The 72,089-nt window shown below is 30.0% G+C and overlaps 1 protein-coding gene across 1 annotated transcript; it reads left to right on the top strand.

Annotated features, from left to right (window-relative positions):
• Positions 1–33,867: 33,867 nt before the first annotated feature.
• LOC128999929 (allatostatin-A receptor-like) lies at positions 33,868–68,168 on the top strand. The gene is made up of 4 exons (XM_054426715.1): positions 33,868–34,569; positions 62,629–62,826; positions 65,878–66,156; positions 67,336–68,168. Exons 1-3 carry the CDS (start codon positions 33,883–33,885, stop codon positions 66,142–66,144), a joined length of 1,152 nt encoding a protein of 383 aa, XP_054282690.1. The 5' UTR covers positions 33,868–33,882; the 3' UTR covers positions 66,145–66,156; positions 67,336–68,168.
• Positions 68,169–72,089: the final 3,921 nt, after the last annotated feature.

Raw genomic sequence — 72,089 nt, 5'->3', positions numbered from 1 at the left:
AATATAAACAGACGAAGTAAAGTTATTTTTAATTCGTGTTAAAAATACCATATATTTTTTCATGTCCGACTAATTTTAACCTATGATATAAAAAAGTATAGTTTATAGTAGAAAGTCATACACTTTATTCATTAGGACAGTTTTGATCAAACCACACCGGGGCTTAAATCACGTAGACTTCTATTAGCATTTAAATTGGTTCGTAAATCTCGCTACAGAATGTTTTAGGAAGACCCTGCATATGAATTTAGATCGATTTAGATATACAGGAATATTTGTATCTATCTAACTTCTTACTTTTCAAAAAGTAAAAAAAAATCCAATAATGCAATTGTTGTTTTATTAGTTTTGTTTTTGAAATGGCGCAGTAACTGCACACAAGGTCTTGGATCTTATTAAGGAACTATGATGTGTTTCATTTTATAATCTAGATATTACCAAATAAATGTAATACTTCTTAATTAATTTATAATTATAAGCAATTAAAACATAACCAAATATTGAAATGAATTCAAGTTAAACCGTTAATAGTCTGTAAATAGTTTTTGCTCTTGAATTACTTTTACAAACAAATAATTGAATTAGTTTTTAGCTACTGGTCCAACTCAAACTCAAACACAAATTCAATTTTGAAGTTTTAGCATACAAACTGAAGACAAAACTCAGCTAGAGTTACAATGATATGTGAGGGAAACTTTAGATTGAAGCCACGTGACTTATGTATTAAGTGTTACATTCATATCTCGTCTAACATTTTAGGAATAGATCAACTATCGTAGTAGAAATATTGTGAAGGTATAGTGAGCCATATTTTAATTGGTTTACTAGCTAATACAATCTTTATATTGGTAAATGAGTAAGGTATGATGTGTTTTTTATATTTAAATACTTACTTATTTGAAGTAGATAAATATGTTCCCAAAATTATGAAAGTAAGCATAATTAAAGTAATTACTATTAACTATAAAGTAACGGCTATTACTAAATATTTATAATTTACTAAAAAACTAGTGAATTAAATATAACAATAACTAAGCCACTACTAACATAAAATGGCTTCACATCAATTGGAAAGATTTCGCTAATTAGGTTTGTCTGGATTTTTGTTATATTTCTATTTATATTTACATACTTAAATTAACTAAATCAATATTTAGATTACATATTTTTAAATAAACTAAAAAAAATTTTGATCTTTAAAATCTTAAATTTTGATCTTTAAAATCTTTAAAGTTTCTCAATAAATAGTGCAATTTAAAGCGCTTTTGATGAAAATCAATCTACATATTTGCCATGAGGTGTCATAATGGTACTGTTCAATGTTGTACATTTTTTAAGGTTACGTTTATGATTGCTCATCTTAAGCAACACCCATATATTCAAAATTAATCATATAAGCGATGTTTTTTTGTATTTACGGACACTTATATACACTTAGAAATAAAAATTGAGAGTTTCACATTGGGCATCCTCTTAAGGCTAACTAATTTTTTATTTATTTAATAAGCTACAAATGTTTTAAAAAACCTACACTATCTTGAATATAATATTTTCTAATCTTGAGGGTAGTAAGACTTGGAGCACGATCACCTTAATCTAGCATATACAAATGATAACGACATTTTAAACTACTTAGGGTGTGTCAGTATTTAATTATATTTTAGTTATTTATTTAGGATACATAGTTTGTTTAAGATAAATTAAAAAAAAAAAAACAGCTGGCAACTCGAAAACAATTAAACTGATATTAATAAGTGCAACAATCGGTTTAAACGTCAGCAATTCATTGTTATGGTTCAAAATATTAGGTGAATTTTCAATATATTTTATCAGTTTTACAAATACCATTATTGAGAAATAGGTTTTTATGATTAAGTCTAATGCAGAGTAGATATTCTTTGTGGTTAGAGCTGTGCTTTGCTTTAGATTTGTCTGAAATACTTTAAACTTGAATCCCCTTTTTATTCCCTGTAAAAATTTTAGTGTATCTTGATAGTAAAATCTTTTTTATTTTGTTTATTTTTATATTCTACCATTTATTTGGCGTTGAAATCCAGGAGCGTCCATTTTAATGCAATGCATAACGAGGCAATAACATGACTAATATTTCCCTTAAGACCGTCCCTAGAGTATACTATGATAATTGCATTGCAAATTAGTTATGTCCTACAAGGGATACATAGTGAACAAGTTTTTAGACACCACATAAAGATTATCATATTTTTTTAAAACATAAAAGTTAAACTTTTCTGAACAAATAACAACTAAATATTGGATTAAAAAAAATTAATAACAAATATAAGTATCTATACATAACGTATTTTCAATACAAAAATTTGTATAGAAATAATATGTCTTACACAAAATCTCTTGTCTTACTGATATAATCTTATACATTTGGTATAAACGTAAACTTAACAGCATGTTGAAAATATAAAGATATGCCTGAACTACGCAACATTTCACAGGTATTTAGATTAATAAAGTTGAAGTAATCATTTTTTGCATTTATTATTCAATTATTAAAATGAGTCGTTGTACCGAATTAATTTTTGCAAATTCTAGCACAATAGAGCAAGTACATCCAAGATAAGTAGTATAAGTAAACAATTTTTCATATAGGGAATAAGCTATAGCTGTAGGTCTGATGATATGACTGGACCAGGGACCGATTTACTCTTTCATTTTTAAGGTTATTATAAGGGCACCTCTGGATAAATTTCATATACATAATGAATCACGTAAGATAACCACTACTTATTTTAGACAAACAGTTAGTTCCACAATAATGAAATTATCGTTTTTCCCTCTAAACCAACCTCAAAGAGTAACTGAAAACAATAGTAAGTTAACTTTTTAATAATTAAAATATATTAATGTCTTAAGAATGTATGGGTGAACATCAAAACTAAACAAGGGTGACAAGGGTCACTAGTTCAAATCCTACAATCGTCAAGCACAAACATATGTCATGTCATCGTGTTACTTTTTGATAAAAAAAATTACAAACTAGCATTTGACTGTTTGCATTAGTATAACTATTGCAGCTCTTTATATGAACAATTTGGTACAATTTCAAACGCCTTGTGTTTTTATTGCCAAAGGCGATACCTCTATTCTTCTTCAAATTTGACGTTGCTTATGAGCTAATCTTTACTTTGATATGCGTTATTACTATAATATCGTACAAACAAAGATAAGAAAATACAGTTTTGAAGTTTACAATTACTTTGCATGGTATTTATTTTACTGTGCAAACCTTTTAATTTCTGAAATGTAAATTTTCTAATTGCTTACATACATGCTTAGTTTTATTTTTAAAATTATGGTAATTGATTACTCTGACTAATATTTTGTATTATATAATTACTTAAAATAAGTAACAAATACTAAAGAGTAGTCTTAGGTGTTCTACTTGGTAAAATGTGTATTTTTTTTCTTATGTCATAGGTCATCGATGAAATTGATTCGAATCAAGAACAAGCACATAATCATCTAGTTGATCAAATTAGACGAGACCTCACTGAGCATTCGATTGAGGTTAAATGAAGAACCACAATATCATCCTTACTTTCTTTATCAGTTGCGAAGTACGAGAAGAGCTCCTATCTCTGCTTACATATGCATTATTTAAACATACTAGATGTGGTCCAGTGTGGTCGAAAACTCGACAAAAATATGTAATATACAGACTATTCTATTTTCATTCCACGCTGTGTATAAAACATGTTATCGTAATTTCTTAATTTGTTTTAACTTTCTGTTTATATTTCGTTGTTATTTCATAACGAGAATGGAAACTCATAAGGCCCTTGTTAATTGTTTTCAAATTTCAAATTCATTTTTTGTGCTTATTTTTGAGCCTATTTTAGTTTATAAAGGGATACAGGAAAGTATATTTCTAACAGCATGAGTGGACTTTACCTGCAGTGCACAAGCTGAGAAAAATGTTTTTAAATAAACATTCTTGCCTATTAATATATAGATAATATAGCAATATAAATATATAATACATATAACATAGTGTTTATGCATAGGATTTTGTATTTATTAGTGTATTAAACATTAACATAGTTTAATAGTGTAACATGTTTAATAGTGTATTAAACATGTGTATTAGTGTATTAAACATTTTACATCCAGTTAAGAAACTCGTTCAACTTTGACACAACCAACATCTTGAATGAACAAATAAAAATAAAATAAATAAATAATAAAACACGCCTTAAATCTTTATAGAAAACTACTTTGGCCGGGATGATTAATCAGAATTATTTAGTAGGATGTAATTGCGTCCATACGGAGTTGCAGATTTCTTTATGCCATCTCTAGAGTAATTAAATATTTAAAAATACTACTGAAGTTGAGTGTTTCATAAATATGAAGAAACGTTCTATCACTCGCATGAAAATAGTGTAACGATTCTATGAACTTTGATGTATTTCCAGCGTACAAAACTCAAATATTTATTAGTTTTTATTACATTGTGTTGATACGATCAAAATAAATCTCCTGAATAGTTTTCTCATGTATTTTTTTTAATATAAGTTATATATTCAATATCGAACAGACATATTATGGTATATAAACACATAATTTCATGTGTTTCCCTTATACCATTTTAAGTGGAATTGGTCGGTAAATATGTCCTTTAAAATTAAAATATACTATTAGTTTTGTCGTATTTTGTATTTAACAATAGACAACTTTTTCCCATAATTTAGTTTTTATTGGGAAATATATTTTATTTCTTACACTTTTTTTAAAATTTAATCCAAGACGACAGTGTGGATCATGATCATGCTACTATCTAAAATAGCTTTTAACTTTAAGAATAAAAACAAAACAAACACAACAAACTTGTTAGGTTGGATTGTATTTGGTCAGGTTAGGATAGGTTATGTTAGGTTAGGTTAGGTCAGTTTAGGATAGGTTATGTTAGGTTAGGTTAGGTCAGGTTAGGATAGGTTATGTTAGGTTAGGTTAGGTTAGATTAGGTTACGTTAGGTTAGGTTAGTGTAGTTTAGGTTAGGTTAGGTTGCGTTAGGTCAGATTAGTGTAGGTTAGGTTAGATTAGTGTAGGTTAGGTTAAGTTAGTTAAGTTAGGTAAGTAAGATTTATCATTGTCCAATGAAAGATGGTGTCTGAGTTAAACAATATCTTCCTTGCAATTAAACCGCTGGCCTTCAGATATGAATTCAAATACAAGTTTTATTCGCATGTAAATGCAACTCCAATATACCAATTTTAAAAGGGGGTTTCCAGTGTTCTACAAAGATGTAATTACCAAAGTGTTTCAAGAACTACGTAAACAACAAATACTTTAAACTTATACGTTGAGATTGAACAGTTCTCATAAAATAAGACTTACATAATAAAGGACTCATAAAGTAATAACATACATTTATATCCCAAGTAACAGTAATCTGTGTACGTTACAACTACATTTGTGCTGCAATGCAGTTTATATTTACAGATATTGCACAACCTGCCCTAGACTTGTTGCTCAGAGTAATCTTTCTCTAATTACATCTTTGGCGTTCAATATGACGAAAATTTTGCTATTTGTATACAGTTTATACTACTATACATATATTTATGGCATTTAAAGACACATTTTTATGTCATAAGATTATTTCTTAACAAATATTATTTCGGTCGTAGATTATTTGACCTAAGACGTGCGCGTAGGTGAAAAAGTTATGGTATGGTATGACCATAGCCTAACCACCTGAACACCTTAATGAAGATCATTAAATTTATTCTTAACTAGCAGTTACCCGGCGCGCGTTGCTGCGCTAACAAAATACATCTGTCTGTGTGAAAAGGATGTTTTTTTCTACATTTAAACCGACGATAGTCAGGGATTTCCCTAGTGCCTTATAATGGTGGTTGCGAAAGCAAGACACTAAGGAAATTGTAGTTGCTTAAGATCAGAGGGTAATTAGGATGAAATCATCAGCATTCTTGGGATTGAGACTATTTCTCCCTTAAACCTACCACTGATAATTGTTGCTTTCGTCAATTTCGACGTAATTTCGTTAGTCTGGTATTGTTGCACAGCTTCGGTGGACTAAAGTTTCACATTAGTATTATTGGAGTTTTTCCTTTTAATGACAGTAATGTGGTGGGATAATGACAAATTGAGAGCCATTTGAATACCCGTGATAGCACGCACGATTATTATTCACTTAATAATTTATGTTAGATTGTGTGGGTATAGAACGAAAGATAAAAATATTAATGCATTGTCATCCCTTTTATTGTATATAATACTTTGTTAATGGTTTTTATGGTTTTAATATTTAAAATTGGAGAATTTAAACGTTGTTGAGTGCACAGGTGTGCTGCGATTGGGGTTTAATACATTTGGACTTAAAAAAGTAAAATAGTTTTCTGTACAACACTCTGTAGAAACATTGTGGCACTATTTCAAATCATGACTAATGCTAATACAAAATGTTGTGATTATTCAAACCTACAAAACAGTTGGTGAAAGTAAACATCTAAATTATATTTATTTGTAAAAATTGTAGATAAAAAAGTCTGACATTGGCCCACTTAAAACCCTCTGGGGGAGAGCCCTTTTGACGGATCTGCACCAAACCTCACTCGAATCATCCTTGAAAGATGTTTAACAATGCCTGAAAGTTTCATTACAAAATTTCGAGCGGTTTCGGAGTCCATAATGTACACACATACACACACTCAATTACATCCTTAGATGGAATAAAAGCTAATATTAAAAGTTAAATAAAAGTTGTGTATAAAACAAACCGAGTAAACCAATATTTTCATCGAATATCTTAAATGTATTATTTTATCTAACGTTTTTACCTCACGAACAAATAAGTAAAAATGCAATTACAAAACATGCGAAAAGAATTGTGTATAACAGTCCTTCCAGTATCTCATAAAACACGTTACTGTATTTGTTAGTGTATTATGAGTGATGATAGGTATTTAGTTAACCTACATATAGAAATATATATATCTTGCGTTTATCTGTTGTTGGTGATTTTAGTAATTACATGAAATTTTAGATATAAAAAAAACTAAGATTACAGCGTTTAACATAACTGACATGTGAACGCCAGCTGTTAGTACATCACACCACTCTAAGTGACCTTGGGTGTTAATACACTGTTAGTTTAGCTGCCATTAAAAACATATTTTGCCAGCAAAGACTAATAGCATGTTTTAATAAACCAGTAACCATATAGCTCTGATTCAACTTATAATTACGATTTTAGGCACGAAACTTTGTTCTTTGGACAGTAAAATAGGTAAAATAAGCAGTGACTTCATAAAATCACAAAGTACTACATACTTAGTACAACCATTGACTATATACCATAAAATGTATATTGTATATAACAATAACATAATTACATGCATTCGATGCAAGCTAAAACGGTTAAGTAGTAAGAAACAAAAACATAATTCGAATAAGAGGTTGTATCAGCCATTTAAGCATAACTCGATTAGGTATACTACATATTTTTGTTTGCAGCTTGTTTTTATAATGATATGACAACTTTAAAATATTTTTACTTGATAATCTAATAATTTGTGTTTAATTTACGAACGAGTTGAGCTTAGAAAATATTGTCGACGTAAGCACGATATTAAGCTGTACGGTGTGGTCCTTAGAACACTTTTTTAAAGTACTAGTGTTATTTTAGTAACAGGTGGGGTATCTTAACAAGTCCTGTGGCTTGTGTAGTTTAAAATGGCTATCGTATTTCAATAATTAATTTATCATTATCATCCATGTATAACTATTGCACCCTTCTTTTTAGTGTCAAAATATCATCTTTTATCAAAATAATCTTAAAATATTCAGAGTTATGCTGTATTATTTTGAACCAGAGAAGTATGTCAGTAAGTTCCCTTATTTAATAGTTTTCAATATAAAAAAAATAAATATAGGCTATGTATGAAAAATGTAGGATAATAAGAATATTACTATCAATTTCAGTGGAGGAGTATTTTAATAGCAGCTGTTATGAATGATGATCATTGTATTTATAAGGAATTTAATACCCGGGGACAAATTGGTCTTTTATCCAAGAAATACCTCTTATTAAATATTAATATCAGCTTAAGCCATCATTAACTTATGAAGCAAGACATTTTGTCAATTAAAAAGAGTAGGTAATTATTGACCTTTTCATTATATACTAATATTTTTAACTAAGAAATAATTTAAAATCGTAATGTATGTATGATCATAATATTAAAAAAAAAAATTAACAACTAATTAACCTATTCACAATTAATTCACTAATTCACCAAACTATATACACACATACACACATACATACATACATAGTTCCTCTTTTATAGATATAGATGAGTTAAAACAATTGCCTTTTACAGGACCCCCCAGTAGTTAGTTTAACTTAACTTTTAGGGTAATACAAGCAGTCTACTTACCTGCAAGAAAAATCTGAGTAGGTTAATTTAGTTAATTGCTGAAGGAGTTTTCTCCAATTACTCACTTGGATAGCAAAAAAATATTCAATTAATGCACAAACGATTTAAATTTAAAATAATGTATTCAAAAGTACTCTACTATAGATTTTATTTTGATATTCAAACGAACGGTTTTAGGAAATCAAAAGGAAATTGCAAACGATAAATGTAAACGTCAAACGTTCCTGTTATATTGTTACTTTTTAATTGTTCAGTTCTTAAAATGGTTATCGAATATTCGGTCCTGAGCGTTCATAAATTACAGCGTCAGACTATAAATACAGAGGTTTAAATCCTCCATTGAAATATTACAGTTGTGAAAGGTTTAAATTAAATAACCATTCAGTTTAAGTAAACCAATGATTTAAGTTTGTTGCTTTAATTGCTTTATTCTTTCTTACATTTTATCGTTTTGTTTTTTCGTAAACAAATTCAATTTATTGCAGATTATGGACATTTCTATAACTATAAAGAATGTAATAGTTTGAATAGCGTAGTCTAATGAAAATAAATATTTAATAGTTAACTCTACCTCCAATTAACACCACGCACTCCTAACGAAAACATAATAGAACCATTATATCTTCAAAACTTATAAAATGTCGTTTATATACAGGGTGTTTGACGAGAGGCTTAAACGGCTGATTTTATAATTCTTGCTTATTTATAGATTGAACATAAAAAAAACACAATTTATAAAGTAGGTTTTAAAAATATTCTTGGCAAATTTTAGCTTCCTACCCCTTGTAGATATAAAATAGTTACATATTGAAATTGTGTTATTAACTAATTATATTAAATTAATTAACCAATATTAAATAATAAATATTATTTTATATTTATTATTTATAATAAAATACCAGCTTCCTGATGAAAAAGCTTTATTTTCCGAGAATGTGATCATAAAAAGTTTTTACCAACCAATAACACCATTTAAAATAGTTTTATAGTATACATTTTCAATATGCCACCATTTTGTTTTTACATGGGTTGGAGAGCTGAAATTTTCCAGATTATTCTTAAAACCTACTTTATGAATTGAGTTTTTTTCAAAGTGTTCGGCCCATAAATTGGCAAGAAATAAAAATTAAACGTTATCAAACGTTTAAACCTCTTCGTAGGACACCCTGTATGTGAAACGAATATTTCTTAGAAAACTAATTATTTTGTTTATAATCAGCTGATATGCAAATCTCAACCCACTTAACATGTTAAATGAAGGTTGATAGGAATAAATATCCACTGAGCTGTATGACAAGGTTAAAGAACACCCGACTTGACAGGGGTAGGACAGGGGGTTCGATATATTTCCTGTCATACTCCATTGAAATAATTGTTAATCCAACAATATATTCTGTTTTAGTTTCTATTATAATGACTTTGGGTACCAAACCTTTTGAAAAGGTGCCATTTAAACCAAACTGTTGATAAATTATGACGGAAATCTTTTCATAAGTAAACAATATTTATAGTTTTTGGAGAAATCTGATAAATATGATACGCATTATGGATTAGGAGTTATACATGATTTAGCATAAAAGCATTATTTAAGCAACGATAAATTCGAGCGTTGATCCATTATTAAAGATACATTATTATATGAAAACGTAGAACTCCCTTTTGGAAAATCATTGCAAATGTAAGTAATCCTTTTAGTCGAAGTACAGACTAACCAACATAATGGAGTATGTTGAATACTGTATGTGGTATAAGCTAAGCCCAGGAATGCTTTTCATTTATAGGTTCCTAGAAGCCAACAAAATAGGTCTATCTAGTTATATAAAAGTTAGTATCATTTTACAAAGAAGATTGGATGCAAATTCTGTATAACCTCAGGGATATTCTTTGGTTCTGAGGCTTGTTTGTTAAATTCAAGCCAACATGTGACCTAAGCCTCACCATTACTGGCAATCAGTTCTTTCATAACCAAGAAGAACGCACCTCAGTCCAGGTCAAGAATGGTCGAAGGAGTTTCTTGGCACGGAGAATACCGACTCTGGGCAGAATTTGACAGCGAAAACAGGTCCTACGGATCGGAATCGACATTGTCCCTTAATTTCTCCCGACAACTGCGTTTGCTCCGATTGGTGGCCCAGCGAAGAGACTTCCTAGTCTAAAACTGAAACTCATAATATACATTTAATTCTAATAATAAAGAAAACCGTGCATATAGCTGTCTTTTTCAATGTTATTTGTTATGATTATTGTTTGTTTACTTTTGGTGATTTGTTTAATATCATAAATATACATATTTATTTCATTCGCTCATTTTTCAGAGAGTTTTTCAAATTTAGGTTTCCCTAAGCCTTTAGGCAATTATATTCAAGATATTGAAGGGTAATGAAGACAACCTCGATTTGGCTTAGCGTGAACATGTCTGAACATATAATGTTTAAGCAATATTTTAATAGCTTAAGTAAAAATGGCATTTTTCTATTTTGGTATAATAACAATAAAGTATTTGCGTGCCAAAAACATTAAATAATCTATTATCAATTAAAAAACCACGTGAACATTTATTTTAAACCTTTAATTAAATAAGTGTACAAAATTACCAAACTTTATACAAATACCGTTGCAATAAATATATTTTATGTTATAATATACATAAGACTTACCGTCTTGAAGCAATCCAGTTTTGTAAGTCAAAAATCAGGACGGTAAGTCTTATATATTATTACATTTAATAAGCAAATCCTGGTCAGCCAACCACAAAGTATAAATATATTTTACTATTGTTGCTCACTTCATAAAACTTACGATGAAGGTTGATGGATTATACGGGAGTCTTGCAATCCCATAATATAATGTTGAGGCACGCACAACTTCAAGACTTTGCCAGTTCTACGAAACCTGTCATGAAACCTGCTTGTATCTAATTATACTTAAGATTATGTTTTAATAAAGTAAATGTTCAATGAATCATGTCAACAAAGTTATTTTTGTAGCTCAAATGCCTCTGAAGAGAGTTTATTTTACAAATTTATTTCTGCCAAGACGTTTTTTTTTTCATACTGAAGCAAAAACAGCCGTTTTTTTTATGCATTCTAAAGTAGCATTTTTACTCTCTATGGATTCGTTTTCAGTCCATAGGGAGTAAAAATCTGCTGCTGTCAACTCAGTTGTATATTCCAATTGTAAACATTTGCATGTATCGAAAGTATGTATCGATTGTTAAATCAATTTTAGCGAATTTCCCTATGGGGATGTAGCTATTGCCGTAGGTGGCACGGTAAGACCTAGGCCCGGGACCGATTTACTTTTTCATTTTGATATCCCCAGAGGCCAAAAGCACAATTGGTTCAAATTTTGATATATATATACATATACACTAGACCAGCTCGCTCCCCAATTTGAAATGTTACGAATTTTGACATGCTGTAGCACAATACAGCTAACAAGTTAACCAACTACTGGGTACCTAACCTTTTCAATCGTTCAAATTCTAATAGATTATATTTTCAGTCATGAAATTAATTGTATTATTCATTGTAAACTGTACTTTTTGAATGTCAACTATTCTGACGTTTGATATAATGTACTTTAGGAACCTTTTTGACAAAATCTTATACATATAGGCGTCCTTAAAAAAATATTATTTCAAAGAAAAACATGTAATTGGATTGTTTTATATGGAGCTTATGACAATATAATATATCTTGCATAATGAAAGTTGACGTTTTATTCTTAGTTTGATCCTCTTTACATCGTTAACAATCTCTGCACGTTTTCAATCAGAGGTTGGTACGACTGGTCTGTATTCATCACGTGTTGTATAACTGTTAAGACAAAATAATGTTGGTATCCCTTTTTAATCCACCGAATGTAAAAACCCTCTCACATCATTACGAAATATGAAATGTCATTTTTTCCAGTGCCAACTATTAAAAAGTTGAATTATTTGTTACCTTATTTAGTAGCTTAACCTGCAAGAACAAAGGCTTCTAAATAAGGGGGAAAATACCAAACAATATTTGAAACAATATTTACCTAATAAATATTTATATGAGACAACTGATTGTTGTACTTAAAATTAATTAGGTGTGGTTCAGTTATAGTTAGCAATCCGATACAATGCCCATTACAAAATATAACAGTTTGACAGTAAATAAATACTTGGTATTGTTTCAGTACCCTATTTTAACGGAATTCGAGGAATAACAAAAGACAATATTGATTATACGCACGTCTTTTAAACAAGTTATTGTATATTTAACACAATATTCTTATAACTACAAGTTACTTGCACTTCATCTTTTATATGAATTTAAGAGGTAAAACTTGGTTCCAATTTATTTAATTGTCATGTAGTTTCTCATAGAGTTTTCTCAATAAACACTTATGCATGTTTTCAAACTGCGTTTTTAAACATTTAATGTATTTATAATAGGAATGAGGCACAAAAAAGAATACATATTGAAAATATTGTTTTTACACAAAAGTATTTGAGGACGATCAGATTTTTATTTCTGGTTCTCTTGTTGACTTAAGCTCCAGTGACAAAGAAGTGCTTGTGGCGACGAAGAGCTATTTCACTTTAGAAACTTGGCTTTGAAAGTAGATTCTGATAAAATATTTACATTGTTTGCAGCATTTAAAATAACATTGCATATACTTCATTGCGTCAACCAGAGATATTGTACTTTAATTATATATTTAGATGACGTTTTTTTTAGCGTTCAGTGACTTCTACAGTATTATTTTAATTCTACAACATTTTTCAAATGCTTGAAAAAACTATTTAGTTTTAACTTATAATATGTTTATTGAATGTCACGTTTTAATGATTTTATGATACATATTATAAAGATAACTTTACATATGGAGCTGGGAAGTTAATAAAGACACCTAACACAAAACACCAGCCATAAAAATATATCATAACACGTTTTCATTAACTTAGATGTAACACAAATTTAGTTGGTAAAAAATGCCTACTTGTGGTTGCGTTCTCAAATAACTCTAATATAAGGAGATCTTACAGTTATCAAAAGTCTACTCTGTGTAACTTGATTGAACAAATACAGTTTAATTTATGAAAAAATGTTTTATACAACAAGTGTTTTTTTCGTCATGCAAAAATGAATTTAAAAAGTTTCGATATAATGAACTATTATCATACTTTATGCAGTGATAAAAAAAATTATGGTTGGCAGACGTGAAAGTCCGAAAAGTTATTTTTGTAGAAATAATGATAACCTTAAAAATAATAAAATGCATGTTCAACGTTCAACAATGCAAGCTTAATCCAAGGAACACGTTTTAAGTGCTTACAATTCATCAAGCAATGTTTGTTTAAAGTTGATGCACTAATTGTTTGCAAAATTATCACAGCTTAAGAGGTTATCATAATGTTTGCGAACTATTAAAGTTTTGTTTTCCTTTTGTAAAAATTACTTAACATTTTACAAAAAATACCATACAAACTTCCTCCTGTTATATTTTATTTGTCCCTTTACCCAATTTTACATTCTTTATATTATGGATATGGTATTAAGTCTATTAAATCGTTCAACTTTGAGAGTATTTATGCAAATAGTACGTAAACAAATAAAATGAATTGAACACACGAGTATTTTTAAATGGATTGTACGTATGAGAAAACTTACTTAAGTTTAAATTTTACAATTTAATTTTTTTATTGCAAATTTCATTCCGCAAAGTATATAGTATTTTTTTCTGCAATAAATGTTTTCTATTAGGATATAGACCAAGTATTATTTCTAGATAAAAATTTTATTAAATTGTAATATACATGAACACAAATTAATGGCTTATAGTCAATTCCCTAGCTGAAAGACAAGCGGTTTCATTCAAATCGGAAATTATAAAAACATGATTTATATAAAAAAAGTCAAATTATATAATTAAATCTCACGACCAAAGGGGTAATCTACTTAACAGGGTTCAAAGTACCAAGGTATTATAACATTGTTAGTCACTAATTATAACCACTGTCAACAAAGTTAACATAAATCAAAGTCAGTAAGTGCTTCAGCGTCAGTAGACGGTAAAGATACAAAGCAACCACAAGTTTGACCTGCAAAACATAGTCACTTGGCAGAAATATCTTGATGTTCTGGGCAAAACATAGTCACTTGGCAGAAATATCTTGCTGTTCTGGGAAACGTTGGATGTTGATTGGATTAAATACACATAATAAACGTAGAAATAAAGTAGATACAGTAGTCTAGTTAGCTTTAAAACAACCAATTGGTGTATTTATTTGTCTATGTATCTTATAAAGTTACATACAAACTAAATAAAAATCTCATAATTGAAACAAGGTATACAGGAGAGGGGAGATAGAATTTTCCAGCTTAGTTCGTTGTTATATGAAAAAATAGTTAATTTACAATGTGATGCAGACAAAAATAATTAAACATAGACCGTCAGCCGTGCTGCAATTACCATAGGGTCTGACGTACACCATTGGGAGCGCCATGTAGGCGTACGTGCCTAAACTACCTAAACGTACCTAACTACACGGCACTCCCAAAGGTGTGCGTCGGAACCTGTAATAAACATGGTAACTGCAGTAGGCTGACAGTCTATATTTAATTATTTTTGTCTATGGATATGTATATATATATATAGAACATGGGGCTGCATTTATATGAAATCATGTCGTTTCAATTCTCTACATAAATTCTCAATGCACAATTATATTTGATGTTATACTACAGTACTTTATATTGAATTATTTTATCCTATATTTTGCATTGCGTGGAGAACTTCAGAGATAGAAACATAATAAGTATCGTGATAAAAGTAGTTTTTTTTACTCAGCTTCAAACTGTAGTTTTTTTGTTTGTTTAGCAGTGTGGAAATAGTAGTTTACGCAACGATTGCGTTAAGTGAGTCTATACGACACGAGTAGAAAATTTAAGGCACGAGCCTTGGCGAGTGGCTTAAAAACTTCTACGAGTGTCGTAAAGACTATTAACGCGAGTTGCGTACACTACTTTACCTACGACCGTTTTTTAATTACTATCAATCTGAATTTAATTACTAACAATCACTAATGATAACTTTTTAGAGAGGTTATGTTTTCGTGTATTGTCATTGCCACTGAAAGTGATGCAACGACTTGTTGTATAATCAGCTGATTTCCTGTAATTACGTGTTTGTTAAACTTCGTTAAATATTACATTGCTAGCAGCATTCTTACCATAAATAATATTGTATCAGGTACAATTCGGCAAACATTTAATTTATTTTTGGACTTCCACCAACTTAATTAAGAATACGCGAGTATCAACATGAACAAGTCGGATCAACAATTAAATTGGTCAACTGATCAGCTGATCAGCTGATAAGTTGACGTTCGAAGCATTACAATTTTAATTTTTTTCTCTCAATACTTGAACCTCATTGGTCCGTTACCTGTGTTGATATGAGAAAAACTATGCTGATATGAAATGAAACTATGCTGATATGAAAGTAAACAGCTGTAAAGTGAAACTTTTCAATTCTAAGAACTGGACTGAAATGGCTACTTTAAAAAACGGTCATAGGTAAAATATATTTAATATTACCTATACAATATGCTGTGTATTTATTCTAGGTTTCACTGTTTTCTTTGTTTTGTTATTGTTCAAGAGCAGGAAGTATGTAATTTTGACCTTTGACCAGCCATTAGCCTACTTACACAACGCTCTGTTTATACAAATATCTTCCTGTGTTGTGATCATGATGACCCAGTATCTTTTAACTCCGGGGCTAACGTTTTGTTTGCTTCTAGTCTAACACTTGTACTCTACAACTAAAAACAATGTAAGTAAATATGAGTCATCGTTAACCTACGCCCTATTTATGTAACTATATAACTTTTTTGTACTGTTTTTTTTTTTTTACTTTAAATCTACACAGGGTGGTTTTGACCATATATTAAAAAAATTATATTAAGATAATACAACTTATTCTACGGAAACCCTGTTTTCAGTATTTTGTTGTTAGTCAATACATAAGCCTAAATCTTAAAACTATACCCTATATTATCTATAATGCCTTTTAATGTGCCATTAATTAAACTTTTGACAACCAAACAAATTATAACTGTAACGCTTTGAACTATTTTAATAATGAAACATAAATGTTTAACCGTGTAATAAATGTGTATACAGAATAATTATATTCCTATAAAAAGTTGGTACTTTTGAAATTTAAATACTTTAGCAAAGTTAAAAGTCATGTGTAAAAATAAAGAGGTCAAACGATTCTATGGGCAACTGAAGTTATGGCAATTGTTTCCCCACGCAAACAATAAATGCTTTAGTCCCATACGTTTAGCTGTTCTTATCAAAGGAGTCCATAGAACTAATAACATAGGTACATTTATAACTGTAATAGTAAACTGTTACTGTATAACTGCACTGTTATTGCCATGCGGTATATTTACTGGTGTTGCACCTGCACTAATCTCGTAGCTCAAAGTGTTTATATAATGGTGATTTATGCGTTCCTTATTGTAGCTATGGTATTTGTTTTTATAGTTCATACCCTGCATTAATATTTGTATTTAATAATCAACATATATAATTTATATAAGATTACTTTCTGTAAACAAAAAAATTAAGGTCTTAAATTAAAAGTCACTCTTGTAGCAATAAACGTGAACAGTCGCTCTAGTATGCAAAGTTTTCTTGAATTTTTACTTAAAAAAAGAAAAAAAAATCTATTTTATAATTCACAACTAAAATTTTATGTTTCGTACCTAGGGCCGAAAATGAGGTTTAGCTGGCTCGAGATAATTTATTTTATAACGATATCTATTTTAAAAAGATCGAGAGCTGCAAAACTGATGTGTTTAACTGATGTAATAACTTGAGACCATATGTGTATGTGAATTAATGATCACACGTTATTTTGCATTAGTTTAGTTTGTATTAGTTTTTCTGATTAAATTAAAGTATGAGTTTGTGTAAACTGAACTAATTTACATACTATTTTAAAATGTGTCAAAAACCATTTCCGTCCGTGGTACGAAGGCTATTTTTCACCAGACTATTTTTCACCCTGTTACCACTATTCACCACGATAATAATGCACACTAACAGTCAACACGACTACAACTTTAAGGTTTTGTGAAAAAATAATTTGAGGAATCAGCAACAATAATAATAAATAGTTGCTAGGTATCGGCGACAATAAAACAAGTCTATTGTAATGCTATGGAAACCGATTGTGATTTAAGAAAGTAAGCGAACAGCTGATATTCGGCCCTAGGGATGTAAAAACCTGCTCGGTCCCCAAATCGCGATAACAGCTGGTATGGACAGCATATGTAGTTTTCGGCCTCCAACAAACGTTTGTAAAATATCTAAAACATCATAGTTTGGTGAAAAATACTTTTCCTACAGTACGGAGGGGAAAATAAGCTTACTGTATTATAATTAAGCCACAATTATTTTCGTATTAAAACTTATTTGTGAATTTTTTATATTTACTTTGTCTTTAAGTTTCCACAGAGTAAAAAAAGAATGGTGACCTTTGACTACCGCTTAGTCTACCCACACAATCTCTGTAATAATACTTTTCTTCCTGTGTTTTAGTCTTGATTACTTAGCCGTAGAATTTAGTACTACGATGTAGTTTCGTTCATAGTTGAAAACCTTTTGAAACAAGACTTTTACATTGATAAAAATAACTAATATGTTTAATTCAGTAATATACATGGGTTATTGTATTGACGTTTATTTAGAAAATGTTTTAATGTATTTCAACGAAACGCTCAATGATTTACTTCTTCTGGTGTATAACTTCGTAGTCTTATTATAATTTTTGCTTATCCAATTAAGATTGATTTTAGTACAAGTTTCTTTTCCGTTTTGATTATGTTAAGCTTAGTACTAATTGTTATATAAGACCCTTATAAGTCCCTCAACACTTACCTATTCGAATACCCATTAAAATATATCAATTTACTCGTGAAAAATTGATTGAAAACAATAACTACAGTAAAATGACTATTACATAATGTATACATATTTGTCCCGATTGCACAATGCCTACGAATTGTATCCTTAGGAATTGGGATGAAGGTTTAAAGATTATATGGATGTCCTGCAATCCTATGATAGAATGTAGAGGCACGAACTACTCCAATACTCCAAATCTTGTGAGATTCTTCCTATGTCTAGTGATACTTGAAATGTTTGGAATCTGTTATCATAGAGTGAAAAAATTTTACATCATCCTTTATGTAACTTTAACTGCTGGTTTCGGTACTATATGTAATAAATAAGAAAAATACAATTTTTACAGACAGGACAATGCTAGTTGTAGAAGGTTGGATTTACCACTGAGTTTTGAAATAGGCTATAAGCAGAGCGACCTTCCCACTACAACAGTCCTATCTACCCAACGACTAGCTCACCATAACGATTTAAATACAGTAATCCATTAGTTGAACCACTCACTTAGAATATTTTGTAGGGTATTAGGAATTAGCTGCTGCCTAATAAATATAAATGGCTATGAGTTCGAGTATTCCATGTCTTAAAAGTAGCAAAATGATAGAACAATTAGTAGATTAAAATAGTTTTTTTTTTTTGCAATTATGGGCTATATTTTCTTTACACTATATATTTGTTTCTGGCGGAATGGGTCATACGTGACATGTCCTGGAAGGTTTAGAGCACGAAAGTTGTCATGTTCTTACCACAAACTCCTACTTAGTATAATAAACTATTCCTGCTCTTTAACTAATTATTAACAGCAGCAAATCTTACCCCTACACTAATTTACAGAATTAATCCTGATATTAATTTGTAACACTGTAAATACCCAAAAATATTTTGTCTCGATGCAATTTATATTTTTATTTATAATTGTATTTGAACCTCATGTTTCAAACTCAAAGCATTAAAAAATAAATACAGAACAAAGGAATGAATTCAAAATGTAAAAATGAGTTTGGTATTTTATCAAATCATGTTTGGTTAGGTTTTAAGAAATCATTACATATAAAGCTGTTGGAAATTACATTTAAGTTATTAAAATAATGTTTTGAGATATTCTGAATGATTTGAGAGCCTGGGCTTTGTTCCTCACAGTTGGTATGACTGTTTTGACACAAGCTGCTGGCCAGCTCTACAGTTTCTGACCGTTCGGTAAACTTTGTCTAAACTGTTAGTTTAACATCTGCAATCAGAAGATTGATCAATATTATGACTTTATCTTACACAAGGCAAATTCGTTCTCAAACAATATTATTGATGAGCTTATTTTCCCCCAATATTTATTATAGCTCTGCTGTAGTTTTTTTTTTCAACTGTTTCTGCTTACTCAACATTATGTTCATTTGAACCATTATAGTTTCTGTAATCTTTTTTGTATATTACTGTGATTTAAACACTACATTATAGTATATTTCGTACCAAGGGATTGAAAATTGGGGTTTTCCGGCTCGAGATAGTTTATTGAAATGCTATGGATACAGTTTGTGTATTTAATGTAAATTATTGTTTTAAGTTAATAAGTGAACAGTTTATTTTGCGGTCCTAGGGATGTAGAAACCTGCTCGGCCCCCAAAATGACAATGACAGTTGGCATGGTCAGCCAATCATAACTTTCAGCCACCAATTAACGTATGTATAACAGATAATAACATTATAGTGTGTTGAAAAGTCTTTATTAATTTAATAGTGTTTTTCGCTCACCAACTAAATACCTGTATTTTTTTAATGACAGCTACAATTAATTATATAAGTTTTTTCAATTATTGGATGTTTATTATTGTTATTCCCAGATTAACAATTGTATTTTTAATTCTAGTTAAACTGACAACATCTTAGACTTAAAAGTGATACGGTTAAAGCTTCTGTTGATCGTAATTAAAATGCCACAATTAATTTTGTATTACAAATATGTAATCACAACTTTAACCACTAATGAACTGTAGCTAGGTTTGCCGTGTCTAGCAATTTTAAAATGACTCATAACCTGACGTAGATTTAATTAATTATATTGGTGGAAACACTCATTGTAATAAATAAATGTTAAACTGTTCTAACATTCAATAGAAACTATTACTGAGGAAAACATGAGTCACAATCTCAATTACACCCTGAGTAAAAAAATATGTTTAATAAACCACTTATTAATACTATAACTTAGATTGACTTGTGACAAAAAAAACTTTATCCCTAAAAAAGTATGTATATGTACTTGTTGGGTTTTTGATATGTATAAAGCCCAACACATGAATTTTTTATTTGATTTAATTTTTTAAAAGTAATTTCACTTAAATTTAATAAAATAATTAAACTATTTTAGGTGGAATTGTTGACACATTTGTAATATCATGCACAATAACAGCTGACGTTTGCTTCATAGCTCGAACTTCTTTATAAATCGTAAACAATCTCTGCACGTTTTCAATCAGAGGTTGGTACGATTGCTTTTTGTTTATCACCGTTGGTATTACTATCAGGAATATATTATGTTGATAGCCAATTTTAAATGTTGAGCATGCAATACTTAAGGTGTACGGAATTATCGAGATAATTAACAACTGAATATATTACACGACGGTATTGGGAGGTAATCGTAGAGTTTTCTTAAAAGAGTTCTTGGAGGCTGGCGGCCATCTTGGATAATTACAATCAGCTGATGAAGAGTTATTTAACGTCCAAAATAATTTTTGTTACACCAAAGTCGTTGTAATTGAAATATCTAGTGAACTGTGGGATTGAAATTTGTCTTTGTACTATCCTAGATTGATTTTTTCTAGTTTGACACATTTATATATTATATGGGGAGATGTATCATGTGAACGGTCACATAATCAACATAGCAAATGTATTTTGATCTTGAACGTATCTAAGTTACAACATAACAAATATTTGTGTGTGGTCATTAAATTTAATTTTTACGCTTAGGTTGCTAGAACAGTGCCATGTTGTGGTCAAGCACTTGACTTGCTATGTTGTGCATTACTATGTTTAGACTTTTGCTCGTATATCATTCTGTTTGTGTTTTGAGGTAGTTCAGAGGAAGTGTTTAGGTTTCGTTCGTGGTAATTTGTGTTGAGCGCAACGAGTTAAACTCCAAGGTACAATTTTAGCTTTCTTTACTTTTGCATTGGGGTCCAACTGGTGTCTTATAACTTGTTTTCGTTTTTGAAACACCAGTTAAAATGTGAATAACTTAATAACTTTTAACTGAGTTTAATTCCACCTGGTTTGGAGTCATCCTGAGCTAAAAAGGTAAATAATCCAATGAAGGATAACAATACTTCTTGAAAAACTAGTTAAATATCTAGAGGCTAAGGTATTTTACGATTAATGCTAAAATATCATTTTATAAAAAGGATCATATTGGTTGACACTGTGTAAGGGTAATATTTTTGCAAATAAGTATTATGCGCTCTGTATTAGCAACTTTATAATTTTTAAGCTAATATTGTTCATATGCTTAAACGTTAGTTTACGTAAGCATTTGTTAACACTTGGAAATGAGGCATCACTTGATGGGGTTTTTGTAAAGCTTTGAGTTACCTTACAAATCTCCCAATTTTATGGGACCTCAAAATTTTCTAAATCATAAAATGAAACTTCCTGTTAAATATTGGAAGACCACCAAAAGGATCTCCAACGAGAATAGTTATTTGTGGTGACTGTATGAAAATATATTTTGATATATTTTTACGCAATATGCCGCACTCAAGAATCATGATTATAACACTCTCATAGTCAACGGTAAAAAACACAATCTTCGATATGTTTTTCTCAGAAATAACTTTGAATCGGAAGGAGGATCTTTGAATTTGCACTGCTGTGATGATATAATAGCGATTGGCTGCACATGTGATGTAATTGAGTTTGTGAAGCAATATAAGTACTTAGGGATTGTAATTTAACGTATATTGACTTGAGTTCCACATGTTCCATGAATCAAAAACTGAAAAGGATTATTTACACACTCATACAGCTTCTAAAGGTGTTATTGAAGGAACAGTTACGAACCGACTACTTTACCTACTTCCAGTCAGTGTTGCAGTATTTGCCTCAGCATTAGAGCGGAGTTCATCTCGCTGTTTTAGAACCCGTCATTAATATAATTCTAAACAAAACCTCGAGATTATTTTTTCACTAACTTTTATATTTGAGTATTCGCTAACTCTGCTTAAATAGTCTTCTGGTTCCCATAAAAAGTCATGCAATTTTTCCACCCGTTCATTATAATTATCGGAATTGATTCAATCGCAATTTTGGTATAACTTTTCCAAGACTATCACATAAACTAAAAACTATAACTTTTTTATACAGTATATTGTAATTTACAGGTTCATATACGGCTTGCCGAGAGTGGCAGTGTTGCCTTGTACGGTCAACAACTTGTTTTAGACACGGCGGGATGAATCAGAATAACTACTCCAATCGTCTTGCAGCCTTATTATTTCATTATTTATTTATTTTAGCTAATTTTCCTCTTAGGAATATGATGTTCCCTCACAGTAAGACCTGGGCCCAGAACCAATTATTTTTTTGTTTTGATGTTCACAGAGGCTAAAAACACACTCCGTACAAATTGATTCAAATTATCCATACAAAAACGCTATGTAAAAACTAAATAGTTTATTATCTTGAAGTGTTTTTGTATGGTTATTGGTTACGAGGAAATTTAAAAATTAAAAATACAAAATTTAATGTTATTCTCAAAAAGAATAAGTCAACTGTAGAAGTTCGCTTGTTATGGATATATGTTGATCAACTTAGCAAATTTATTTATTTTATACTAAGCTATAATAATTTTCTAAAATCATACTTTACAACTCTCTCTATAGCAGTAAGTAATCATTAAACCTTGTGTTATTTTAATAACGAATCAATCTGTCATGTTTAAGAAAATATTTAAGAGAAGATCCAATTAGGCAAATGGGAATTACCTCAGTTTGCTGGCTTGCTGTGGCGGGGGTATTATTATTTATTTTTTTTTTTGTTAAATATGTTTCGTACCATCTCAATGCCAGTCCTCACTCCAGATGATTAGTTTGGTTACGTCTCATACCAATTATTAATTTTTGTATGTGGATTTTTATACAAATTGTCATTTATATGCGCTAACTTCCTTTTAAAAACTTCCACCATTCGATTTTACTGCTCTAAAATGAGTCAGTGTTTGTGTGCTCATGAATTGTGACCCGTCCAGTATACATAGATTTATAATAAGGGTTTGTGTCCCAAAAATGGATGTGGATTTTTATGAATGATTTTTTTTTTCAAAAACCATGTATTTTAAGAATAAAGATGTTTTTATTTGATTTGTTTACTAATGCCTATATAAGATACGTTTGTGAAAGTGTTGTAAGAAACAATAAACGTTGAGTCCACTCTATGCTATTATAATCTAAATATAGTTTATAGCTATTTGTACACAGTCTATAAACGTTTTACTGGAGATCGCCAACTGGAAATAGAAGTGCATAAACCTGTGGTATTATTAACCTTAAAACAAAACCTAGAGTAGACATTATGAAACTTATTACACAATATGTTTGTTTTAACTCATTAGGTACCCATTTACTCTATTGTTATATTTTGTGGCCAATAAAAATAAACTGTTTTGCACTAACTTGAAAATGAAGCATTTCGTTTTAGATTTGAACTCATACTACAGTAACAATTACACAGTTAGAAAACGATACACCAATACAGCAATACAAAAATATATTTGATATTTTTATTGGTAGGATTTTTTTTATATAACCATACTAATACCATAATTGCAATTTGCGTAGTTAACCGATTCGTTACGAATTAGTTGAGGTTTTGGTTGGGTAGACATAGAAACATAATATTTAAATTTTTTTAATTTAAGACTACAAATCTAGTCAAATTATAATTAGTAAGTGTGAAAGGTATGTTAGCCTGGTATCTAAAAAAACTCATATTTATACCTAAGCCAACATTCGCCTATTGGGTCTGATGATGATTGGAGTGTTCAATCGAAATCGATCACCACTTACCATCTTTTTTGTATATTTACCGTCTTGTGAGTAACAGTAGAAGCGTAAATGTATGTTTTAAGTGTTATAAGACGTTTCTTTTATTTACTTTCCGTAAATTTAATAACACGTACAATGCTGATCAAGAAGTTACTTAAATCAATATAAAATACCATATTGCAATTACAAAATTACATTGACAAGTGATTTAATGCGTTTTCAATGTTATTTTATTTACCACAAATACAAACCAATATTATAAAAAAATTTAGACAATACAATTAATCTAACATATAGTTAATATTTCTTAATACACATTAATTGGCTAAAGCTTTTAATGACTATATTTCTTTTATCACATCAAAAATCTACTAAAGCATATCGAATACACACACGATATTCTAAGCTAAATGCATAGAGTATCCAATGTATGTAAACTATAACACTAGTATAAACTAACGTAATACAAACTAACAAGTTAAAAAATCCTTGTATTACCTGAGAAATAAAGTCAATACAACAAGCTATATTCTGGACTTATCAATTATTTGAGTTTTATACGTAAAGGAAACTTCGTTTGTAAAAAGAGCATACATCAACATTTCACTATTTGATAAACCTAAATAAACAATTTCACACGGACGGAGGTAAGCAAATAAAAACAATCGTAAACATTTGCATAAGGGATGGAGCTCAGTTCAATAAAGCTGGACTTTTTTATGTGTTTCTCCGATTTCTGGATTTTTATAAAAGTCATGAATTGCTTAGTAAACAGGATTTTGATGGATAAAGGCTCTATGCCTTCGATCAATCAAACTTGTATGTCTTAATAACTGTTGAAATTCATATTTTCAAAGCAAAGTAACCTATAATTTATATTATCTTGTAAAAATAATATTTCTACTTCCACAGAAGTTTACGTTATGATCTGTTCATTAATTCATACAGCTAGTTATGATAGTGACATTTTTCTAGGCGTAGCAATAAGTTCCTAAGAAGCTTTTATTGAAGAACCAACTTATAAAAATTACATCTGGAAATACTTCATTCTACAATTAGATTTCTTTTAAATAAACAGTGTGCTTCTGAAAAAAAAATTCTTCTTATATTAAATAAGTCCAATCAAATCAGTTTTATATAACTGTAGAAGTTTCAAGAAACCACATTGAGTAAAAATGTTTGCTGACATTTGCATAAAAGACGGCGCTAGGTTTAGTGTTGCTGGGTCTTTTATGTGTTTCTCAAAATGTTTTAAGCCCAAAAACAACAAACCAATCAGTTTTTGTGCTTATTGACGAACGAGCTTTATCGATAACAATTTTATTATTTCGTAAACGAGAGTTACTATATTTCTTAATTACATGATTAAATTATAAAAAAATTGTTCAGAAAACAAAAAGTTTTGAAAGTGTACAGAGTTTCAAATCAATAGATTCCATTTTTGTGTTTTTTTTTATTTTTTATTGCCGTTTGTCACCTTGGAATCCGAACATTTCTAGTTCTAACTTGAACAGATTTGTTCTAGACTCTATTGTAACTTAGAGGCAGAAAGTTAAAATGAGAAACAATGGAATATTTACAACAATTTTTAATAAACAAATGCGAAACAGATATAATAAGGTCGTGACTTCCACCTATATTGTTATTCACGTTTTTTACTCAACAATTAAATTACCAAAGTCATTTTTAGTTATTTTTTACCTGTTTCAGACCACTCAAAATAAACCAGCATGATTATTAAATTATTAAACGTCGTTTGGATTTCACTATAAACTTTAAGTCGCTTAGTTACATTGGCTGTTAAAAGCCCTGTCTAAGGAATATTTCAGTGGCCTTAGTAGCCTTAGTAAGTATTAAGACTACAAGATCGTGCCACTCATTCTACACTTTTGTCAATACTTGGCTTAAAATACCCACCTTCGTATGGTCGCAATTTCAAAAAAATTATTAAGTAAAGCAAAGGCCAAAGGGTAAAGTATTAAGGCCTAACTCGTTTTATCATTCAAAAATGCAATTTTTAATATAATTGTTAATATTATATTTGCAATTAAAGATGATGCAATAATAGTACATGTTTCATTACAAGTACTGAACGTACCATTTCCGGTGCGCGCTCAAACTTAATAATGGAGCAAGCACCTAAAAATGATTTCCGGTAATTTTTTTATGACGCAAAATGCACACACACAGGAAAACAGACCTAAGTTATAATAAAAAATGTTTTTTCAATTAATTATTTTTAGGTTTAAAAATAAATAATAGTTTTCTCAGCACACCTACATTATTTAATCATTAGATGTTCAAGTTTATGTTTATTATGGAGTTTTCATTGTTTACAATGTTCACGTTCTTTAAGTTCAAGTTTTGTGATATTTTAAAACGTCCACATCTTCTTTTAGTTATATTGAATGTGTTATCATTATCATTATCACGTTTTCATTGAATATCCACTTCAAATGTAGATGGTTTCGTAGGTATAGAATTATCAGTTAAATATATTAATAAATACTTTGTCAATTACTTTATTTGGTTCAACATTTAATATTTTCCGAATTCCTCTTCAAACCTTTCCCATGATTTATGCCGTTGAATGTTTTCAGTTATTTCAACAGTTTTTTCTTCAGATCATCGTAAATGTTGGACATACTTTAAGCAATTTTAAAACTCAATTGTCACTTCTGCGAGTGTTTTTAACATTATTTACGCGAGTTGCGTACACTACTTTACCTACGACAGTGTTTTAATTACTAAAAATCAGTACTCATAATCCCTAAGAGATGTTATGTTTTTGTTTATAACCTCTCATTACACTGACAGTGATGTAACGAAACATTTAACCAAACACTAATTGCACCACTCATCATCAAATAGGCCTAAACAGCTAATTAGTTGAAGTAAGAATAATTACAATTTTACTTCTCTCTCTTAATCCTTGAACCTCATTGGTCCTTTACCCGTGTTGTTTTAAGTAATACTGTGATGTTATGAAAGTAAACAATGCTGTTAAGCTGATCATTTTACCTCGCTCTAAAGTAGAGCTTGGTAAATAACTACCTTCTTTTATATCACCTGTTATCGAAAATAGCTACTTTCGGAAGTGATGAAAAATATTTTTTCATGTTTCTGTTGGACAAAGTTAAAATTAATTGAAAAAAGGTTACTGGGGTTTAAATAATCAACTATTTAACCATTTACACATCTGGAAGATGTAAACTTCAAAATAAAAATCCTAAAGTCATATTTAGTGATTTAACTATCCAGATACCCTATTTGCAACCATAAATTATGCACTTATATTAGGAGAAATCCTCAAAGTTAAATAAACTACGATTGTAAACGTTGACCAGCAAATGCACGAGTGGTTTACAACTGTAGTAAACAGTGTTGCCAACGTGCAAACATTCAAGCGATACCAACTGTGAGAAATACAACACAGTCTGACCAACTGAGTCGATTATAAACTGGAATTATCACTGTGCTTACTGTTTCTGGTCAACTTGTAAATAAACAAACATGGCTATTTTAGTGGATGAGAGTTTGCCTCAAGATCACGTACTCAGCAGTAGTTGGAATTTTCAGTGTTATTTTGCAAAAAAATACATTTTACATTTACATTTCATCAATCGTGCATTTGTAATAAACATTATGTAACAATCTGAATTGTTTGGATTTTTTCAGGTTTTGTAGATCAATAAATCATTTCATTTAAACTAATTGTATGTAAAACCTTTTGAATTTTTTGAAGGCTGGCAAAGAAAACCTAATTAACTAATTTAACATCTTAAACATGGACATAAATATATGTTTTCAAAGAGATGTTTATTTAAAAGGTATACAAATATGTTCTGCTTTCAGGAGAGATCGGTATCTTTTACTGAGATTCTGGGTCATTCAAACAAGTCTCTTATTTACAAATTGAAAGGGAGAACATTATTTGCACTCCCTTTTTACTTTGCTCCCATGCTGTTATTTATGAAACACATTTACTCAGTAACTTTAAATAATTCTTTTAGTTGTTATCCCATTAAATATATTTCTAATGTATTCTTTTGGTATGGATTTTCGTCCATAGCAAATTATTTTATTCTACTAGTAACAGTTTGTACGTGTAATATTTGTAAAAGATTTCATTTTTTGGAATTCAAAACAAATTTAAACAGATTTCCATGTAAAACAAGATAAAGGCGTGAACTTTGCTTATTAGTACTCCTAGTTTTCAAACACCAAAGAAATTAATATTTATATTATAATGCTATTTCATATCATATTATTCATATATATATAATTATTTGTCTATTATTTACATTTATTTTATTTACTGTTTGTTATTTATTTTTACATTATTATTTGTATTTTACTTCTGATCATAAAACGGATTCATAGTTAGAGCATGCTCTTTATAAATCAGCTGTGCAAAAAAATACATAATAAAAATTATATTTTGGAAGAAAACCATATTGTTTTTATCTGTAGGCCCTACCAACGTGTGTGACAACCGAAAATTAAAAAAATCAAAGTGCTATTGAATATTGACTTTGTTATGGCTCTGATAAAATGGAAATTATTATTATCGTTATTATCGAGAGTTCAAAAATTATAGATGGGAAACCTTAGAATAAAAATGCAAATGATATACAGGCTTTCCTTTTGGATTCATTAAATCTTTTAAGTTTAAGGCTTTTCCAAAAAAGTAGTGTGCATATCGCAAAGGATTCCAAAATAATAAATACACATATAACATTGATCAGACAGAAATCGTGTTCCCCACACACCACTGAACATGTGGTGTATCCACTCAAACAAAATGCCAACAAAAGGAAATCTTTGTGGGATGTTTGGTTTGTGTGGGTTTTTGGTAAACCTGATGCGGTTTAGGATTGTAGTTTTTGTTACTAGCTGGCGTCAATGTGCAAAGATTTGTTTGAAAACTCAAATAGGATTTAATATATCATAAAAAAATGTCATCGATTAAGTCTTAAGTTTAGTTTTTAAAAATGGGTTATTTTTATAAATAAAAGTAATATAACTATTAATAAAAAATCTAATTTTGCACAAAACTGCCCACGCCTTGATTATGTTCTTATGTCAAAATATACTTGTATGTATACACACTTCAACTGGTTTTTTATGGTGCTGAGTCAATCGGTTGGTTGGTGGATTTCCACTAACTACCTACTGCATCTTACTTAGTTGTTCAAAATCTACCCTAAGTTGCAACTTCATCTGGTTTCCAAAAAAATATGATATGTCTCTCAAGTAGGTTGAAGAACTTATCCTACTAATAGTCATACATGACGTTTTTAAACATCTAAGAAGATAGTTGCAACTAAATTAAACATTTGTTATTAATTTCCATCGATATAAGAAACAATACTACGATACTTGTTTGTGTTAGCTAGTAAATACTTTTTATGCTTACTTTTTATTTATTTATTTTTATTTTAAGAAGTGAGAAAAACTCGTAGAAGTGAGGGTAAACAGGATGTTTTTACACAACCAATAATAACTAACAGAAATATTCAACTGACGTATTAACATGCTGCAATGTCCTAAATTTTAAGTTTATACTTAAATCGTGTTTCTTATGTCTTAACCAGAAGCATAATCTAGCAGCTGCATGATTAAACATGATAATACATTATTGTATTGGTAAAAAAATATTACACAAACTAATTTTAAACAGTATTACTGGCTTTGTTTCATCAGAATATAATATGGTGATCGTGTGTAATAAATAAATAAATAAATAAATAAATAAATAAATAAATAAATAAATAAATAAATAAATAAATAAATAAATAAATAAATAAATAAATAAATAAATAAATAAATAAATAAATAAATAAATAAATAAATAAATAAATAAATAAATAAATAAATAAATAAATAAATAAATAAATAAATAAATTAATTAATTAATTAATTAATTAATATTTATTCTGTTCTTTTTGGTTCGAACCAGCAACGACCGGCACCTCAGTCCATGAGACCCCTTAGCTCAGTCGCTTGGTAATTAATGTAAATTTGGTAAATTTTGTGAGCTTTATGGTATCTTATTGTGTATTATTTATAAAATGTGTATGTGCTATCTTAAATAACAATATTTAATATTTTGGTAGATATTTTTGTAAAGAGAAAGTTTTGAAGTGAGAGAATAATGCTATTCTAGAAGGTAAGTGCCAATCACTATCAGGTTCCGGTTCATTGAAAAGTGCTAATGACGATCTGAAGTACCGCAGGGAAATACTTCAACTTTATACATCGCAGGTTTTAAAAGTTTTTACAATCAAAGTTGTAGTTAATATTTTATAGACTACCAAACTAATAACTTGTATCATTAATGGTATTAACCTGTTTGTTTAAATAATGGTGATAGTAAATGACTTCATAATTTAAAATATTTATTATAAATTTCATTTATATCATCCAATCTACCTTATTTGTTATAACACCGTTGTATTTCAAACAATAACATCAAATTATCATGCCATATTTGAATTTAGAATTTTATTTGAAAACACAATAGTTATATTTAAATTTCTCAACGTTGTCAAAATTGGTGTTGAAATGAAATTTTAATATTTTTAACATTAGACTTATGGACTATCAAGTAGCTATGAAAGTTTTAAGAAAATTTAAACAAATGGGTTGTAACATATACTTGTAACAAATAAACTACAGTACAGTAGCAAATTGGTCAACAGATGTTGGTTATGCGTTTTATATTTATTATTATGCGTTTATATATAAACACATAGAAAACAGTTCTATAATCATTATAGGTAGGGAATTCAATTAAATATACAAATATATAAAACCACATTAACCTGTGCATTTATAAATACTAGAATATTATACAAAAGCTCTAGGATGATATAATCAACGGTTTACTTGTCGGTGATAGCATCGAAAGGAAATATAAGAAATTGATATTACTTTTAAAGAGCAATACTAGAGAAGGAAATCTTATTAATTTATACTTTGCAGTTAGGGTTTCATATTTATAGTGGTGGTTTTGTGGGCAGTGTATTTTCTATTAGCTTATAGTAATGAAAAACAGCTTTCCTGGTCGGCTTAACCTTTCACCTTTCTTTTTCTTTGGCTGTTAGCTATTAATCTATTACAATAAGTCTCATGGTAAAACCTAGGACAAATTTACTTTTCACTTTGAGGTTGCGAGAGGTCAAAAGCACAATGTCCTCAAATGAACGTATATAAAAGTAAATAAAAGAAACGTCTTATAACACTTAAAACATATATTTACGCTTATACTGTTACTCACAAGACTACTTACCACCTTTTATGTATATTTACCGTATTGTGAGTAACAGTATAAGCATAAATATGTTTTAAGTGTTATAAACGTTTCTTTTATTTACTTTCCGTAAATTTAATAACACGTACAGTGCTGGTCAAGAAGTTATTCATAAGTACTTGTTCTTTTGCACAAAAACTATACGATTTCCATGAAATTTTGTACAAACGTGTAAATCTACATATGTATGAATACATTTGTGAACCAGCATTATCCGACTATGGGAATAGGATTTTATAGAATAAAAGCTGGTTTCTCTAATTTTTACACAATTTCCCTTGCCTCATTCCCCAATTATTTAGTCTGAGGTGTAAGTTTTAATTATTGGCAAAGTAAATATTATCTCAAACATGATAATATAACTTTCTGCTCTCTATAGCACCAAATTGTTGAAAACATAGAAAATATAAAATACAAATATTTCATCAGCTTTTATAAACCCCCTTGTTTATAATTTTATATAACAACTGTTCAACCACTGTTAGCAATATGGAGTTTAAAAAACTTATATCTATAGACATGCAATTTTTTCATTAATCATGAATTAAGTAATTACTTTTCATAATCATTAGTTTGGAAGACATAAACTGATTAAGACATATACAGTTCAAGGCTGTAAATCAATAATTGATTATTCAAATGGCAGCCTATTAAGTCATAACTCATACAATAGAAGCAACACATAAAGGGGTCATCCTTGCGTGAAAACCAATTGCTCGTAGATATCATCGAATGTCCTTTGATCAATCAACCTTGTCAAAGTCAAGTGGCGTTGTTTATTTCTTTATATATTTGATTTTAGAATATTTCAGATGAGACTTTTGTGTCTCTTTCAGTAATTTGATTGACTTCTTTTTCTTTTCTTTTCTATTTTTTATACTGACACTGAACTTTTCGATGACCTTAGATGACTTATTTCCCGTGTTTCGCCTACATTAGCAACTCGTGTTTGAAAAAGGAATTTGTTTTGATTTTAAGTTTCTGTATGAATATATATATATATATATATATATATACATAAATATCAGAATACTGCAGGTGTCGTTTAATGTACACAGGGAAAAAATATTCAATTACTTTGAGGTAATCAATGACTTGTAAAACATGAAATTGGTACAGTAACTGAATTCTCAAATATTTCTTATTCAAAAAATGAATTTGCAGTAATTAATACTTTCATAGAAACCAATTTACAAACTTCGTAGAATTAATTAACTCCGTATTTTCGCTTAAAACAGGAAAATTCATCTTGTTTCACTACTAGGAAGCACACATCCCTAAAATAGAGGTAAAATGTTTCAGTGACGGCGTTCTAATTTAAATACAAGTAGGCCTACTAAAAAAATAATATACAATGGTCAATATACAAAGTCTAAAGACATGTCTTGACTTGAAATATATTTTTATTGATGAGACGTATATGTTAAGGTGTTAGATTGAAACAAATCCAAACTACCATAAATAAGTGCTGTCAAATGTGTTCTATTCTTTACTCACAAAATTTCTGTATATAATGTTTTCAGCAAAAAAGCCTTCAAATATGTATTTCTATGAAACATTCACTTGTCTATATCATTCTGGAGCAAGACGCTGGATACGTCTGGTTCTCATAAATGGACCAAATATACTGTAAAAGATATTAGAAGATCTACTTTATTTGAAGTCAATAATGATTCTTTGCAATGATTCAATTAAATTATTAAAATGTAAAAACAATAAAGATAAAAATGCAATACAATCGTATTTTTCCTGAAAATAATACATATGTTAACATTACTTGTATACAATTTATAGTAATAAAGTACCCTATCAGATATTTTATTTGAAAATATTATAATTTAACCCGAAATAAAAATATTACGTTTAGTTTTTTCTTTTTTTCTGTATAATCTCAAAATGTCTCAAAATTTTTAAATTTTTTATACCATAACAAGCCGTATGTAATATAAACTATATTGTAACATTAATTACAGTTTAATAAGCTCAAATGACATCTCCCTACTCATTCCTATTGAATCGCACGTTCCCGTGGCGTGTGGGAGCGATCGATGGTGGTTCCTCTGATCTCCGAGCGCCACCGTCGCTCTCCTCTGTCGCTCCCGCTCGTCAGTCGGTATGAGAATCTCCTCATAGCCACATGGACGACTCGCCAGGGGTAGGCGAGGCGGTCGGGTACACCCAGTGTGTCAACCAGTCCGGAAACTTCAGCGATATATTCGCGTCGTTCTGCCAGCGTAATTCCTCCGGACTGATTCCAGATGACATGGAACCAGAGCTTCGAGTTATGGAACAAATCGTCAGCATCGTGGTGCCGATTTTGTTCGGCATCATCATCATCCTCGGGCTATTCGGGAACGCGTTGGTCGTCATCGTTGTGGCGTTCAACCAGCAGATGCGAAGCACCACGAATTTGTTGATTATAAATCTCGCTGTGGCCGATCTATGTTTTATTGTTTTCTGTGTTCCCTTCACCGCTACGGACTACATCCTTCCCTTCTGGCCCTTCGGAGACACCTGGTGCAAGATGGTCCAGTATCTGATCGTGGTGACGGCCTACGCGAGTGTGTACACCTTGGTGTTGATGAGTTTGGACCGTTTCCTAGCTGTCGTGCACCCCATCGCTTCCATGTCTGTTAGGACTGAACATAACGCTATTTTAGCCATCGGTGTTACATGGATTGTTATTTTGGTGACGTCAATTCCCGTGTTCCTTTCCCACGGGGAAGTCAAATATTACTATTCTTCCACGGAACATACTGCTTGTGTCTTTCTCGAGAGGGACCCAGTCAACAGGCCAGATGGATACAACAAACCTGCCTTTCAGGTAAATTACAGTACCTCAATGAATATTCAAGAATATAGCAACAGTTAAATATTGGCTACTTTAAGAAAAGTGCGTATTGCGGTGGGTGTGGCCTGTACCAGATGTTAAATTTTTCCTACTACTCGTTTGGCCAGTAAAAGACTTATTTAATTTTATATCTTATCTTTATCAGTTGTATTACCAAAGATCTCATCTATGTTATCACTAGTCGTGATCGATGACATGAACGTTGCACCTGTTGATATCATCCGATTCATCTCTGAATGTGAAATCACAGACTTGCACAGAAACATTAAATGTTTGGATTGTAAGTTTTTGCAATGCCAAAATAGTATCAGCAGTAATCCAAAAATTAAAAAGAAACCCAATAAGCTCTTACTATAAAGCTAAATATACGAAGTTTGGTCATTCAGTCGATATAAAAAGCTGAAAAAACTAAATATGGTGTTAAATATCTTCTGGACAATTAAATCTAGTTCAGTGGCTACGTTCAACGATCAAGGAGACTCTAATTACGTTTTATAAAACTAGTGTTACTTTGAACTAATGTTTAACTATTGTAAAATGTTTGCAAAATTTGGCTATATTTTAATTCGTAACTAGATTTGGAAACTTAAAATTTATTCCAATATTCATATCAGAAATGCATTAAATAAATCATAACCCTTAAAATGCTCAAATGTATGACCCGTCTAAAACCTTGTACGTATAATTGTTATATTTTAATACAGTTAATATTATAAAAAACTCTATAAAACCATTATAACATTTTATCTACCAATTATTGGATTTTACTATTCACTAGTTATTCAATGTTTGTAAGTATTTAGTTACTGGCTAGTAGTAAATAATAATTATGTTTACTCGTAATCAAAGATGTAATACACAAAATCGTTTACAAAATCTGAATACTGATTAAAAAGTGTAATAAATATGCAATATTTTACAAATACTACTCTTATTAGAAACTCATTCTAGATACCTTTGTAACGGTTAATAAAAAAAAATAAAAAATGTACATATAATACTTATAAGACTATAATAATTAATTCTATTAGGAGTAAGTTTACAGAAACAAATGTTTTGGAAAAAATACCAAAACTACCGGTTAACAAATAAAAAAGTACCATGTCAAACACGCGTTGACAATGTACTACCATGTGTTTTATGGAATGCATAGTCTGAAACTAAAGTTGCTTTAGTACCTATTAGAAAGTATTAGGTTTAAAAATATGAATAAATAGTACATATGATGAGGGATAAAATTTGTCAATGCAAAATTAGATTTTAGCGTGACTAATTATAAAAAGATTGAAACGATGAATATATACATTAAAAGTATATATTTATATATTTTAAATACTTAAAATACCCAGCGTAAGGCGAAAAGGTGCAGCAGTGTGATCGCAATTTTCCCGCGGTTTTTCAGCACAGTGGGGCGTACAATACCCGCCGTAAATCACGATGACGGTTTTAATTCAAACTTTCATCCCTAATCAAATTTTCGCATGGTTATAAATTCATCATGTCAAGCATTTCTGCTCGAATTACCTCACATATCAGATCTAAACATTTCGGTATTATGGAATAAATTTTATACTAATATTTGTTTTAGTAAAGTATATCCTATATACTGATATTTACTTTATTCATGAATATTAAAAAAATACTCAGTGAAAAAATAAGATTTTCATTTGATTTAATCTTAATGAGCTGTAATCTTAGACTGCAGTATATTTGACTGTGTATCGATATCATTTTTGAGTGATCAACATCCAATCAAAGATTTTAACAGTTTTCCTTGCACATCAGATGTATACAGTAGAAGAATATTTTCCAACTTATTTATTTTACTAAAATAACTTTTTACTGGGACAAAAAGTTGCATAACAGTTTTACTTATATCACTGAAATACTTTTTAAGTTCATTTTCTTTTTACATCTTAGTAAAAATGAAACATGTAAACAAAATGATATGCAACAAAAGAAAAAAAAACCCTATTCTTTTCCAAACAATATTTTCTTATAGTTACTTTATTATACCAGTTCATTGTATTATTAGACTCCCGCCTCATTACTCACTATTATTACTCATTATTCCCCCAATCGAATAGTAATTTAACAGAACTGTGCCTGGACGTATAAGAGAAGATCGCAGTATTTATTATTAATGCATATCAAACCTCAAACTATACAAAACTTGTTTTTTGTGATAGTTTCTTAAGTTAAAATATTTATACAAAGAATAACTGACAATATGATATAGATACGCATGATTTCGCAAAAACTACGACTGCACCAATCGAAATTAATATTGTAATCCTTACCGTAGTGTAAATAAAAATTCAACAACAAATCAAAATTTAAATTACCATAACTAACATTCTATATGACAAAGGAATAACAAAATAACACATAGAGAGTTAACGGTCACAAAAAAGGTATTGTGTAATTATATGTATATTAGTAATATTCAAAAACTTAACCTACGTCTATGTTAAATATAGCGACAATTATATTTAAGATTTTTTATTTACATGAATTACGTGATACCTGTTTCATCATTTGTCCACATCGTTTATCAGCCCCTTATTTTCATCTATAATTTTCTACAAAATAATCACTGAAAGTCGTACTAATGTGAACGAGAAATCAAATAAAGCTTCCTAAAAAAGATCAAATAGTTTGCTCAAAGTTAAATTTGTAACTTTCATTCATGATAATCAAAATCAGGTAGGTAAACAGATGATGAATGCATTCCAAGTGGGGAAACTCAACAAGTATCCAAGCTAAGTTGGAAAGCAGGATTCTCCTTTCCTCATCCCCTTTACCCTCCCCTTCCACTACAGTAATTTACACCCTAAGACAAAATGCACAGGCTTCCTTCTCAGACTAAACGGCCCCTTCCTTTCTAAAGTTTCAACTTGAAAATGTAGAAAGTTTGCTCTTTCTCGAGCCCCTTGTTAATTCTTACCATTCTTCAAAGTTCTTTTGTTATTTTCAGTCAGGGTTATTGACTTTCCGTCAAATGTGTTTTTCACAACTTGTTTTCCATAGTTTATGTTTCAATGTATGTAGTTTTGTAATATATAAAACTTATATTGTATGTTTAAAGTAGCTTTCGATTGCTTAACATGTTTTACTTATACTGTCACTTTATACTAAATCTGGATACGGACACGTGACGGTGAATGCATAAGAGGAAAATAATGGTGAATATCATTGTGATAATTTTCAAGAATTAACGTGGTGACCCCGATTTTACCCGTGGAAAAAGCTAGTAATAGTTTTTATATGTATTTTGTATTGGTTTATTTATTTAACTAAAATAGTTTCAGTATGTTTTTCATATTCAGCTTCAAATACAGAAATTTTTCTTATTTTTTTATATGAAATAGCTATATACAGTCTAGATAATTAAATAACAACAATTTTCAATATGACACGGCGTTGAAAACCACCGTTTATTTCAATTAGGTAAAAAAAAAAAAAAATTGAAAATTTTGACAAAACGAAATTAATACGTTTTACATTGTGGGTTTATACCAAGAGTACTGGATTATTGGAAGTAGTTCCTCAATCACACTGAAATAATCGGTATTCAGAATCAGTTCACAATCCATGATAGTATAGTTTGCCATTATTCACTTTATTTTTAATTACATTTTAGTGATATTTATATTGATTGTCACACCATTATCCTTTTAATATGTGTTCATTGACTAGTTTCCTTGACTTGGTGTGTTACTTCTATTTATAAACATAGTAGTAAATTTTACACACACAGTTAATTAACAATAACTAATCATGTTTAAATTTAAAAATTAGAAATATATACTGATAATAAAGGAATTGTGATCTTCAGTAGATAAGATCTAATCTCAAAAAGTGTAACCTAGTGGTCGGGCATGTTTAAAAGAAGACGCTTGTTTTCGGGTGGGCCTACGAAGACTGTTTTCCACAGCAGCATGAACTCTATCGAATGTTAGTTGTCTGGCGTCTGATCCGACTTTGGAAGGCTTGTCAGTTTCTTTTTGACCGCAGAAGCCGTTGTTCTAAAGTTAGTAACCCATCGCATGATTATGCTACTTGACGGAATCCATGTCGCCCTAATTTCCCACGGATTGCACGGAACTGCCACTGAGCTGCATGACTGAATCATAACTTTTTTTTTAAATACGACTAGATAACAGACGCGCGTAACTCAGGTGACCACTGTTCTATGACTACAAATAATAATGGCAGTGTGGAGGTTTTCCAACGAGCCACACCCCACCTCTCTCAGACGACCTGTCGCTTCAGTGCGCTGCAGCAAATAGAACGGTTTTTTACCGCACGCTGTATATATGTATATTATATGTTCGAGTGCGTGTCATTGTGTATACTTGATTTAAACGTATCTAGTTTTTATGCAATTTGGTACAAACTGATAAACTATTTGTTTAATCAAACAAGTTCGCTAACTACGATGACCAGACGATGTAGTATTTAGCTTTATGGGGTAAAATTGGGTTTTCCCATTTTGACTCTTTGAACATTTATTGCAAGTTTTCTTGGCCATTTTGGATAACCTAAAAAATGCGTTATTTTCTCAATAGTTTAATTGGGTTTATTTCTAATGTTTCTTACATCACCAGAAAGTACGTAAAAAAGCTAAACATTGTATTTTCTTAAAGACCTTCTTAAGTAATCGCATCCGTTGCATGGATTACCTCAATTTGAGCATCATTTATCACAGACGTCCCGTTCTGTCCTTGTCCGCATAGCCTGTAGTGCAAATTTTACTTTCCCAATAGTGGATGGAAATGCTTACAGGAAGGTCCTTATTGTAACAAGTCAAACATTGACGTTTGACTACAGTAACTAATCAAGTACACCTATTTTCAAACCCAATAACACAAAGTGATTTCTTAAAAAATGAATGGATAGTTTGTTAAAAAAAATTTCTTTTCATACAGGGTTTGAATTTGTACAGTCAATTAGCTATTTTAATTCAAACCTCTCAGTTTATAGGTGTATATTATACACACACTTCTTTTAGAATCACCCTGTACTTTGTATTAGATTTTATTTCAAAAAGAAAAGTAAACTTGGTAAAGTTTCCAGCCAATGGGTAATAGATGATTGTGGTTTGGTTGTAGCAATTTGTCTTTGTTACTGACCAAGAACAGCTGATTTCATAAGAAGGATCATTAATAAAACTCCAATATAAAACTGGGCACAATAAGGCTAAAGCACTCTTGAGTCAACTCATATTTTGAATATTACATATTACATTGCCACTTAAATCAAGTATTATAATTATTTTATCTTCCTGTTATTGAAGTGCATAAATTAATGTACTTTAGGAAAAACATGATCCTTTATTTTATTATTGAATCGCGTGTTAAATGAATTCGTGTGTTGCTTGTAGAAAAATTATTTCCTTTTTGAAAAGACAAAGCAGTTATTATCAATTATTAAAATAATTCGATTATAAAAACCCCTAACATTGTATAATGAGATGTGGAAGAGTAAATTAATCTTCAACAATCATCCAATATAATTTGTTACTAATTTTAACCTATTTAGTTGAGGAAGGTTTTATTATTTAGAGCGAATAAAAATTACTAGGTTGATAGTTTATTTTTAGTTTGTGAAATGTTACATTGTCAATCCATGGCTCTGTTGCCAATAAAACAAATAACATAATTATGTCTATTAGTTTAATGTCTAACCAACATTTAAATATACAAACAGTTTAACTTCAAAATTACCTTTGACTTGTTGAATAAACTTTTTCACCACACTATGATGTTTTTGGCTGTATTACATACGTTAATTGGTGGCTGAAAGTTACGTTTTGCTGGCCATGCCAGCTGTCATCGTAATTTGGGGACCGAGCAGGTTTTTACAGGCCGGGGCCGCAAAATCAGCTGTCCGCTTACTTAAAACATGAATGCATTTTAAATACACAATCAAAATCCATTGCAATAGAATTGTGTTATTGTCACCGTTGCCTAGCAACTATTTATTTTTATTTTGCTGATTCCTCAAATTATTTCTTCACATAACCTTAAAGTTGTAGTTGTGTTGACTATCAGTCTGCATTATTATAGTGGCGACTAGTGGTAATAGAGTATAGTGTGGTGAAAAATAGCGTTCGTACCACGGACCGAAATGGTTTTGCAGCTCTCGATGGATTTAAGTTCTCGACTTCGTCTCGAACTTAAAAACTATCTCGAGCCGGCAAAACCTCATTTTCGGCCCTTGGTACGAAATATACTATTTCTTTTATTTAGTAAAATAGTTGTAAATATAATTTTATTTTCTTTCATTTGAATGCATAAATCCTGTTTTGTTACGTCTTATATCGAATTTTGCCGATTAATTAGAGCTGCTTCACTCGTTACCGTAAATTAGGATGGGGTTTTTGTTCATCTTATGTTGTTTTAAAATTTAGATGCTTATCCTGATATAGTCTTTAATTCTTTCTTTACAATTTATTCATTAAAACGAATACTTTAAAGTAATTATCATAAATTATTCACGAGTATTTCGACAGAGATAAGATTTACCATGTTACTGCTTCACCTTGTTGTTGTTGTGTTGTTAAAGGTTTGTCTTAGAAAAGTAATTACTTGCGTATTGTAGGATGGAGTCAATTGATGATACGATGAACAGATCAGAGCACTTCTGTTCAACTTTCCTATGCAATAAAAGTGTACGTACGAATTTGCTGACAAATACCTAATATATTAAGAATGCGAGTAAAGGTTATGAGAAATAAAAAAAATATATCTTAAAATGTACTATAATCAGTCAAAATATGTAGCCTACAAAGAAACTCAACTAAAATAAAAATATTACAGTGTGTTTGAAAAAAGTTCCGGAACGGCTTAATATTTTTTACCAACATAGGTGGTACAGTTTTGTATCTGTATATTTATCAATTTTCCTCTCCTCCAGGGGGATGGATGACAAGGAATAAGAAGATTTTTTTTAGAGTAAGCATAGTAGTTATGCACATAAAAGTAAAGGTCTTTACTAGTAATATACGACACCGCGAATTCAAACTCAAACGGGCAACCGAGTCAAAAATGGCAGCCGTACAAATATAATCTAGAATCTACCATTTTCAACCTTTGAACGGCTGCCATTTTTAATATTTGAACGGCTGCCATTTTCAATCTTTGAACGGCTGCCACTTTTTACTCAGTTGTTATTTTGAGCTCAAATTTTTGCCATTGTATTCTACTAATTAAGACATTTAATTTGATTTGCATCTCGACTTATGCATACGTTTACGATTTTCTTCCAACTTCTACCGGAGTGCCTCCCAGAGGAGGTAGCTTATAAAAGCAATGCAAATTCAATCCATCTTTGAAAAGGTGTCATTTTTGACTTGGTTTCCATTTGAGTTAAAATTTGCTGAATTGTATTTTACTAGTAAAGACCTTTAACTTGATGTACATATCGCTATTTTTTTATTAACGATCCTCTACTTATTTCTTGTCGGTCATTAACCTGTAGGAGAAGAAAATTAATAATTCCTTATACTCCGTTCAAACAGCCATGGCACCTGAGGGATTAGGGTTTCCATGGGGTCTCCTAATCCGTCAGGTGCCACAGCTGTTTGATCGGAGTATAGAAAAGTAGAATTGTATGATAAATATCGAGATACAAAACTGTACCACCACTACAGTACACACACAGACACAGTACAGTTGTTTTTTCTATGTTGATAAAAAAATTAAACCGTTCTAGAAATGTTTTAACACACTAATGGTTATTTATCAGGCTTTGACGAATTGCACACTCAAATTAAGAGAGAAGTCTGTAACAAAAGCCTATAAGAGGCTAACGAGGTTTTCACTGTTACAACCTTGTTTACTGCTACAGCTGTAATTTACTTGGTTTTATTTCCACATCTATAAAAGAGAAGTGTTCAACCCCAAGGTTAAACTTTTATCCAAACATTATTGGATTTATTTTGGGGTACACTTTTGTATATATTTTTTTAATTTAGTAAAAAAAAATTTGTTGTATATTAAATATATTTAATATTGAATAACATACTCAAATAGGGTTAACAACTATTTAATGTCCACACATAAATGGAAACACAATAATTAAGTAGACAGCTACTTAAAACCCAGACAATCTCACCGCGAATCATTCTGGTATGTTCAATAAGTGGAGTAATTCCTATTAATATTTAACCATGTTTTATTTACCGCCAATACGTGCTGCATTGCTCTTTATAGTATTATACTGTAATATATTTGGGACATTACCACATTATCCAGTAGCTGAATACAATATTACTGTATGAAATTGTTTATCAGAGTTAGTGATTTCAACTTCAACTGTTTATAGTTTTGTTTTTATTTACTTATTAATAACTAAAGGAAACACTATTATTTATTGGTTTTCACCTTATACAATTTAATTTTTAAAATATACCTACATTTCGTTTCAACCTTAGTTATCTTCAAAATATAGGCCTAGTTATTTTAATCGGTTAATTAGTTTAGATTATTCAATTTAACCATACAAATAAATAACTCAAATCGACCATAAAGATAATGTTAATTTATCTAGGCCTATAAAATGAAATCTATACAACAGATTATTAAGTTGATTGAGGAAGAGGTATTTAAATAACTATATAGTTATCCTGGTGCCTGAATTTTTGTTATGAAAACAGGTTGACTATCAGAAGTATCGCCTAATGCAGAACTAACAAACAACTTAATCTATGTGATATTTTGCTTGGTGAATCCTAACCGAACTCACCAAGCCAAACATTTAGCTGTACCAAACTAATGTGTTAAATATTAATAATATCTACAATCAATAATTGTAACGATTGTGCAAAAAAGTATTCTTACAACCGTTTTAACAGTAAAATTTTGAAGGGAAGTTATCCAAACTATTCAAAATTGAACTATCAAAAATAGTCCTAATATTATTAGTCAGCAAAATTAAAATACAAAAGCTAAATTAACATTATAAATTTCGAAAAAATAAAAACTAAGGAATATTAGTTTAATGAATATCATTTTAATTTCCTTTAACAGTTAATTATTCAATTTCTTTACGAAACTATTAACCATTTTATTTAAGAAGATAAGTTTTTTGTACCTAAACCACTTTTTAACCAGACCAAACTGAAACACTAATCTTGTGTACGTATCGTAGAAAACTAACCCGAAGACAAAAACATAAATCTATAAATATAATACCTAGATATAGAATTTTAGATGAGCAAGTTAAACAAGAGCCTACACAAATTATTCAATGATGTAGCTTTATAAACAAACAACTCACAACTGTTGCACCAACAATTTGCGTTAATCTGTAGAATTGACCTCATAAACAAGTCACATGCGGGAGTTAAAACAACTATTTAAATTGAGAACAGCCTTTTTAATGGTGCATATTCGCTAGAGTCTAGTTGTTTTAATTGTAGTCAACTGAAACAGTTTGGCCTTAATAAGTCAGCCGACTATAGGCTTATTCTTGTTGGTTTAAGGATGGCTGAAGAAAACCTCGGATTCGTGTTAGCATCACTAAACCTATATTAAATGTGAAATTGGGAATTTGCTTAATATTGATTACTAAATTGGAGATTTTAAATACATCCATAATTCCGTGATCACCTTTATAAAATAAGTCATATAGAATACCCTTACACACATATTTTATTTTAACAATTCATTTGTTTTTTGTAGTCTATATTTTAAGCATGTAATATTTGTATTAGTTTTTTTCTAATATCAAATTGATTTTTTGCTATATTTAAACTAACTACTGGCCAAAAGAAGTATTAAGGGATTCAGTTTTTCCTTAAATCATAATGTAATGTACAACTTCAGCTCAGTAATACAAATCTAATACATAATCTATAAAATCTTAATTTTGTGGGAGGATTTTGGAAATATATCTTAACTGTCAAACGAGCATTTCTATTCAGATCAGGCTGTGAAGTAAATTATATTTTAAAACTCTATTACTTCAATGGTTGGTAGAAATTGAATCGGAGCTAGCCGTATGTTGTTTGTACGTGAAACACAAATAATACCATCTATTAAAACTCTTCTAAGTGTAAATTAATAAAAATAGTAAAAAGGAAAAACGCGTTCACTGGTTGAATTACGTCCTTTAAGTACAAAATTTTAAATTAAGTTAAAACAACTGTAATTATGTATGTACTCAAGTGATTTTGTTTCTCAACTTCAAATTCAGCCCAGGATCCATCATCAATCAGGTGGTAAAACTGATTATGTAAAAAAAATCTACTTAAGATTGAGAGGAGAAGTCCACCCAGTTCACTTACAAAATCATAACAATTTTAGCGTACATATGTTTTACTACAACTTAAACATACAGATTTCATAAGTTTTAATTAATTAAACTCACCTATAAAAACGTAAATACCAGTAAATATTTTGTTCAAGCTTGTAATTAAAACTTTTTGTTTGCAAATATTTCAAACATATTCAACCGAAAAGAAAATGTTACTCAAAGTATAATAACTTTCTCCAAAAGGTATATGCAAATCTAAATCTCCCAAAGTGCCCTGAAAGAGTGAAACGCTGTAATGTGAACCTCATCCACTTTTATACATTATGTATTGTCTTACATATTGAAACGTGTATTCCAGAGAGCACTTCCTACTTCCTCTTTGTCAAGCATATAAATAACATGAGTGTTTTGACATACCCTTTATACGGTACTTATCGATAACATTCATTATTATCGATGACTTTTTCGATATCGACATTTTTCTTCTTTTACGATCCATATTTCTTCCGTTTTAATTTTTTCAAATGCATTAGAAATTTGACAACTGATCTTGTTTAGGCAAAAATAATAAATATGTAGAAATACAATAGCTCTAAACTAGCCTAATATAACTAACTAAATTGATGTACCATTTCAAAATTCCATTTGATAACAGAAAAGGCATGTGGGAAATATTAAACGGAGTTTTAAAATGTTAACTTACAACAAGTTTGGTTAGTAATGTTAATCTAGCTTGAAACCGTTTCATTTCAATATTTTGTAGTATATTGGGATAAATTTAGATGACATATATGAAAATATCTCGCCAATCAGCAATTACTTTCATATATATTACAGCGTGCAAGTATTGAAACCAAGCCTGAAATAAGTGCAAAACTGTTTTAGAATAGAGCCTCTAGTAATAAAATACGTTGGCATTACATAAAATGTACCTTGTTAGAAAATGCTGGACAGAAATGTGTTAAAAAAAAGCTTGATTTCACCAAATTGGCTAATTTCCTTAAATAAAATGCTAAGAAAATAGAATCCTCACTTATTTAAGTAACAATTTGGATGTGTTAAGATTAAATAAACACTGTCAAATCTTTAATATGTATAACTCGATCTTAAATATCAGATCAAAGTCACCAAGAAGAAAGTGTTACAATGCACCGACAATGGACGGCGACCTAAAAATTCAAGAACCCACTTGTCTCAATCACCTCCTTCTTACTACAAGTACCACAAGCTGCATCACCCAGTCCACGACAGTCTCTATGGGGGCGTGAATCGTAAAAATTAGTTGTTTAATATTGTTTGTTGACTTGTAAAAACATACTTCCAAACTGATTTTTGTAACGTATATCCCGTTTGAATGTCATATAGTATAATTAGTTTGACAAAAAATACTATAATAATTTTTTTTCATCGTGATGCTAAAAATAAATTATTCAAAACTAATGATGCATAGCTTGTTATTAAACCAAAATGATTTACGAAATTAAATTTATTTAATACCTAATGTGAATTTAGCTTATGTACTCAATATATGGTTTTGGTAATGTCTTCTTTATTTATGAAAGTAATAAAAAAATCTTCACGTTTTCTTGCAGTATAACTGATAAAGAAAATTTCACTTGTTTTCAAGGCAAACGCAATAAAAATCTAATTTAATTTTAAACATTTTAGTAGTATGGAATAGTATATTCCTAGTTTAAAGGTTTGCTGCAACTGGTTTTTTAGTCAATGTAAAAGTAACAATATATTTACCAGAATGATGGTCGCAATAAAAAATATATTGTTATAGGGTTAAAAAGGGAGCTCTTTATTTTTTTTACGTTGAGTTGTAATTTAGTTTCACTTCTTAATTATAAGACAAATAATTTAATGGTTGGTTAGTATGGTTTGTAATAAATACATTTTTTAGCAATATCAAATATCATGAGTACAAACAGAAAGAGTTTGACTTTACAGAATAAAAACTAAAAACACTCAAAATATTGTAAGTTTAACCCCGAAATCAATCAAATTCAATTAGGAGGATATATGCTGTAGGCTTGTTTTCGGACGACCTCTGATAAGATAAACAGCCCTATCAGACGTGTTTACTTGACTGTTTGCGAGGGTCGACCTATATATGTCTGTTCCTAACTTGTGTTTGATTTATCTTATTGCCTAAAGCTTTGATACTTCGCCAGAGCTAATAGAGTAAAGGGGACACTAATTAATGTGTTGTTACAACTATATTGCTAGAAGATATCACAGAGTATTCTATTTTACGCTCAATTTTACTAAGTGTTTGTGATGTTTTACGTTGTATGTTTTTGTTTATTAATCGTAATAACGTTTTGATGAATTCGGATCTTAATATTTAAAGTAAAAATGAAATTTTACATAAAAACAAATAAAGGGCGTTCTTAAGAAGCAAACTTATTTATGTTTGAGGATTAAAAATGCAAAAATGGATTACCTACAGAGGAGAGTGACGTAGTTTAATGTTACACAAAAATCACTATAATCAACATTCAACTTTATAATTATTTAAAAACTAAAACAATTATTAGAGATAACTGTTTTCAAATCATACGTGAAATTAACCGGAACTGCCATATGCCTCTGGTATATATTTCGTACAGGCGATTTAAATAGCAAATTATTAAGGGTTATAAAACACAGGTTCAGAACAAGACAAACAAACAAATTAAACAGAACGAAGTTCATAGCGTTTTCAACTTTTTTTCTGAAAATGGAATAGTGTACGATTTGATAGAGGCAATATTTTTTTCAGTTTATCCATTGATATAATTGTTTTTAAGGCATGACTAGACCAGGTTCGGTGAGAAAATTGTCTTTAAAACAAAATAAGTGAGGATTCTATGGTCTTAATATTTTATTTAAGGAAATTAGCCAATTTGGTGACATCAAGCTTTTTTTGGGAACACATTTTTGCCCAGCATTTTTAACACGGTACATTTAATGTCATACCAACGCATTTCATAACTAGAGGCCCTATTCCAAAACGGTTTTGCACTCATTTCAGGCTGGGTCTTAAGACTTGCAAGGTCTAATATATGTGAAATTAATTGCTGGGTCGAGATTTGGACTCGACACCTCGAGAACTAAAGTCCTGAAATATGGAACAAGGCATTTCACTTTTATTTCACTTGGGTACTGTGGCTGCTCCTTAGATATATAGAACATGGACAATTATAACTATATTAAATCACATATTAAATATATAAACTATAAAAATCAATATTAAGTTACTATATGCGATGAAATTACAAAATCAACTTATGTTTATTTTTATTTTTTTACTTTTACTGGAGGAAAATTTAAGTAATCTCTTTCCCTTTGTATTCTTCTTATTCTGTATGCAAATTTAATAAAATTAAGTAATAAGTTGATTTTGTGTGCTCCAATAAAGATAGTGAGAGATAAAGATTAAATTCAGAGTTTTGATTAAATTACACACAATTGTTTTCTTGTAGGACCTTATACAAATTGTGATATATATTAGCAATTTGTATTACTCAGTCTACCCGTAACAACTTATCATATAAATAAACAGTGCTAGCCAACGAAAGTTAATAAGTTTAATAAGTTATTAATAAGTTTATAAGTTAAAGAAGAACATGCTTTTTTGAATTATTTAAAGCAATCAAAAAGTTATAAACATTTCAATTGATATGATTTATCTTTCTAAAACTTGTTATTACTAATCAAAATTTAAAGTATAATAGTGAAAATAAACAATCTTAAATATAACGTAGACATTACGGTTGTGATTTCAGCTTTAAAAGTTAATAGCATCTTCTTGAGAACTTATGTAGCAAAGGAAATGTATTCATATCTTAAGAGCAGGTCTTCCTCTGCGACAAAACCGTATAGAATTTGTTTTGAATTCTACAAACACTGTCCTTATAAAGGTGGTTTAATGAGGAATTTCTTTATTACAAACAATTGTCTGAATTTTGTTATTTTTTGTTAGTGGGTTTAATTAACTTAAAATAACATTTGTGTACTAAAATCATTCCGTGAAATCTGTGGTGTTAGTATTCCAGACATTTTTAGTTATTCAAATTAGCAAGGGATAAATGAGAAATAAACATACAGAATATGAACGGATGTTTACTGTTTGTAATTTAGTATGAAACATTAAATAAAAATAACATTTAGTTAAGAGGATAAGGAACCTAATTTGTTTAAAGAAAATGTTTTCCTATTTAGCCTATATTGAGTGATTAGGTGAGTAAGAAAAAAACAGAGCTTTCCTTGCTTAATACACCTCGTTTCTTATTTTATAAGTTAAACCTTTAGTGAGAAAAAAGTTATGGCAAAACTAAAAAGCTAGGAAACATTGGTAAATGGTTTAACATTGACCTCTCAGTCCGAAGTGGAAATATGAACAACTCCCACTACATTAACCAATAATTACATAAATTCTATAAGAAAGCTACAGTAGTAGAACGTATCAATCGGTGGAATACAAATTAAATATTCGTCTAAGAAAGTGATAATTTATTCAGCTTTACTGTTTTATTAGAATTACTAAATAATTAGTAATATACTTAAAACATGAAGCACTCCAGCTTTCAAAATTTATTTTGTTCCACTTTAAAGTTTTATCGAGAGCTATAAAACCACTTCCATGATCTAGACTCTGAAACGATCAACACACACTAACAATAAATCACCAACAGAGCACAAGCTGATTTGTGGTCATGTTCCGGATCTGAAATGCAATTGCAGGCGATACAACCCATTGCACTTTGTGGAATGTATTGCTTCCTGCATGGAACTTCTATTTATACTTTTATATTTTATGTTGTGGTACAACTTTTTACTGTGGTATGTTAAAAATTTATAAACTAAGTCCTTTCGTATTTATAGCTAATAAAGAGTGTTCAATTAGAAAATTTAATACGTAAAAAGTAAAATATTATACGTATTCATAGAATTTTTTTTTTATATAGTATTACATTTTTATTAATAATTAAAATTTTATGCGTACATACCAAGACTTATAAGCTTAAAGACCAGGAAGCTAAAAGAAGACTACAGTACTCGTAATCCAACTTATTATGGCCGGTTTTATACAGGGTAAATAAAATGTCAAGACCGGGGATCGTAACCAATATTACCATTACGACCCAATTTTACCATCGATTTTCCACAACATTTGATGGGCTACCATTTTGGAAAGAGAAGAGATAGCGACCTCTAGTTTTCACCATTCTTTAAGTTTTTGTAAACCCTTCAAAATGAGGTGTCACTTGCAGGGGGTTTGCATTTAAAAAAATTTCAAAATCATAAAATGAAACTTCCTGCTAAGATTGCACGACCACCAAAAGGATACCTCTGTATATTTACTTGGAAAAATATTAGATGGGGGGGGGGTCTTGACTTTTTATTCACCCTGTACGTATTTCATACATGGTTATATTTACTCTTATGGCATATTTTACAGTTTAGTTTATTTCTAAACAGAATAATATAAGTGTTAAAGGTAATTAAAAATAAATTAAATATAATAATTCACTTAAGCGATTACTGGATAGAAATATTTATTTTTCCTCTTCTGGCTTCAAAATTATGTCTGGTTGACAGTTGTAAAAAAGAAGAACTGCCAAATGTTTTTTTTACAATTTCAGACAGCTGATACAAGCAAATTAATAATAATATTTTCACGAATATGTGGTAGGTTTATTTTAAGACATGGTCATGGATTTTTAATCTGAAACTATGCCATTGATTATGAAAATAAAAATTACAAATTAACTGTTCAATAACCAAATCTGTATCAACCCAGGCTTTGCATGGTTGTATAATTTAAGATTAAATTTAATGTCATCATTAAAAGGCTAACATTTATGAGTTAGTTTTAACTATCAAGATATGTTATTATATTAAGGCAACTGGTTATTGCGAAGCACTGGTATAGCAACTAGTAATGTTATATTGTAACTCAAAAATAACAATAACTACAGCTGGTTAAGTTAACAACCCAAGGTGACGGCCCTAACACCAGGGATTTACGTGTTTGCTATTTTAATTAAACTGCATCATTTCAATCATAATTATTAAATATTTATATATTTTTTCGTATTAAAGTTAAGCTGCATGGCATATTTTAAATGCACCTACCTCAATATGGTACGACAAGACATCGCAAGCGCTGATAGTGTTTGTTTACAAGCTTCCCGATCTCTTCGGCAAACAGTTCTGTTAGTTACGGGAGTTACGAGCACATAAACTAGGCCCGTCTTGGTTAATGTTTCCTATCCTCCCTGCAGGTGTTAATTCCTTTCGCACATGGAAACCTCTTGAAAACATATTGGAAACCGTTATATTGTAACAGGTTTGTAACTGTTTTAACTGAGAACTTTTAACCAAAAAGTATTCTGGCCTAAAATTTCATTCAGTTCAATAATTTCCAGAGAATAGTTATATTTTATACCACACATATTTAAGTAGTGACATAATTATATTCACACAAATAATACATTCTACATAATAATGTTGTTTATCTAAGTATTATTTCAACCTTTGTGTATTCTGTGTTTTAAAATTTTAATGTTTCTAAGGGAACTTTCCGAATCATAGTTTTATAACTAACCAAAATGCTGTTCGAAAGTATATGAAAGTAACTGTTAGCTTAAGTATAAATCCGGCCCGGATTCAATAAAGATTAAATCATACGTTAGATTATATCATACGTTAGATTATATCATACGTTAGATTATATCATACGTTAGATTATATCATACGTAAGATTATATCATACGTTAGATTATATCACACGTTAGATATACGTTCGATTCAAAAGTAGTATAGTGAACGAGTATAATAATAAAAGTAAATTAATAAAGCGTCTATAACTTGTACTAGGGGTAAAATAAGGTTAAATTTCTCTTAGATCGTTTTATTCATTATATCCATGGACCACTCATCCATGAATATTTTGAATTGCATTATAATGTAAGGAGATGCCACACTGAATCTAATATAAAAAAAAATAACAAATTGGAATTTAGTAGAAAAATGAATCTACACTTTGGGTTAGGCTACATAAAATAAATAACATAAAAAACATACAAACATTTATTGTATAAAACATTTAGTGTGTCTGTGTTGGTAATATTCTAAAATTCCTGCCTTAAACTGTTGTAGTTTTAAGGTACTTTTACTTTGAAAATTGTTGAAATTATTTTATGCGATATGAAGGAAATATTTGCACTCCAAAACGAAAATAAGGAAAATTTCATAAAAAAGAACAGCGAAGGGTTTAAAGAGAAGAAAATCTGTTGAACCCAAAATACCCCTGAGGCCACTAGAATATTGTAACTCACGTTTGCTTTCGGGCTTCATACATATGTAAGTCTTACATATTGAAACTTTTATTTCAGAGGGAATACAGTAAAAATTGAGATTACTTTTACACCATGTGCCCACGAGATTAAGATTTTGCCGAAGCTCTTTCTTTTCATGATGCAACGTTTTTCCACCATCATTTAGTATACGACCTTTTAGACTGTACAAATAGAATGTTTTTTTCCACATTTTATTATTTTGTTATGTTATTTACAAGGAGGTGATAAGCATTACTCTATAAACCTCATTGCTGTGTGTTTACTGATGTTACAATATTAATTACTAGTTGAAGTTACTTGGTTTCAATTTAGATTTTGTTACCTTCGATAAAAAAAATCCTAAGTCGATTTTTATGTGTATTGTTACATTATTAATTAATTAAAGACGAATACAACGATGTATAAAATTGGTTTACCAATTTGTTGGTGGAAAACGTCAAGGCACAGATTTCAGTCTTGCTCAGAGCCCTAAAGCAGTCAGCTTGTACCGCTTGTTTACAAAAGCCAGCTGTTTGTTGTTAACTCCTCTGTTATCATGTTTACCACACTTTGAAGCGTCTAAGAACTTTATTTTTGGTAGGTTGGCCAAACGTAGCATTCGTGAGTGAAGTATGTGTCATGATGTGTTGTCAAATGACAGTATCTATACTGGTTCTCCATAAAAAAAACGGTTCAGGACTTCGGGACATGAATTCTCATACGAAAGAAAAAAGTTTATGTATATCCGAAAATGCATATTTACCAAGATATCCGCCATTTTGTTTTTATACATAAATATTTGACGTTTTTCAACCAAAGACTATGAAACTTGATATGCATGTTAAGGTGCAATAGGACTATAGGAAAATAATGTAGGTCTGATTTAAAAATTTCAATTTTGCGGCCGTTTTAATTTTTGTGACTCAAAAACGGCTAATTCTAAATAACATGTCAAGGACACTTTTATTGAAAATTTAAAATCCCCAATGTGTGGTATGTATGGTTATGTGTTAAAAAAACAAAACAGTCAACTGAGGTGACCCGAAGTACCAGGTACAGATTTTACAAAGGAGCAATCAGAAAAGGATCGAAATCATCCATAAATAAACCATGTGTCAGATAGATAACTGGAAAACATTTTCCACCCAAAAAGAAGTTTCGTTTAGTGAAAATATTGAAAATGCAGACTTGACATTGTCTCTTCCAGTCAACACAACAAAAACAAGATTCAGTTTACAACACTATGCTGATATAATTATTCAAATACTAATTATCAGTTATTAGTTCAAGTATTTTGAAAACGACACCAAGATCAAAAATATCGGATGACAAATAACTTAAATACAGTTTTGGGTGTAAAATAAGGCAGAGTTTGACAGGGTGCACATTATTTTGCCTTATCTTACAACTAAAAAACATTCTATTGCAGTTCTTTGTCATCCAATCTTTTTTATCTTGGAGTCGTTTGATAGTGAAATGGTAAATAATAGTGTTCTTGACATCTTTTCAAAGAATTAGCCTTTTTCGAGTTATTTAAGTTATAAGACTTAAACGGCTGCCATTTTGACATTTCTAATCAGACCAACTCTATTTTTTCACTAATAGGTCTCTTATAACATGCATACTAGGTTTCATAATCTATGGTTGAAAAACGTCAAAGATAAAAAAAAATTATGCATAAAAACCAAAATGGTGGATATTTGGGTAAATATGCATTTCGGACAAACCTTCACATAACTTTTTCCATTCTTTTAGTATGAAGATTCATATCCGGAAGTCCTGAAACGTTTTTTATGGACACATAATCACTATTTTCAAATGTACTTAATATATTAGAAAATAATCAACATTTGAATAACAGTTGTTAACTTTAAGTATCGTAGTAAAAGACCCTCTCACAAAAAAAAAACACAATAAAAGGAAATAAGCTATAGGATACGTTAGAAAACTATTTATATAGTTTCAAACACACATTTTTAATAGATATTGAAAAAAAATTATATTTTGTGGTAGCAAGAGGATAGTGGAATACAAATTAAACCTTAAAAGCAGCGAATGATATCTCAAGAACCTTCAAAATGTATTTAAGCGTTAATATGATTATACGACTCCTCACAAACATGGATGAATATTTCTTAACATGGATATTTTGTATAGCCAAAAATAACACTCCATCTCTTCAAACCAAACACATGCAATTTTTTTGTAAGAAGATGGGCAAAAATAGCAGAGACAGACACATTGAATTGTATATTTGTGATGTTATTGCCAATAACAGCAGTTGTATTTTTTACCTACGACAGTTTTTTTAAGTAGATGTTTCAGTTCAGTTCTTAGAATTGAAAGGTTTCACGTAACAGCATTGTTCACTTTCATAAAAGCATAGTTTTACTCATAACAATACAGGTAACGGACCAATGAGTTTTAAGGATTGAGAGAGAAGAAGTAAAACTGTAATGATTCCAACTTCAACTAATCAGCTGTTCAGGCCAATTAAAATGTTGAGTGGTGCAATTAGTGTTTCATACAATGTTTCGTTGCATCACTGTCAGTGGCGAGAGGTTACAAACGAAAATATAACCTCTCTTAGAAAATACGAGTAGTGATTTTAGAAATTAAAACACTGTCGTAGGTAAAATAATGTACGCAACTCGCGTAAATCGTACAATACCTAAAACATTTGATATTTGTGGGTCGGATCCCTACTGCATATCTAGTCTCTAATATGCTCTTGGGAAACGCTATAAATAGAACAACAAGAGCTATGGCAAGAGCATTGGCTTGGGCAATGAAGATGTGCATTTTAATATAAAAAAGTATAGAATAAATATTAGATTTTTTTCTTTTTGGAGGTAAATATTAGTATTGCGAGTTTTGAACAACTTTCATATCCACCAATAATGTCAGTTAATATTTACCATCTTTGGCAAATTGATGAGCAAGATAATTATAACCAGGATTATGTTTGATGTGTAATCTAACCTTATTGTATTTATAGTTTTTTTATCTCAAAGTAATTTTATACCTTACGTGATCATCACTAAAACCTTCAATCAATATAGCAATACGTTACTCTGAATGGCAGGCTTTTAAAGATACAACAACCCTAGTTAGTTAACGTTATCTTCAAAGGTTAAACATCTACAGCCTTTATATAAAATCACTCTCCCTACATCAATAAATTCACTATTTTGATATTTGAAAAATATATCCGAGTAAAGCTAAATCCATTCGACTAGCTTTAACGAGTCTTTATATACTATCTTATGTACATATTTTTTATAAAATAATAATAAATACATTAATTTCTTACTATATAATTCTTCACACTACTCAATATGAAATTAAGTATAAAGATTTATAAATCTTAAAATCCATCTATAGCCTGTAGAGAAAATTATGAAACAACATCAGTAAACTTGGAAATATGAATGATAAAAATTTTAAACGAAAACATTTATTAGTAATTAAGTTACGATCTTTTGAATAAATACGCTACAATCATAATATATTTTTAAGCGAAAAAACTGTATTGAAATTCTTAGACCTTTCTTCGTTCAATGTCTAGATCGTTTTAAGTCTCAAAAATATAATAATATAATATTAAGATTTAAGGATTTAGTATGCGTATAATCTGATTTTTCTTACTAATAATTTTGATTTGTTGCATAACATTTTGTTTTAACTTATGAGTAACCTAACTTTATTTTCCACGCAACTTCGAATGGCTGAAAGTTTATTCAACAAAAGAAAAACACATAAACATTCAAGGTCTTATCTAGTTTACAGCGTTTCGGGCTGACTGCAAAGTTTTATATGGTTATGGATTTCGTTGAAAACAACTGTTTGTAATTCGCGTTTTTATAAATTGAAATTTAACAATATATATGTATTTTTATCTACGTTTGAAACAATTTTATTAAGGTATTATACCGAAAAGTATCAAGAGATAATTTTAAATTCTTACAACACCATAATCTTACTATTTTGTGTTAAAATAATGTTTTTTTATGATAAAAATATGTTTTGTTTTAATCTAAAAATAGTCTATAGTTATGAGGTAAATACAACCAAAAGCTGGTTTAACGTACAATTCTTCAACTGTAACGTTCTCACGTAATAAATAATACAAATAATGTTTTGCAACTTCAAAATTAAATAATAATTGCAATCCTCACGTTAGCTATGTCAAGGGAGGTAATTCAATTGCTCGTGCTCGACGAGCTGCTCAATACTCTGTGATAGAGGTGATTAAAAATTGCCACACAAAAGATTTCTTGAAATATTTTCAGCCATAGGATTAGTTCCACAAATAAATTTCTCCTTACTGAAAGTACCTTGAATATTGTGAGGTTCAATATACATGGCTTTATCTATGCAGGTAAAAAGAAATTCGTTTATAAAAAGCTGATCTTAAGATTTCATTTTCTAGTATAAACTTGTATTTGCCCAAAACGTAACACGTACCCTTATTAATAAGCTATTTTACTTATCCGTAAGTATTTAAACAAAAAACACAAAATAGTAAACACTAATGATGTGAGATAGGTTAAACGGGCTTATAAATAAGTCATGACTCTTATTTAATTAAACAGCTGTTGCGTGTGTACAATGCGTACAATTGTCGTTAGTTATGAATGCAACTTTAGCTTCACAAGAGTTATCTATACTATTATATAAAAATCTAATGGTGTCTGTCTGTATGTGTGTTACTAATAGGTGCAAAAACTACTGAACCAACTGGGCTTAAATTTTACATAAATATAGCTATCATACCAAGGACCATTATAGGTCTATTCACATTTCGATACTGACCGTAGGCTTTGCCCCTTTGGCTTTAAAAGTTCTGAGGTGAACATTTTGAAAGTAAATATTGATTGGTCTCCATGGCTGCGATGAGAACACTAACAATGTTTGTTTACATTTGCTTTGACATTTAAATGTAAACAAGAAGAACTGCTAAACTGCATATTTAACAATTACAGACAGCTGATACAAAGAAATTAAATATATGATCCATAACTATGAAGTAGGTTTATTAATCTAACCTTTTATCATGGATTATTTATTCTAAAACTATGTCAATGATTATAGAAAAAAAAAGATTCTATAACCGTTGCTGTATCAACTCCGGCTCTGCTTTGGATTTTTTAAAGCGTCTAAGCTATGAAAATAATGTTATTGATATGTTCTCATGGAAATAGTATGAAAATTACAATGTACCTATAGATGTTTTGTATGAATTTGGAGGCTACTTTAAATAAATTCTAACTGCTTAAAATGTGTTAGATTAACTTAACATAGTTAATTAATTTCATAAAAATGTAATCTCTTGACTTGGCCAATGCAATGTATTGTTAATATGGTTGAATAAAGGACTTTGACTTTGACTTTGACTTTGACTTTGATAACTTGCACATCACATTGTTTTTTATATGTATATTTAGGTAAATTAAGTTATTATGTTTTGCTAAACCTATGCCTTATTTAAACTAAAGAATATCACCAATAACTAAATTGTACGTCGTCGATTTTTGTTTTCTAAAATCAGTTGTATATGTGTAACCATATTTAATTATCAAATGGTAATACAAAATACTCTTATTTTATCTTAACATAGCTTTCAGTTCACATTTACTTTATTTGATACATTTATTATTTGTGTTTTGTCACAACACTGATTAAATTAAACCAAGGAAAACATCATAAAACTAAGAAGTACACAGTGTTCTTTTATTTCTAAAATCAATGATATATCTGTTACTATGTTTACTCGATGGTAAGTGTAAAAATGTAAAGGCAATGGACGATGGAACTGATGAAAAGAACTGGTTTGTATATTAATTTGTTTGTTGATATTTTTGTAGAGTAGAATCAGAGATGCAATGAGACATATACTGTATTTGCTATTACAGTTTTTAGTCCCCACACAGCTCACGACGTCCCCAGGATATCCTATTAAAGTCCCACATATCCTATCCAAATCCCGGGATTAGTAGGATATCCTAGAGATATCCCGCAATAACCCGGGAGATTATGGGATATCTCAGGGCTATCCACGATTTCCTACAGGATTTCGTGGATATCGTGAGGACATCCAATGGATATCCTACTTTTTAATAAGATGTTAGATACATTAATGATCACGTTGTCATTTTACAGTCTTTTTAAATTTTTCATGTCATTCAATCCATTTATTTCTTTAACACATGCATTTACTCGTTACTCATGGAAATGATGGTAAATTATTAATTAACATTAATTTCTGGACTACATGATGTTGGTTATGATCTACTATAAGCTCTGAAATGAAAAAAAAAATCCGTGCGTTAGATATGTATATGAACGTTATTACATATATATTATATATAAATATAATTCTTACAAAATTATGTAGCTTTAGTGGCAAAAAGTCATATTAATATTATCTTTTAAATTAAATTAAAGTTTTCGCTTAAGGGTTTAAGTTTTTCCTATCTTTAGTAATGTTAACTAAATGTCATTTTTCTCAGGAGTTAGAACAGGTAGGATAGTGAAACTTGGTATACTTTTATATTAACTAATTAACTAGTGACAGACACAAGATTTTTAATTTAAAATTAAAAATAACTATTTTATGGGTTTTTATAGATTTTAAAAATATTTGTTTCAAAACTAAAATTTATTATTTTTTTTACATGCTTCTACTAAAGATATGATGAAATCCTTATGTCTGTGTTTATAATAAGTCACTAAGACTACATGGTAAAGATTTCACAGCTGTATGCATTACCAGTCCTGAAAAAATGACATTAAATTTCTAAAAAGTAAAGTTGCGGAAATCGGCAAGAAAAGCCTCCAAGGGTCAACCAAGGATCTACAAGTTTTACCTTTAAAACGTCACTGCAAAGTTATGGAAAATATATTTTTTTATACATTTCTAGGTTAGTAATTAAAAATGTAAGTATACCTTTTTTAAGAAAACATTCTGTGCTATAAAAAGGACATAAAAAGTAAAAATTGAAAAAAATTAAAAAATTTCAACTTTGACTCTCCTTAAGGAAAAATTTTCTTTAAATTATTTGACCCTTCTTCATTTCCTTCCTTGATGCTTTGATAATCATATTAGTTTTGTCTGCTGTCTTTAATGCTAAACTATTTGTTTAAAATTTTGTATAGTACCTATAGATATAGTTTCTTTAATATTTCAAAAGACTGTATTGACAAGGCACAGCAATATTTCTAAAGTTTATAACAGCTGACTTAGTTTTGCCATTGTTTTGCTAATGATTTATTGTGAGTGAAGAAACTGAAGGTAGAAGTATTTGTGATTTAATATAAAGAAGAGTGAAATAAAAACAAATGTACATTTAAATTATAGTGATTAGTATTTTTGCAACTTCAACATTGATATTTAAAATGTCAATAATAAATTAAAAGATATGTAACTAAGGGAGATGAAGGTAATGTATGTCAAAGTTTTATTCGAAGATTTGGTCATTTTTTCTCATATCAGCCTACACGAGATTTAAAATTAATCAAAACCATAATGGTGGTATCCACTACTTACCAGATTTAAAAGTCATAACTTAAACGTTTCTATTAAGGCTACAAAAGTTGAATTTTGTTTCTAAAAGTGTGGTGGATGTGTAACTATTATATGCAACATATGTAAAGATTAAAATGTTTCTATTTTGTGTCCTCTTCCCGTTGCAAAGCACGGGTACATCAGCTAGTAATTTATGAAAAGGTCCACTTAAATTACAGAATTACACACGTCTAACTTAACTCATGCCTTATCATTACTTAACTAAATAGTCTTAGTAAGAAAATGGAATTGGAAGTTACTAACAAACTAGCTTAAAATGAGAGTTTTGTTTATTTTTTTAGCTACGGAAATCAAATGGATTTCATCATTTGATTCTACCACTTGCTTGTTTTGCATTGGAATGTTGTGTGCAGGAAGATGATAAGGGATTGTCACACCTATAAACATAAAACGAAAGCGAACCCCCTTAAATGTGAAAATATGACAAGCTATGACGGTTATTTTAAGTAAAATTGTTTATTATGTTCACTTTAACTTATTTCAACAGCATTTGGAAAGTTTGTATTTTAATTTAAATAAATTCAACCATCCATGCTACTAAAGTACTTATAAAAATGTCTTAATATCGTAAAAGGATTGTAAAGTAACATATGCTTTGTTGGGAATATATTGGACATAGCGTTTAAAAAAGATATTATCTTGAGTAATTCAATAGTAAATCCCAAATGACAAGATAATGTTATATAAAATAACACACACGTAAAAAAACTTCAAGCAAGATTTTAGACAAGAAAACAATTCTTTAATAGGCCTATCTCAAACACTCCTATATCTTCTCATAAAACTATCTATGACAACTAGTTTTAAAACAAAAATAAAGAAAATGAAACAAGTTTATAACTGAGAAAGTATTTTCTAGAAGAAAACACATAAACACTGAGGGTCTTATCAAGTTTACAATGTTCTTGGGCAGTCTGCAAAGTTTATACTGTTATGAATTCACAGAGAATGGAGCAATATGAAATAAACCTTGCTAGACAGAATGGTACTATTGGATAAGAATATAATAGTGCCATAACGGTATATATTTTATTCCAAGATATACTTTTTCTTTGTTTCGTTTCAATATAACCTACTATTTCCATCGCATGTAATTTTCCCATAATTATGTTCACGTGTTGTTATTAGTCATCTAAATTGCATGGTTAGTTCTCGTATAATTTTTGTGTAATGATTAAATATTGTTGGCACACAGGTGGAAATCTACTCAGCTATAACTTATATTATACATCATGCTTTTTATGCAAGAAATAATATTCCAAAAATATATTGTTATTGCAAGGGGTAAAGAAATAGATCAGAAGGGTGTTGGTCTTTTAATCAGAGGTCGTAACGATTTTAACTCGTATCAAAATATCAACTTCAAGATATGAGTATATGAACACTTATTGATTTCTTTATAGGTTTCAGAGCAACGAAAATTTGATAAACATATTATTTTCAAATTTTGAGTATTAATTTAAAAAAAGTAACCTAATATTTAAGTTTCCTAAAATAATCAAGCGATAATCAATTAACTGCTCACAAATTCTTTGTACAAGAAACTTTTCGTTTTAATAACTCTCAACCTTTTTTATCAATCCCTTTTAATTCAATAAGTCCTGAAAATATAAAGTCAAAGAAGAAAATCTAATTAGTTGAACCTGGGTTTCTGCTTTATTCCCTTAATAAAGGCGATTAATAGCAAATTCCATTCCTCTGCGCTGTTCCGCTCACTTTGAAATTTCATAAATCTCTTTAGTTATAGTTTCTTTTGAAAAATATCTTGATAGTGTCTGTTCATTGAGTAATAAAGTTCCATTTAAGCTATATTTATGGAATCTGTTCGTAATTGTCACACATAATTCATAACCGTACGAAATTCAACCAACTATTTATTACATATCTCTATTTAGGTTGGAACATATTATTCGTACTATTCTTTGCGAAATTCACAAAACCTTATTTTATCATCGTCAAAACGTAAGTTTCCTCAAGTATTATAGAAGAAGCATGGCCCAATTCCCCATTTCCCCTTGTCCATTTTCTTTTATGACGTTGCCTACGGCTACGTGATACGAAAGCACATTTTTGAGACGTAAATAAGTATAGAAACTTAGGCCTATTGTATTTTACTATCAAAAAACTTGAACCCTATAAATCTTTCCCATTCTGGATGTTTATTTACATGATCAAAAAATGAACAGTGATGATAAACTATTTAAACTTATTTAGTGACCAAGTTATATCGTGCAATATAAAAAATAATGGAACTATTTTAATAATTTTTTGATCATCATTTACTTAAGAGATTTTACTCGAAAACTCATTGAAAACCTTTAGACCTAAAAGGTATAAGTCTTTTAAACGTGACTGACAAAAATGAACCATGTTGTAACATGCATTTTGTTCGTAGCCTATCTGAAATGCAGTATACATATTTGTATTAATATAAATTATGTGACACGTTTTATTAATACTCACATTGATTACTTTGGTTAAAGGAGATGAACCAAGAATATTGTCTACCTTTACAGCATTTAGCATCTTTTTTGTTTACGTTAACATATTATCCTCTGGTCTAACTATTTTACATTCTTATATTATTTTCAAAACAAATTAATTTTGAAGGTTTAGCACTTTACGAAGACCCATACAACTTAATAGTTGCACTCTACCGCACACCAAACCTTACTTGAGTATTTGGTACATACTCAAGACCTAACTGATGAGAATCAAGAAAAAATTTTATAAGTGTTTCTTAAACATTTTCACGATACTTATATGATATTTACTATTATGCCGATGAACAATTTCCCCTATTTTGTATCAAAGTAAATTTTCTTCTATAATCTTGCCTCTCTTTGATAGGTCACCTTCTTCGCCACCTCTTACGTCATCCCGCTGGCCCTGATCTGCGGCCTCTACCTCTGCATGCTGATGCGTCTCTGGCGGGGCGTAGCCCCCGGGGGTCATTGTTCAGCTGAGAGTCGTAGAGGCAAGAAGAGGGTGACGAGAATGGTTGTGGTGGTGGTCGCCATCTTCGCTATCTGCTGGTGCCCAATACAGGTTAGCGGAGAGAAACATGAAGTTAGATTTGTTGTGTCAAAAGCTTTTGAATGAGACACAATGATTATGGTAATACAGTTAAATGTTAAATAATCATTGGTTGAAGAATTTTGCAAGTGCAAATTGTGGTTTAATTCTAGATGAAGAAACTGAGGTGTAACATACTTGAAGTGTTCAATTATTCGGTGTTCAATTGAGTTATTCTACCTATTGGCTACTTCTTTCTAAATATACATTTTTGTTTATAATATAACTAAGGTATTCTCCCAAATTCTCTTGACTCTCCTACCTATTTATATAACCAATTATCCACATTTTTTATTTATTCAACATCACGGCATGAAATAGATAAAATCCAAACAATTATTTGGACCAATGCCAAAGATTAAACTCTACATAACTATAACTAACTCTATAGATTTGTGTTCCGGTGACTTAAGGGTTCGACATGAAATGAGATAGTATTGTGGTCAATAAATTTATTTTACTTTGATTATAAACAGTTTAATAAACTAACAAAATCGTACCATGCGTTACACACTATTATTTAGCAACATATTTTTATTTGATAGTATATTTTTTTTTTCTGTTTTTAAATAATTTGTTGTTTGGGGCTTATGGATAGGAATGACATGTAAATAACTTAAACAGCTTTAGTAGCTCCTTCTCTGCATGTACTTACATTTTCGTGTTGTATTTATTTGTTTAGTATATTTCGGATGATGTAGATATCAAATATCTTATTTTTTATTAGCTCATAAATAATAATTATTTCTATTTCAATGTTGCATATTTCTATAATTATTCTCAGGTATAGATCATACAATAGATTTGGTTCCTTAATAACTGAGCTTATAAATTAATAACAAATACATAAAGAAACTCACGTATGATGAATAACTTCCCCTACAGTTGCTTATGTCAAAGGCAGGAAGCCGTGCGATATTCATCCCAACTTTAATATAGGACCCGCATTTCACGGTCCCTTTATTTTGTGAAGGTTTTAATTTATTGTCAAGGTTTGAATCCTTTGAACAAACCCTCTTCCTTTAGTTACCTTTGTAAAAAATATTACATTTAAAAATGAATATGTTATTTGCAGATTCACTTCCGTAAGAAAGACAAACACACAAGGCACTGTCAATATACAACAATATTACTGAAACAAATCTTTAGTGATATCCTACTCAGAAATGTTAACTATTCGATTAGAATGTAAAAGGGTTCAAAAGTAAAGACTGAATATAGTGGTTGATTACAGTATGTAAGTTTATTAAATGGTTAATATATACGGTTTTAACGAACCGTATCTTTGTATTAGATTATTGTCTTCATCTTCATACTGAAAAAGTAGATTTAATAGCTTTATAGCTTATAAAACCCACGTTAAGTGAATGTAGCACGCATTTATATTTTTCAATGTGAATCCAAATTAATGTTTTCATTGAAATTACTTAATTATGATTATTACTTGTTTTCGTATAAAGATAATATAGAAATGGCAAAGTTATCTAATTTATTTTCAAAATATATTGCAACCCATAAAATATAAAAAATGCTTTTATTCATTTGCTTAGCTTCAATATTTTGATGATTTTTCGATTGATTGACACGGTAATCTTAGTACCAACAACTTGTACTAGACGAATGACCATTTAACTGCTCTATCAGCAACCATATCCATTTCAAACTGATATATTTGTGTCGTGATCAAGTTGCATACCATCAGGGCATAATTTCATTAAACTGAATTATTCAAACCACTCAATTCCTTCCAAATGTAATGTTTGTATTCATTGGATGTCAAAATACTATTGAACAATGCTACAGATTGCTGTGAATCTATATATTAATAGGTAAGCATGTTTCTTTAAAACCTTTTTTCTCAGCTCGTGTGCATCGTAGGGAAAATCTACGCATACCGTTAGAAGGCTATTTTCCTGTAGGTGTGCAGAATCCCTTTTTAAATTTAAATAGGCTCAAAGATAAGCGCAAAAAATGAGTTAAAGAATTTGGAAAAAATTACATGGATCTTATGCGTTGCCATGCTGGTGACGAAATAACAACGAAATATAAACAGAAAATCAAAACAAATGGAAGAAACTCCAATCACATGTTTAATTTACAGTGTGGGGTGAAACATTAACATAAGTGAGTACACTACATATTTTTGGTCGAGTTTCGACCACTGGACATTACTCGTTTATATTATTATGTTACTGTAAAAATTCCAACTAAAAGTGCATGCAATTTTTCAACTAAAATACCAACTGGATTGTTTGTTTATCAAGCGTAAATAATGTAACAAAACCATTGAATGACTCTGTCAAACACCTTCCTATCATCTACTTGGGTCAAAGAGAAATTCCGATTTAATACTGTTCAGAAGTGCAGCAACTATTTAATGTTACGAAGTTAAGTCCTCATGTTTAGTCCCTCGGCTAGTTACCCATTAATGAAACTAATTATTTTTATTTGGCAGTATATAAATAAATGTCATACGAGTACTAAATTGAACCAGACTGGTCTCAGGGGAGCTTTTTGCAACGTCCTTGGAGCTACACAGACCGGTAATGGTTCCTACTTTGGTTACAATTAAATGAAAACAGAATAAAACCGTTTTCAACCCTCGCCTAAACATATGTTCTACTAAACTGCCCCTAACTTATCAACCTTTAACCATTATACATATCTATAACTTTTACCTTACTCAAATTTATTCTGTATCAGACGATTCTGTTCCGAAAAAGCGTCTAGAACTTTTAATAAACACCCCATCTCTTTGCATTATCTTTGATGATGCAATTTTAACTCAAGACTGTTAGCAAGTTAGCATTGGTTCTGGCGTCCATCGCTAAAGCACCATGTAGTTAAGGCACACACGCTACTTAACTACACGGCACTCCCAGCGGTGGACGCCAGAACTTATGCTAACTGCAGCAGTACTTTCGGCCTGTATTTAATATCTAATATGATATAAATCAATTGAGACCATCTCAACAATATTGACTCATACTCATACAGTTAACAGTTTGTTTTAACTGTTCTCAGGTGATTCTGGTGTTGAAGAGCGTAGACAGGTACGAGATAACGAACACCTCTGTGATGATTCAGATCGTCAGTCACGTTCTGGCCTACATGAACTCATGCGTCAACCCCATCTTGTATGCTTTTCTATCAGAGAACTTCCGGAAGGCGTTCCGCAAGGTTATATACTGTGGCCCTGACCGCTCCCACCTTCCCGGCCACATCAATGGCCGACCCGACCAGGAGAAGTCGGCTTTGACCAAGACTACTAGATCCAACGATATATTATGAACCGCTGGATCGGTGAGTAGCTGAAGAGTCTCTAGATCAGTCAATGTCACTTGCGTTTACTTGGTATTGAAATGGCGGTGTAACATTATTGTAAGAAGTAGATAAAATTGTTGTGACCAGGCATAAAGGCAGTCAAGGTCCAAAAGAAGATCAAACTATTCTTTAAAGAAATGATGGACCCAGGTATTCAGATGCACTTGTCTCCTAACTAGACCCCTACTGGTGAGCTTTCTGATATTTTAAAGGCTTTGTTCTTGTATCTTGATGACAAAGAACAGAATTAAGATAATGAAGTTTAAATGGGTGGAATTAAATGCTTTATGAAGATTGGAGTAAAATCGTAAGATGCCGTGTTTGGAACTCAGAACTCTCCATGAGCCCAAGAAAACGCTGCATTTAAATCAACTATTGTACGCACCATCGATGTATATAGTCTTAATATACAGAATACATCGATCATCGATATTCTGTACCAGGCCACTGGAAGCGCTGCTGTCGCTGATAATTTGAAACAAATACTGTAGACCATCATTTGCAAATCTATTGATATACATTAATATACAGGTATGTTAAATCCTGTATATAAATGTATACAAAATATCCTGTATGGAAATATACTGTAAAATACCGAAATATTGTGTGTATGGTTAATTTAGTGACAACAGGCATTCTATAGAATGACAAATTATATAATAAGTGCAATTTCATACTTTTCCCGGTTCATTTTAGGTATTTTATAGAATGCTTATTCATTCTTTAGAATGCCCGATTATACACTTTGCCTGTAACATATACACTAGCAGATTCAACGCAATGTTTGAATTCATGGGTTGGGTTTTCATTATACCTGACTGGAAGCTTTTTGCAGTAAATTCTTTTTCATCTAAGAAATTTTCCCAAAACAACTTCTTTAATTGTGTCTTAAATTATAAGAAAGAATTAAAATATTATTACTGAGATGCTGTATGAACTTAGATTGTATAACAAATGCGGAACAATGATTTGATAAGTTGCTTCAAATCTGTTAGTTTTGTCAAATATTTTTTTATATATGTTAGCCTAAGAAATTTATTTACACTGCTGATCTATTCATTTTACACATGTTTAAAACTGAAAGCACCATGTGTTGTACAGACAAAAAAAGACTTGACTATACCAACTATTAATATTTACAACTTGTATTTGTTGCAGGTCTATGAAAACATCGCCGTATTCACTCCCTTGTATATAAGACTTGCTAATTTTGTATTTTAACTCCTCTGTAGTTTTATTGACATTACTTACATCATCATAGTTGTACCTATCCATGCGATATTGGGTATGTTTTAACAAATTTGATCTTTTGCTATACCGGTGTCAATATGCTCATGATTGTTCAGTGTTTTTGGGCAAACACCTCTTTGTGTTAACCTAAATGTTAAGTGTTATGTTGTTATTGTTATCCAATGTATAGGCTGTAATTTCCTATTTGTTAGTTGTTTTCGAATAAACAAAAAGATTCTAATGCAAATCTAATTGATGAAATAAATTTTGTAAAAACGATAAGTTTAGTTAAAAACTATTATTTTGTTTTAGATATTGTAATAACAACTTTAGCAATTGTGTTAAGTTGGCAAAACGTATCAACTGTAATATTAAGACTAGGTATAATATGAAAATAGGATCTATTTTAAATAAACGAGTATCGTAAAACGCTTAAACCTATCCAAAGATAAGTTATTTTTATAAAATGCCTTTACACCATAGACTTATTTTGTATTTAAAATCCATTTTGCTTTGTTTCTCTAAACCTTTTTCGTTTCACTTGTATACGTATCTTCGTGACTTGTATATTTAGTGTCGACAAGGTGGCTGCACTGGTTCCCAGTGTTGCGGGGTTGGCAACATTGCTCAATGACGTCATCATGTTCTCGCCCTCCCGTTTCCGGTCTGAGCCCCAGTTTCCGGGAGTGCGACGCCATGAGATACTCTTGTATACATCAGTCTCTTTGTACTAGAGAAAATAAAATAAACATGTACATTTATTTTAACATTTTCTTCATCCCCTCTTTCCTTAATTATATAAATAATTAATAGTGCAGATGATTTTCTAACATTTGGAAGCATTTTGTTTATTTGTAGACCTTTCAAGTCTGATTTATATCCATTATATAGGGTGGCTGAAAAGTAACTTGCCCCCCTCCTTAAATTGTAAACCTTTTGAGATATTTGAAATTGGTTTAAGGCAACCTCCTTAGAAATGAGGGGCTACAATAATTATGATTCATTTTAAATATTTTGCCCTTTGGGGTAGCTGCGGGAATAAGGAGTAGCTCAAAAATTTTCAAATTGCAAGTATAGTCGAGTTTGGTATCATTTCACAGGCAAAACTAAACAATTGACGTAAAGAAAACTAAAATCGGACTACTAATAACAAATGGCACTCAAAAACGTTTCAAATCCAAATAACCATGAGGGTGGCTGAAAATTTACTATTTAAGATTTTTGAAACCTGTTTGCGGCAACCTGTTTAGATAAAAGGGACTACAATATTATGATGGTTAATTTTGAAAATTTTGCCCTTAGGGGTAGTCGGGGTGGAATGTACTCAAAACTTTATAATAGGAAGTATGGTCGAGTTTGGAATCACTTTACAGGTCTTGACAAAACTAAACAATTAATTTTTAGGGTGCCATTTTGTTATTATTGGTCCGATTTGGTTCTATTTATGCCAATTGTTTAGCTTTGTCAAGACCTGTAAAATTATACCAAACTCGACTATACTTATTAATTGAAAATTTTGAGCTACCCTAAAAAAAAAAACCTAAGGGCAAATATTTTAAATCAACCATAATTATTGTAGCATGTCTAAGAAGGTTGCCGAAAACCGATTTCAAATATTTCGAATGGTTTAAAAGTTAAGGATGGGGGAATTTACTTTTCAGCCACCCTGTATACCAGTAGCAATATTAATGATTGGTGATGTATGTTAGCCTCCGGATTACTGTATAATACTTACCAATTCGTGGTTTCATGTTGCAGCTGGTTTCAACTCCGTAGACTCATTTCAAAAAACTACTAATACTATTACAAGTTTAAGGATAAATTTGTCATTTCTGTAATATATTGGCCTATCAACTCTAAAACATAGTATGTTATTAACTACTATAATAACTACTACGCCCATCCTAATAAAGTATATTATTTCATTTTACTTCAGAACTTAAATTTGTATTATGTCAAAGAAATAAAAAAAAATAGCAAGAAAACTTTTAACCTGACTATGAGTCATACCCATGGCATTAACATTTATTACAGGTGTTTTATTCTTGCATTAGAACATAAAATTTGTTATCATGCCATTTAAACAACGTTCGTTTGCTCTACATATTACTTTAATAGTGAAATTTGATACATGCTTACTGAGGCTGAATATATTGGAGTATTGATTTGTTTAGGTTCTAAATGATCAAAGATGGATGTTCAACAAGCGTATCATTTTACTTAAAAGGAAGAGAACACGATTGACTTCTAACAGTATCAAATTTATAAGACAAATATTGCAATACATATTCAAAGATTTTCCAATACCATTTTGTAAATGTGTTTGAATTTAATTTAAAAAAAAGGTTTTACACAGATATAACCTTTGACATTTGACAGGCTTAAAATGTGCTCATTTAAACACATATTTACATAATGATCTTTTTAGAAAACAAGTTACAATCATTGCTTCAAAGTTGGGAAGTATTTTTGTAAAGCAATACCGACAAGTCTGTTAGGCTAATTTCAAGTTAATAAGATACATGTTTCTCATCTGTCTACAGCCCATATATCTTTTCGGTTGAAGTAAAAAAAATATCATCTTTCGTCTCAGATTCTCAGAATTTTCATCAACTTTTCTTCAAACAAATTACTTTTCACAAAGTTAAGCTTGTCTAAGCTTTCCCTTTTCAATAATTCTGTTATATGCGTGTTGCCTTTCGCATAATATGACATTTTTATCAGTCAGTATCCAAAATGTGTGATGGAAAATGTATTTTTTTAAGTACTTTCTGCTACATTATTTTTTAATATAATATATTCATCGAAACTTTAAAATTCTAGTTTTTAAACCTGTAGATAAACGTGTACATGAAAGGATTTTTTTATAATTTAATAAGTAACCCTTATATTCTAATGTAGCAAAATTCAAAATGAACAAATTTTAGATTTTTTTCTATAAAGAGTCAATTTGCTCGAATTCGCAGGTGGTACAAGGGGTCAATAAGTGTGTCACCTCGTCCTTTACCTTATCCGACAATGCCTTACCATTTACATAATTTTTGCTGCATAGACACTATTATTATATTGTATAAAGGTCTTTACATCAACTTAATGAGTCTAATGGCATATAAGTTTCAATAGTTTTACAAAATCCTTTGTCAAATCAATTATCTTAAACTCGCAGTAAAAAAAATGTAATATACAGATCGGTAAACAAACAAGACAAATGCGATAGGATCCACGCAAGTTGAGCATTTTAAGAGGGCTTAATTGTTTCCAAAGCAAAGTGAATAATGCAAATACCTTCAGTGTTGCTGACCCACTGGATTTTTTACAGTTTATTTGAATTGTAATTTAACTGCTTTCATTAGGATGTTTACCTAAGATAGAATAGAAAGGAAACACATTTTATGAAAATGATTCTAAAAGTAAAGTTTAATTGTAACCTCTTTGAGGTAGGTAAATTACGTTTCATAGTGTAGATCTACTCAACAAATTTAACTAATAGCAGATTAGTAATCTTATTTGACTTATTAACTGTTTTATACTAATGTAATCTTTACGTGAAATGGTATTGTAGTGTACGTTGTGCCTCAAAAGACGTTTTGAAAAAAAAATCTGCACAGGTCCTTTAACATTAGTCTTAATATTGTACCGATTTATATATTCCATTTTGGTCAAACTAGGCGTGTTCGACTAACGTTTTACCAATAAGTATTACAATTACTGTGGTAAAACGGTTCAAACTGATAAAATTTATAAACAGCTACATGGAGCTACATGGAAATGACAATAGCCCAAAAAAGTAATTTCAATATTAGAAGTAGGCCTATTACCGTTTCAGTTCTGACTGTAAATAAACAATATAAAACATAAAAAATATGCAAATACACGAAAACTGATCGTGGGCATTTTAATGTAGTCTTTTTTGCTTACTATTTCAATAACGGGACGTGGAGGAAAATCAAAAATGACTTGAATTCTAATTACATTGTGACAGCAACAAAATGCTGATATGTTTATGTGTTATTTATTCAAAAAATCCCTTTTAATTCCATTTTCAGTACACAAGTATTTCAAAGATTTTAAGAAACAAAAGAAATTATTTATTTCTGAGATACCTTATAACTTTGGTAAACTAACATTTGTTGAAAGTGACAATAAATACAATAAAACACATTTTTTTAGATGACACTATAGCGAAGGTTTAAAAACAAAGGAAATCTCATCACATTTTGTTTTCAATCCTAGGATATCAAATCTCTCTTAATTTCCTTTTCGAAAGGAAGCACTAACAAACTTTTATCTTATCTTGCTATTAACTTAATACCTCCCAATGAGATTTTCCAAAACTTTCAAGCATCGTCACAAATTATGGAATTAACTCCTTAATTTAAATTATTACATTAATTTAATTTTTGCAATACTTTAATTTGAAACACGTATGTATACTTTGCATTCTTCAGATTCTACATTGCATTTTTGAAATACCAACAGTTCAATAGTTTACATATACGTTAACATTATATTGATAAAATGTCAATTCAAGCCTGTTAAATATTTCCTTATTCGGGCTGACTATTTATAACTTAAATTATTACATTAATTTTATTTTTGCAATACTTTAATTTGAAACATGTATGTATACTTTGCATTCTTCAGATTCTACATTGCATTTTTGAAATACCAACAGTTCAATA

The sequence above is a fragment of the Macrosteles quadrilineatus genome, unplaced genomic scaffold, assembly GCF_028750875.1.
Source record: "Macrosteles quadrilineatus isolate MER2022 unplaced genomic scaffold, UCM_ALF_1.0 Scaffold_8__2_contigs__length_117827958, whole genome shotgun sequence".
Taxonomy (NCBI): domain Eukaryota; kingdom Metazoa; phylum Arthropoda; class Insecta; order Hemiptera; family Cicadellidae; genus Macrosteles; species Macrosteles quadrilineatus.
Note: the sequence above shows the minus strand (reverse complement) of the source record. Positions and strands in the feature narration are given on the sequence as shown.

Excerpts from the sequence above, each read along its gene's own strand:
- LOC128999929 (XM_054426715.1), top strand. The coding sequence starts at position 33,883 with ATGGACGACTCGCCAGGGGTAGGCGAGGCGGTCGGGTACACCCAGTGT. Across the intron at positions 34,570-62,628 it reads ACAACAAACCTGCCTTTCAG|GTCACCTTCTTCGCCACCTC; the intron begins GTAAATTACAGT and ends TCTCTTTGATAG. Across the intron at positions 62,827-65,877 it reads TCTGCTGGTGCCCAATACAG|GTGATTCTGGTGTTGAAGAG; the intron begins GTTAGCGGAGAG and ends AACTGTTCTCAG.